Genomic DNA, 72,089 nt, shown 5'->3' with positions numbered 1-72,089 from the left:
AGAGACACTACACCATTTTAGGCCTACGGCCACACTAAATCTTAGCAATACTTGGAAAGTGTTGCCTGAAATATTTTTGGGAACACTTTTAAAAGGTAGCCTAAATTTTTATCTTTTGGCGACGATAATATTGGCAACACTTTTAAAACATACTCTTTAATGGTATTGGCTATACTGTATAAGCGTTGTCATAATATGAAATAAATAACAACAAATATTGACATATATGACCACACTTTTAAAGTTTTCTATTTTTATAATTATAAAAACAACACATTAGAAGTGCGGCCTAAAAATTTTCTCTAAAATATTACGTTCCCACCAACAATTTTAGCTCTTCATCCCATATTTATTAGCCAAAAAAATAATTAATAAAACATTAATAAAAACTTCTCTCTTTCTCTTCTTTCATGGAACATGATTTACTCTTTTTTCTGTAGATAAGATTTTCTCTAGAACAGCAGATGGAAGAGAAAAAGCTGAAAAATGTAGCTGAGCTGAAGAACTGATCAAGATCTAAGTTGAAGCTTCTCTTCTCTAGAACATGATTTTCTCGAAGGGCTGAAAAGATGAAGCTAAAGAACTAAGGACTGAAGAATTGAGGATCAAAGAACTGAAATTTGTAGAACTGAAGAGTCGAACCCGAAGAACACAAGAGCTTAGCGGAAGATTTCTCCGATACCAATTTCGTCAAGTGTAGGTACAAATTTTGTACAGTCGAGTTACCCTCTTATTCTCTACTAATATCTAGCACTAAAAACAATATTCTTGTCAATTGATTGAATTTTTGTTTCGGGCATAGAAGAACATAATTACTTCGGGGGTTCTTACAGTTGAAGTTCCAAAGTAGGGGAAGAAAGTGTCAAAAATCTGAATGACAAAGTTAGCCCTAGGAATCTTGAGTAGACGAGAAAGAGGCCATTACTACTGGAAGCATTTGATTCTGTAAGTATATATCTTTGTGTTTGTATTGCGTTGTCCCTGTATTGCGTTTTTCTTATGCACCAATTTCTGTATTATTTTGTGTGTGTCTGCTCTACCTGCAAATTGTGCAGGTAGTTAGTAAAAATATATCCTCAAGGTTCACTATTTACTATTAGACGAGCTGCTGATCGTTTTCTTAAACAAAATTAAGTTTTGTAGTGCAATATGATCCCAAAATTAAAGGGATTTGATTTCATTGTGGAGTCGATTTGTAATCCGTATTGTTCAAGTTTTTTTCTCATAAAGTTAAAGTTTGTATTGTTCGAGTTATATCTCTTCTTTTTCGAACTCTTGTTCTGTTAGACGAGCTTCTGGTCGTTTTCTTAAAGAGAATTACATTTCTGATATATCATGGTTTCACAGTATTTTTAATGCTTTTTCCTTAAGTTTAGTGTGTGTCCAAAAGCCTTTTTGTATTGATTTTTATGTAAGTTTTTCTTAATTTGCAGGAAATCTGTCCAAAGATAAATGCGGAAGTTTTTGAGTGAGAAATGCAGAAGAGACCACTTACGGAGCATGTGACCGTTCGTCAAGCTTGTGACGGTCCGTAGGTGGCATCATAGAGAAGCTGCTGAAGGAAAATGGGGAAGTCTGACACAATGTGGGATTACAAAAGTTCATGACAGACCGTCATAGCCACGACGGTCCGTCCGGCTGGTTCGTCGCAATGATCAGAGAGTAGTCCAGTACCCAAATTTCAAAAAGTTTAAGTATTATGGAATACAGACCCCTGATGGACCGTCATTCTTGGAATGGTCCGTCATACCTCTCGTTGAGGGTAATGAAGAGAGAAGCAGAAGAATTTGTGAAGTATGGGACGACGGAGGCCATGACGGCCTGTCGTGACCACGACGGTCCATCACAAGGTCCGTCGACCCAGCCGCGTTTTGACAGATTTTCAGTAATTAGAATCCTTCTTTTATTTGGTTTTGTTTTTATTATAAATAGTTGGAAAAATCTCGTTTTTGGGGTTAGACTCTTTGATAAGAGACTCTTTGATAGTAGACTCTTTGATATTAGACTTTTTGATAGTTAGACTTTTGGATAATCTTTAGTCTTCTTGTTCAAGTATTGAAGGATTAATTTCAGTGATTTTTACACTTTTTCTGGAATTGATTGTTGGTGCTTTTGTTGATTAATCAAGTAAATTTCTGAATTTTATTCTTTCTCATCAAAGTAAGTGCATGAATTCTTATATTAAATATATGATTAGTGTGATTATGACCCTGAGTAACTAAACTACATAACTAGGATTGTGGGAACCATGGGTAAATAATGAGGTAAAAACTAACTAAAATAGCAATTCTAAAATAGTGCCTTGCAGGTTTTGATAATTCTTTCGTTTAGAAGTCTTTTTAACGAATGTCTAACTTTAGAACCATAAGGCAACTTTCCAGACCAAGGAGGTAGATAATAGGAAAAAAATTATCAACATAGATTTAGTGTATACTATCTAATAGGCTAGTGTCGATTGGTACGAGGTAATAACTTAGTCAAATATCAAATACAATAATTAATATGAGGCAAAGGTAAGGGTTAGTAAAGCAACACACGTAGCTGGACCAAGGTGCGGAGTGAAATTTTCTAGATGGCGCACCAAGGATTTAGAGATATATTACTTATCACTTTACATGAAAGATACTAGGACAGAATTTTTATAGTTAGAATTATCAAGTTAGGAACCTGTGGGGGAACACTTAAGCACTAGTTAGTTTTATTAATTGATTAAGCTCTAAGATTTGAATCTGTTAGTTGTTTACTTTAATCTAGTTAATTACTTTCATTAATTTAGAAATAGAACCCCCCTTTATTGTCTTTTATTTTCTAGGAAAATAATTGACTAAATAATAGTAATAATAGAATAAAGTCAATCCTTAACTATTATCCTCGTGGGAACGATCCCAACCTCATTAGTTGGGTTCTTTACTTGATACGACCACTTTACTTCTTATTTCAGAAGTAAGTTTGAGCGTATCAAATTTTGGCGCCGCTGCCGGGGAAAGTAGATTTTAGATTAACTTAAACTTATTACTAAAGTTTAGTCAATATTTTCTTGATTTTACTTTTCTATTGTTTTTGTTTCTTGTAGAACTAACTTTCTTGTATGCTAAGTACACGAAGCGGAAGAGAACCCTTATTTCCTTACGACCACGAATTAGATCGTACACTATGCAATATGAATCGAAACTTGGGTACTAAGGATGATGATCCAAACCAGAACATCCCAGCTCCAATTGATGTTCATGTTCAATAATTACCCGGTGATCCTGGTGAAAATCAACAAAGGGGCCAAAATCCCGCTCCACGTCCTCAAGAATACTACAGATGTTATGATAATATTGCAGACTCTGATGGGACACTAATCTTGCCGCCTCTACCATAAGGCCACACCTTTGTGGCAACTAGTAGTCTTATGCAAATGCTCACTGCTAGAGGTTTCTTTTTAGGGCTACCTTCTGAGGACCAACATGCCCATATATCTGAGGTAAGATCAGTGTGTAAAATCTGTGTAGGAAGGCCTTATTTGGATTTTGTTGTAATAGGTCTAAGAGTATTTCCTCTCCCACTGACGGGAGAGGCTGCTATTTGGTTCACTGAGCTCCCTTATAACTCAATTTTCACTTGGAACCAACTAAAGGATGTTTTCTAAGCACGTTACTACCCGGTCTCCAAGAAACTAAATGACAAAGACAAAGTGAACAACTTTGTGGCACTACCAGGAGAGTCAGTTAGCAGTTCTTGGGATAAATTCACTTCACTTTTGAGAAGTGTCCCCAATCACCGCATAGATGATGAGTCACTAAAGGAATACTTCTATCGGGGACAAGATGATAATAATAAAGCGGTATTGGATACAATAGCGAGTGGTTCTTATGTGGAGTGTCCTTAAGCCGAGATTGCCGAAAAGTTAGAGAAATTCTCTCGGAATAATAAAGCTTGGAGTACTAGGAACTCAGATACTGGAAGAAATACCTTCGCAGTGCAATCCACTCACAACCCACCCACATATGAGATTCGTGAAGAGATAGATCAGATGAGAACTGAGATTGGATTGGTATTAAAACATGTAACTGGGGTGCAGAAAAGATAAATGTAGTTAACTACTTGTGTAAACCACCACCACCAAATGATGAATGCTATTATGAGGAGAATCCATATGTGGTAAATCAATAGACGGGGGGTTTTCGACCGAGTGCCAAGGCTCAAATCAGGAGAATTGGCGCCAAGATCAAGGAAACCAATGTCGGATCTATGGTAAATATAACCGTGAGGGTCATTATTTCCGAGATGGAAACTACAAATGCGACAACAACTTCAACAAGGGTAACTATGATAACAAAAATGATAGGAATGGTCTCTATGTCCCTCCTCAAAATCGTGAACTTACTCCTAGGGATGGTGGAGATTGTATGTCACGAGTTGAGGATATGTTGACCAAAATGATGAGGAGGTTTAATTCTAGTGATGACCACATTAAAGAGTTAAGGAGTGATTTGGCGGGTATTGGGCAGAAAGTCGATACACATGCAATATTGATTAAGCAGCTTGAGTTGCAAATGGACCAATTATCTGTGACTATAAACAAACGACAACCGCGCACTCTTCCTAGAAACACTGTCCAAAATCCAAAAAATAATGGACACTGTATGGCAATAACTACTCGGGGTTGTATGCAAACCATTGATCCACATATGTCGTCTAATGAGGAAGAGGTGATAAAAGATAATAATAAAGTGGTAGAGGTTAGTGGTGAAGTAGAAGATAACACTGGAAAAGATGTTGAATTGCCTACAAAGGTAACTCCCATTCCTAGACCACAACCCCATTTCATCAAAGATTAGTGAAAAAGACCGAGGATGGTGAATATCGGCGTTTTTTTAACAATGTTGAAGCAGCTTTCTATCAATGTCCCTTTGGTAGAAGCTCTAGAACAAATGCCCGGTTATGCAAAGTTTATGAAAGATCTGGTTCCAAAGAAAAGATCGGTCATTTTTGAGGATGATGATAGAATGCAACATTGTAGTGCTATTGCTACAAGATCTCTAGTACAAAAGAAAAAAGATCTGGGTGCGTTCACTATTCCTTGTACAGTTGAGTCATTACATTTTGCGAAAGCATTATGTGATCTTGGGGCAAACATAAATCTCATGCCTCTCTGTATTTACATGAAGTTGGGTTTGGTGATCCAAAGACCACTGTTATGCGGCTACTGATGGCCGATCGAATAGTAAAAAGGGCTATAGGGATACTCCACGATGTGCTAGTAAAAGTGGAGTCGTTCATATTTCTGGCAGATTTTGTTATTCTTTATTGTGAAGTTGATTTCGAAGTGCCTATTATTCTTGGGAGGCCATTCCTCGCTACGGGTAGAGCCTTAGTTGATATGGAAAAGGGAAAGATGAAATTTCGGTTGAACAATGAAGAAGCGACCTTCAACATTTGTAGGTCCATGAGGCATGGTGGTGAGCTCCAATCGGTATCTGCTATATCCTACAAAAAAAAAGATGAAGTAGTACCATAACCTAAAAATTGAAAAACGAGAGTTTATGGTTGGGATTTGGTGCTTTAGTCAATTCTAGGTTGCGCTTATTTTCGGGCAAGCACAAGTCCAAATGGACTGGCCCTTACTTGGTTACCCAACTATTCCCTCATGGAGCAGTTGAGTTGGAAACCAAGGAGGGTGTGCGGTTTAAGGTGAATGGACAACGAATAAATTTTTTTTAGGCAAGCTGAATCGACGAATGAAGTGATCGAGGCATACCATCTTGATGAAGTCTGAGTAATCAAGTGTCTTCAGTCGTGCCGCGACGTTAAATCAAGCGTTGGTTGGGAGGCAACCCAATGCTTATAGTTTTTTTATAGTAATGGTAGCATTTTCTACTAATGGGTTTTAAATTTGCAGGTAGCACATCACCAGGAAATTTTGTAGAAAATCACTCTGCAACAGTCACTCACGGATACATCGATGGACCGTTACGCATGCGCCGGACCATCGCATAAATCCGTCGTGCCAGGTACGTCTTTCATTTATTTTCAAAATTAGGGCACACGCGACGGAAACCATGACGGACCATCACATCTACGATGGATGGTCGTCAGAGACTCGTTTGCATCATTAATCAGCATACCCGACCCGACCCGACTCGGCTGGGGAATTTTAAATTTTATCAACATCTAAAAAACCCCACCCCTTCATTTCAACCATTTCCTTCCTTCTTTCTCCCATTATGTCCCTTTCAAACTTCCAACTTCCTACCTATCTTCTCTATCAACTGATCACTTCCCTAAATCCCCAATTCCAAAAATCTTCTTTCTACTGGTCGGAGTCTGTTACCGTGATTCTGCTCTTGATTACCAAGTGCCTCATTTTCTTGTTTTTCTCCTCTTCTCAGGTATGTGTCTCTGATCTCTACCCATTTACATTGCATTTTTGTCTTCAATTACTATTAGCCTTTTTTTTAGTGGGTCTTCATTCTTTGATCGAATTTTGTCTGACCTAGGTTGAGAATCCTCAAATTGCCTTGTAAAACTTGAGAAATTGCTGCTTTAGCATTGCTAGTTTTCTAGGTATTTGGGTTAGAAACATGTAGGTTAACACTAAGTATTCCATTTAATTTATAATGGGATGATTGTGGCATCCTCAATTCTGTCACTGAATGACAGAACGAGACCCCAATGACGGACCGTCGTATCCACGACGGACTATCATAAGGTCTGTTCCAACACCCTACTATTCATTTTCTCTAAGTGTCCACCAACGGATACATGCGATGGACCGTCGTTCCCATGACGGTCAATCCTGCTCAACCGTCATGGTTGTCAGAGACCCTTATCCTAAGGGTCTCCAATTTTTTCTAAGTGTCTTTTGACGGACATCTATGATGCACCGTCACACCCTCGACGGTCCATCCTGCATAACCGTTCTGGTTGTCAGAGACCCTATTCCTAATTCCAAGTGTCTTTTAACGGACATCTACGATGGACCGTCATACCCACGATGGTCCGTCCTGCACCAACCCTCATGGTTATCAGAGACCCTTGTCCTAAGGGTCTCCATTTTTTTCAATTGTCCTCTGACAGAAATCTACGATGGACCGTCATACCCTCGATGGTCTGTCCTTCACAACCATCATGACGGTCAGATACCCCTCTCCTAAGGGTCTCCATACTTTTTCTAAGTGCCTCACGACGGACATCGACAATGGACCGTCATTATCACGACGATTCATCTTGATTATCCCTCATAACTATCAGCGACTATCTTTCAGAGGTCTCCACATACACATAGTTGAAGTAAGACATGAAAAACCCCATGACGGTCCATCATACTCTCGAGGAGCCGTCACCTAGTCCGTCGTGTTTCACTATTACTACAGAGATGTCATTACATCTTTGCTCTTATGCTTATTTTGTGTCGTTTTTGCTTGTCTTGTTTGCTTCTTCTAGTACTAATAATGATTTTTTACAATTATTATCTCTAAAGGCACAGAAACAAGATCGAGTTTACGCACGTGGGCGTTCAAAGTCTGTCGCCCCGTCTACCCGACTGGTTATAGGCTTTGATGATGAGCATGATCTCGAGTATGTGCCCCCAGGCATTACCACTCCAGCTAGAGCTGCACATGCAACAAGAGCTACGCCCAAAAAGGTGGCGTCCAACGTAGTCACTGCCTCCAAGTCTATTGAGGAGCGCACATTGACCAGCACACCTTCTGGGTCAGCTACACATGAAGAAAAAAAGTCTTGTTCCTTAGGAGTTTGTGGTCGGAGGAAGCCTCCGGGTCCGCAGAAGTCCCTGCACCCGCTGCAACTGCACAGTCTGCCTTGTCTGATGAGGCTGACAGTCCTGATTCCACTCCAGGCTCACCGACTGGTGCTCTCACCTTGGTTACCGACCAGCCCAATTGGTGGTGTGTCAACGAGCAATACCAAGTGTATTTCGATGCCAAGTTTCTAAATGATAAAAAGGCGTCATGACACATACCTTTACACTGGAGAGGAGGGTCCTTACGGGAAGTCTCCCCACCATGCCAGATATCCACAATCTCTTCTACAGACACTGGATAGAGTGGACAGCTCGTTCTTTAGGCCGCTACAGTGACGAGTTGGTTTGAGAGTTTTACGCCTCTTATGTGGCTACTCTTCGATCATAGATAGATAGGCGGGCTGCCCCCGCTAAACAGACCGCACTCGAGCACATATGAGTACGCGGCATACAGGTCGACGTATCCCTGCTTGCCATCCGCCGGTATCTGTACGGCGGGGAGGTTGATGCCAATAGGACCCCTCTCACCGTCGAGTTCGACTACTGGTGGAAAATTGTAAAAGATGGCCAATTCTTGCGTGAGCCATCGCTTAGAGAGACCACTAAGAGGTGGATGGCCATGCACTTGTATATTGATGGAGAGGGTGTCAACGTGGTAACGGAGCTGAAGTGAGCCATCAGGAAGGCTAACTTGACCTTTACGACCAATTTTTTATGGTTGATTGTCCGCCACTACCTTTCCCCCATGTTTGTTGATAATATAGTTACATAGATCGCACAATTCTTATGGTAGCGATGATAGCCGGGTTTGAGGTGGACTTCGCTTGACTTCTATAAGCGGTCATGCACGAGAGGGGTTTCAAGGTCACCACTACTTATCCTTTTCCGTGCATGATATTTTCCTTATGCAGGTCCGCAGTTGTGCCCATCTGGTACATTGATCATCTCAAGAATCCGCTGGGCACTGTTGATATCGACCTCATTAGGGATGAGGCCAATGAGTTGGATCCACACAGAGGGCCCCGTCCAGAGTTGCCTCCACTTGGTGAAAATTTTGTTGATACGGTAGCACATGCTCGAACGGCTATGCAGGCTGCTTCCAAAACCACTGACACTACCCTGGTCGTGTCTTTCCCGGGTAGTAGCACTGCCCCTAGCTCCTCTCGCTCATCCCCTTTCCCCACTCTTGTCCCGCTTGCTAAGGTCCAGAAACTAGAGGCTCAGATGGACGCACTTCTGCATCACATCCAGCCTTGAATGCAGATGTCTATTGCTGATGCGGCGGAGCGCTTAGAGCGTAAGATGGACCAGCACACAGGGCGAAAGATCACTGAGGTTCATCAGTGTTTGAGCTTTTGAGTTGCGGGTGCTAGCCCGGCCAGCCCCTCAAGTGGACGTGTCGACCCTTCAGGATGCACTTGAGAGTCTATGAGCAGATCTTGATATAATCCTAGTTGCTAGGGTGCCTGAGTCTGAGGACACAGTATTGGCAACTTTATTTGACAATTCTGAGATTCCACCACCTCCCCCTTGAGAGCATGCCAAGAGGCGTAGGGGTCGATAGGAGGATGAGGCTAGAACAAGGAAAAAGGAGCGCCGTGAGATGGAGGCTGTGAGGAGAGCCTCGATTGCTGATGAGGAGGCGCGTCAGATCAACGCTGTAGAGTCAACTGCTAGGGCATCTAGCTCTAGAGATGTGGAGACAGCGGGAGGCACTACTGATAGTGCTGTTGATGATGAGGACACTACTGAGGGTGTCCAGACTACATAGGACACTACATAGGGTGTCCAACTTGCTGATCGCCGGTGCTTTGCGCCCAAGGTTTGCTTCACCTACCACTCTCGTATTTCAATTTTGTATGCATTGGGGATAATTCCATATCTTTTTGTTGGGAGTGGGGTAAATGGAAAGTGAGTGCTAGGGTGAAGTCTGAGTATCACAATTCATGATTCTCTTTTGGGGTTTTCTTGCCTGTGTTCTTTTTCGCCAAGAGATTGATTATTTTTATTGTTTTACCGGCATGTCTATATCTTGTGTACATAGTACAACTCTGAAGCATGATGGCTAAAACCAAAATAATATCCTGATGTAATGAAAATGATGCATGGCTAGGCACATTAATTATTAAATGTGTGGTTCTAAGCATGACATAGAGATACACCACTGCATGACCCTAAGTCTAAGAATCAAACTAGATGTCTGATAATCTGGTAGAGTAATGAGATGTCAAGTGAGTGTGAGGAAAATTTGAATAGTCCACCATTTGAACTGAGCTAGAACTTTCCTGGTTAGTCCTGCTAAAAGTAAGCTATATAACCAATTTTTAGCCTAAATAAAAAAACGAATGAAATTAATCCCTCTTTGCTCCAAATGATTTGAGCTTAAAATAGACCTTTCTTTTTCACCCCAACTGATCTTTTCTGGAATAATGTGTTGGCCCTGCTTTCTCTTTGGACATGTGCACCTCAACTTATGGCATAAGCTGATGGTGGCTAATACAGTAAACAACCTTTTCATGGCCCTGACCCAACTTTGGGTATTGTGTACTTTGACTCATGGAAATGCCATTTGTTGAGGGTGGCTATTATGAGGAATGCTCTGGAAGGTGGGGTTGAAAGAACAAAAAGAGAGAAAGAACAAAAGTAAAGTGACTCAAGAACCTGTTGAAAGAAAAGTGAAATAAAAAAATATAATTAATACAAACAAGAAAAGAAAAGAGTCACTTACACAAATGAATAAAGAAGGGAAAATAGCAATGTGAAAGAATATGAGAAATTGGGTGAAATAACACGATAAAAAGTGGTATGTTTAGCCGATATGTCAAGGAGGGCAAAGAGTCACTAAAGTATACCTAAATATACCCTACCTGAACCTGAGCCTATATTACAAGCTATGAAAGTCCTATCGTGATCCTAAGAGTTGTATGGTGAACTTAAAGCAATGAAAATAAGGGCAAACTTATGGCAATATGTATGAATAAGTTGTGAATTTATTCTGAGAGTTAGTGTTGAAATGTAATCCTTATACTCAAACTAAAATCATTGTCTGAAAATAGGATGTTGTTTTGAAGTGACGAGACTAGTGGCAATATCGAAAATATTATCACCTCGGTGAGAAATTGAAGAGGATAGGTGTCAGTGCATGCTGAGTCTGTGTCATGGTATGATTTCATATAATTCAAGCCTAATAGTGATAACATGCATAAACATGATGACACTGATCAGGATTGATAGCCAAATGATTGCGAAAGCTAAAATATGGATACTATTGTACAAAGATTTTGTAGTGAGTCATAGTGCGTCGCTTGAGGACAAACAACGAATTTAAGTTGAATATGTTGATATACCGTGGTTTCTTGGTATTTTTAATACTTTTTCCTTAAGTTTAGTGTGTGTCCAAAAGCCTTTTTGTATTGCTTTTATGTAAGTTTTTCTTTATTTGCAGGAAATCTGTCCAAAGATTAACGCGGAAGTTTTTTAGCGAGAAATGCAGAAGAGACCACTTACAGATCCTGTGACGGTCCATCGAGCTTGTGTCACGACCTAAAACGAGCCGCGAGTGGCACCCACACTTATCCTCCTATGTGAGCGAACCAACAAATCTAAACCCCAACATTTACCAGTATATCAATTATGAATAGTAAAAATAATGCGGAAGATCCAAAACTGATTAACGTAATCAACTAAATAAACTTCTAAAGTTTAATACTTATTATTCCCAAAATCTGGAGGTCATTATATCACGAACATCTATCCTCAAATTTCTAAATCTAAGAGTATTTAAGAAGTTAAAATAAGTAAAAAGATGGTCCATGTCCGAACTTCAAGGACATCAAGAAGTGAATGAGAGAATCCAGTCCGAGCTAGGAATAATAGCTCACCCTGAAATCTGATATACTTGAAACTGGCTAGAGTTGAGGACGAGTCGAAGTCGATGGCACGCTTGCTGCACTCCACAAATAACAAAGAAGAAAATTACAAGTAGGGGTCAGTACAAGGAACATGTACTGAGTAGGTATCATCGGCCAACTTAAAATAGAAAGCAATATATACTGAATAATAATATAAAATCAACCACAATACTTAACCGGTGACAATCAACAAGTACAAGAACCATTGGTAACGAGACAAAGCACACCTATGAGGACTCAAGCCTCCATACCATACTCATTTGGGAAATAGGTTCTTCAAATTTAAGTATATTAACATAATTCAAGATTACTTCTCTTTATTATTATCGTGTCGGAACGTGACACTCCGATCCCATATACCGTGTTGGAACGTGACACTCTGATCCCCTAATACTACCGTGTCAGAACGTGACACTCCGATCCAAGAATACCGTGTCGGAACGTGACACTCTGATCCATTTATCTCATTATTTTTACTTCGTCAAGCCTTCTTTATGTCAAGGCGTCATCTTAATAGAGAGGATTTAAGATTGAAGATTCAACAGTCTCATCATTCTAACCCACCACAATTACACAATCAAAACATACAAACACACAATCAAGCACATAGAAGACTTTACAATACCACCCAATACATATCGATCGCTATTTAGAGTTTATATATCACATAGAAATAAACCATAACCTACCTCCACCAAAGAATCGTGATCAAGCAAGCTACTTCCCCTATGCCTTTGCTGTCCTCTTTGTTCTCACTCTCGCTCGTTCTTTCCCTCTGTTCTTTTTATTTTTCTTCTCCAGATTCTTTTTCTTTTACCCTAATTATCATATTATCCATTATGATAAAAGTAACCCACTATTTATTTCCCTATCATCTTCTTTAACCCCCAAGTAAATAAATTATTAAACTTACCCCACTAATTTCGTAATTATAATCATGAATAGTCCAAAACACCCATTTAAATTTTAGCAGAAATCCGACCCAGTCGGGGTTACACAGCTTGTGACGGTCCGTCGTATCTATGACAGTCCGTGCTGCAGTTCCGTCATGTAGTTCAGAGAGTCGATCCCAGTACCCAGATTTCAGAGTTGAAGTGTTTTGGAATGAAGACCCTCGACGGACCGTTGTGCCTATGACGGTTCGTCCTACCTGTCATCGAGGGTAATGAGGAGAGTAGCATCAGAAATTACACAAGTATGGGACGACGGAGTCCATCATGGTCCGTCGTGACCATGACGGTCCGTCGCGTGATCCGTCGACCCAGTCAGTTTTTATCAAAAATAATTCTACTGCTCGAACCGACTAAACAGGTTGTTACAATAGATACCAATTTACCCATCGTTCGTCCTCGAACGATCATAGGAAGAAATGCAAGGGCGAGAAAGAGTACCTGAATCTGTAAAAAGATGTGGATATCTGTCTTGCATATTAGCCTCATTCTCCCAAGTGGACTCTTCAACTGGCCGATTCTTCCACTGAACCTTGATAGATGCAATCTCCTTTGATCTCAACTTGCAGACCTCTCTATCTAAAATAGCAACAGGCTCCTCCTCATAAGACAAATTCTCATCAAGAAGAATTGAATCCCAACGAATAATGTAGTTTCCATCCCTATAGTATTTTTTGAGCATAGACACATGAAATATCGGGTGCACTCCTGAGAGTCCTGGAGGCAATGCCAATTCATAAGCCACCTCCCCCACGCGCTTCAGAACTTCAAATAGACCAATATACCTCGGACTTAGCTTACCTCGCTTACGAAACCGCATCACTCCTTTCATGGGTGAGACCTTCAGCAAGACTTGTTCACCCTCCATAAAATCCAAGTCCCTAACCTTTCGATCTGCATATTCTTTCTGCCTATTCTGAGCTGCTAGAAGCTTCTCCTGAATGAATTTTACTTTGTCTAACGATTCCCTCAAAAGATCGGTACCCCATGGTCTCACCTCAAATGCATCAAACCAACCAATGGGAGACCTACATCTCCTCCCATACAGTGCCTCAAATGGGGCCATATCAATACTTGAGTGATAGCTATTATTGTATGAAAACTCTGCTAAGGGTAAGAAGTTATCCCAATGATCACCAAATTCTATCACACATGCACGAAGCATATCCTCCAACACCTGAATTGTTCCCTCAGACTGACCATCGGTCTGAGGGTGAAATGCAGTACTAGATCCAACCTAGTACCTAATTCAACATGCAATGTTCTCCAAAACTTAGAAGTAAATTGCGTACCTCTATCTGATATGACGGAATGTGGAACTCCATGCAATCGAAAAATTTCTGAGATACAGAGTTTGGCTAACTTCTCTGCATTGTAAGTCACCTTGACTGGAATGAAGTGAGCATACTTAGTTAATCTGTCAACAATTACCCAAATAGAATCAAACTTACACAATGTCTTTGGAAGACCAACCACAAAATCCATTGCAATTCTTTCCCATTTCCATTCAGGAATGGGCATTTTCTGAAGTGTTCCTCCGGGCCTCTGGTGTTCATACTTTATCTGCTGACAATTCGGGCATTGGGCAACAAAATCAACAATGTCACGCTTCAGTCTACTCCACCAAAAATGTTGCTTTAGGTCACGATACATCTTGGTTGCACCAGGATGTATAGAATACCTTGTACTATGAGCCTCTGTAAGAATAGTGTGAATCAAATTATCAACACGGGGCATACATACCCTTCCCTTAATTCTCAAAACGCCTTCCTCATCAATTATTGCCTCTTTAGCCTCTCCTCGTAATACCATATCTCGAATTCGGATCAGTTTCTCATCAGTAAACTGTTCTCCCTTAATCTTGTCAAGGAAAGAAGATCTTGCCTCTACACAAGCCAAAAATCCTCCCTTCTCTAGTACTTCCAGCCTCATAAAGTCATTAGCCAGAGTTTGAACCTCTCTAGCCAATGGGCGTCTAGAACTCTGTAAGTGGGCTAGACTTCCCATGCTCCCTGCTTTTCTACTTAAAGCATCTGCCACAACATTAGCTTTTCCTGGGTGATACAAAATAGTAATATCATAGTTCTTCAATAGTTACATCCACCTCCTTTGCCTCATATTCAAATCTTTCTGAGTAAAGACATACTGTAAACTATGATGATCTGTATAGATTTCACACTTGACCCCATATAGATAATGTCTCCATTGCTTTAATGCAAACACAACTGCAGCCAACTCCAAATTATGGGTCGGATAGTTACGTTCATGCACTTTTAATTGCCTCGAAGCATAAGCAATTACATTCCTCTCCTGCATTAGCACTGCACCCAAACCAGAATAAGATGCATCACAGTAAACAATGAAATTCTTACCTTCCACTGGCAAGGTAAGAATTGATGCAGTAGTCAACAAGGTCTTGAGGTTCTGGAAGCTTTCTTCACATTAGTCCGACCATACAAATGGAACATTCTGCTTAGTCAAATTTGTCAGTTGAGAAGCAACAGAAGAAAATCCCTTGACAAATCAACGATAGTAGCTAGCTAAACCAACAAAGCTCCTTACCTCTATAACATTAATAGGTCTTACCCAACTCTTCACTGCTTCAATCTTAGAGGGATCCACCATCACTCCATCCTTAGAAACCACGTGCCCCAAGAAGGACACTGAATCTAGCCAAAACTCACACTTGGAGAATTTGGCATAAAGCCTTTTCTCCCTCAACAACTCTAATACAACTCTCAAATGCTCCTCATGTTCTTTCCTGCTCTTTGAGTATATCAGTATATCATCAATAATTACAATAACAAAGAGATCCAGATATGGCTTAAAAATCCCGTTCATCAGGCTCATGAAAGCAGTAGGGGCATTCGTAAGCCCAAAAGACATTACTAAGAATTCGTAATGCCCATACCTGGTTCGAAAAGCAGTCTTTGGCACATCTGCTGCCCGTATTTTCAATTGAGATAACCAGATCTCAAATCAATTTTTGAGAAGGTACAAGCACCTTGTAACTGATCGAACAAATCATCAATGCGAGGAATATGATACTTGTTCTTAATAGTCACCTTATTCAGTTGCCTGTAGTCTATGCACATCCGAAAACTTCCATCCTTCTTCTTCACAAATAAAACAGGAGCACCCCAAGGGGATGCACTTGGTCTAATAAAACCTTTACCTAACAACTCTTGAATTTGGGCCTTTAACTCCCTTAACTCAGTTGAAGCCATTCTATAAGGGGGTATTGAAATGGGGCGAGTACCCGGCTCCAGATCAATACAAAAATCGATATCCCTATCCGGTGGCATACCAGGAAGGTCTGCAGGAAACACATCCATAAACTCACGGACTATCGAGACAGACTCAATCGAAGGTACTTGGGAAGTATCATCCCTGAGATGTGCCAAGAAAGCTAAACAACCCTTACTAATCATTCTCTTAGTACGAAGAAGGGAGATGATATGAACTGGAGTGGAAATATAGTCACCCTCCCACACTAGCGGATCTGTCCCAGGCTTGGCCAATGTCACAGTTTTAGCATTACAATCTAAGATTGCAAAATTTGTAGAAAGCCAAGTCATACCCAGAATTACATCGAAATCAACCATCTCTAGAATAATCAAATCTACATGAGTATTGCTCCCCACAAAAGTCACAAGACAAGACCTATACACCTTCTCAACTATCACAGACTCACCCACAGGAGTAGAGACACGAATAGGCATGTCAAGCAAATCACAATATAAATCAAGACCAGTAGCAAAGGAGGAATATACATATGAAAATGTGGATCCAGGATCAAATAATACAGAAGCCATGCAATCACAGACCAAAAGATTACCTGTGATAACAACATCAGATGTCTCTGCTTCAGACATCCCGGGGAAAGCATAACAATGGGCCCTATCACTTGTCTGCCCGTTGCCCCTACCATGTTGCGCTGCAGTAGCTCCATCTTGCCTGCCACCTCGGCTGATTTGGTGACCACCATTACCTTGGACACCACGTCCTCCGGAATGGCGGCCTCTCCCATGACCATCTCTACCTCTAACTATTGAGCGTCTGTAACTCTGTTTTGGACAATATTTCCTAATATATCCAGTCTCTCCACATCCATAACAATTTCTGGAGTCAAGCATAGGTCTTTCTGAGAATGATGAAGTCTGGGGATAACCTCCAAACTCAGAGAAATGCTGATTGGTCTGCGATGGACCCACAGCTACAGCCTGCAGTGAAGACTGAATAGGTCGGGCTAGGTAACCTCCTGAACTCTACCCTCTGGAGTAAGAACCACTAAACTCACCTCCCTTACGGAACTTCTTAGATGTCGACGCCATGGTGAAGTCGTCTGGCTTCACCCCCTCCACCTCTATCACAAAATCAATCACTTCTTAAAGGATTTTGCTGCAGCAGCTACCTGTAAGGATGGGATCTGCAAATCTGACCTCAATCCTTTCACAAAATGGCGAATCCGCTCTTGTAGACTGAAGCAAAGCTGGGTGGTATACCTGGATAGTGCATGAAATTTAGCCTCATAAGCAGTAACAGACATCCTGCCTTGCTCTAGGCTTAGGAACTCATCTCTCCTCTTGTCCCTCAAAGTCCGGGGTATATACTTCTCCATAAATAAGCTAGAGAATGATGCCCAAGTCATAGGTGGTGCCTGTGCTGGTTGACACTCAACATACGACCGCCACCACATTTTGGCATTCCCCTGAAACTGATAGGTCACAAACTCAACACCGAATCATTCTACTATGTCCATCTTATGTAGCAGCTCATGACAATCAACCAGAAAATCATAAGCATCCTCAGATTCAGCACCCTTGAAGACTTGAGGTTTCAACTTTAAGAATTTAGTGAAAATTTCATGCTGATCACTCGTCATTATAGACCCTGTAGTCAATCGAGAAAAAGTGCCTATTTCCAATGAGGCATCCATGCGGGGAGCCACAGCAGCTGCATGTTGTACTCCCGGAACCTGAGGTGCTGGTGAAGAAAACACTGGAGGTGTCTGGCCCTAATCAGATAACCCGCTAAGATAAGTAAGAACCTAATTAATCATCTCTGGGGTAGGCTGGGGTGGTAATTCCTCATCTTAAACCTGCTCATTTTCCCCTTCCTCACCCTCTCTTACTACCTCATCAGTCGGTGGAGGAGTCACTTCCCTATTACCAGCTGGACCGGGTGTTTGTCTACTACCTATAGAGGGCGTCCTTCTGCGACCTCTACCACGGCCTCTTGCCACTGCTCCTCCTCGAGCTACAGCCCCAATAGTTGGCTCAGACTCACCCTGTCTTGCCAGTGTTGGTGTTGGCACAGTTGTTGCTCTAGTTCTAACCATCTGCGAAATAGAGTGAGGATGTCATATACCAATTTGTATCACCTAAATACCAATTGGATCCAAGTAATAGCACGAAAGAAAGAAAGAACGGAATTTTCCTAAAGTCTTATAGCGTCCCCTTACCGTTCCTCAAGTCTCTACTAGACTCGTTCTTGTGTGATGAGACCAACGAACCTAACACTCTGATACCAAGTTTGTCACGACCCAAAATGAGCCGCGAGTGGCACCCACACTTATCCACCTATGTGAGCGAACCAACAAATCTAAACCCCAACATTTACCAGTATATCAATTATGAATAGTAAAAATAATGCGGAAGATCCAAAACATATTAACGTAATCAATTAAATAAACTTCTAAAGTTTAATACTTATTATTCCCAAAATCTGGAAGTCATCACATCAAGAACATCTATCCTCAAATTTCTAAATCTAAGAGTATTTAAGAAGCTAAAATAAGTAAAAAGATGGTCCATGTCCGAACTTCAAGGACATCAAGACGTGAATGAGAGAATCCAGTCCGAGCTAGGAATAATAGCTCACCCTGAAATCTGATATGCTGGAAACTGGCTAGAGTTGAGGACGAGTCGAAGTCGATGGCACGCTTGCTGCACTCCACAAGTAACAAAGAAGAAAATTACAAGTAGGGGTCAGTACAAGGAACACGTACTAAGTAGGTATCATCGGCCAACTCAAAATAGAAAGCAATATATACTAAATAATAATATAAAATAAACCATAATACTTAACCGGTGACAATCAACAAGTACAAGAACCATTGGTAACAACACCAAGCACACCTATGAGGACTCAAGCCTCCACACTATACTCATTCGGGAAATAGGTTCTTCGAATTTAAGTATATTAACATAATTCAAGATTACTTCTCTTTATTATTATCGTGTCAGAGCGTGACACTCCGATCCCATATACCGTGTCGAAATGTGACACTCCGATCCCCTAATACTACCTTGTCGGAACGTGACACTCCGATCCAAGAATACAGTGTCGGAACGTGACACTCCGATCCAAGAATACAGTGTCGGAACGTGACACTCTGATCCATTTATCTCATTATTTTTACTTCGTCAAGCCTTCTTTATGTTAAGGCGTCATCTTAATAGAGAGGATTTAAGATTGAAGATTCAACAGTCTCATCATTCTAACCCTCCACAATTACACAATCAAAACATACAAACACACAATCAAGCACATAGAAGACTTTACAATACCACCCATTACATATCGATCGCTATTTAGAGTTTATCTATCACATAGAAATAAACCATAACCTACCTCCACCGAAGAATCGTGATCAAGCAAGCTACTTTTCCTATGCCTTTGTTGTCCTCTTCGTTCTCTCTCTCTCGCTCTTTCTTCCCCTCTTTTCTTTTTATTTTTCTTCTCAAGATTCTTTTTCTTTTACCCTAATTATCATATAATCCATTATGATAAAAGTAACCCACTATTTATTTCCCTATCATCTTCTTTAACCCCCAAGTAAATAAATTATTAAACTTAATTTCATAATTATAATCATGAATAGTCCAAAACACCCATTTAAATTTTAGCGGAAATCCGACCCAGTCGGGGTTACACTGCTTGTGAGTCGTCGTATCTATGACGGTCCGTGCTACAGTTCCGTCATGAAGTTCAGAGAGTCGATCCCAGTACCACTTTACTTCTTATTTGAGAAGTAAGTTTGAGCGTGTCAATTTCGTAGTGCTATATGATCCTAGAAATGAAGGGGATATGATTTCATTGTGAAGTCAATTGTTTTTGGTATTGTTCAAGTTATATATCTTCTTTTTTGAGCTCTTGTTCTGTCAGGCGAGCTGCTGGTCGTTCTCTACAAGAAAATTATGCTTCTTATTGTGATACGTTCCCAAAAATGAAGGGGATTTTATTTCATTGTGAAGTCGATTTATTTTTTTGTATTGTTCGAGTTATATATCTTCTTTTTGAACTCTTGTTCTGTTAGACGAGTTGCTGGCCGTTTTCTTAAAGAAAATTAAGTTTTGTAGTGTGATATAATCCAAAAAATGAAGGTGATTAGTCCTTACAAAATTAATTTACAATTTTGTTTGGGTCTGACGTTGATGAACTATGTAAAAAAACAATAGAACTAATGTAAATGACTTGCAGTTGTGCTGCACATTAACGGTTGAAAGAGTGATAAATTCGTTTGCACCTGAAACTTGGATTGTTTAAAGCATTGTTTGCATCTGATGATACTTGGACTCTTTAAAGGTTTAAGGGTTGAAAGATCTAATGTAAATGACTTCATTTGATGCTTCAAGTTACAGGTTCATTTAAATTATTCTTTCATCTTTTTCGAACTGGTTCTCAAATGTCTATCTAATTGTATCTAAGCTACACATCCTTATCTGTGAGGTTTTTTTTTCTGCTCAAAATTTGAGTTATTGATTGTTTTCTTCTTATTGTTTAGTGTATAGTGTGTTCATGATGAACCAATCATATTTTTACGATGAATTTAACTCTAGCTAATGAAAGATGAAGTATGACATAGAACTTATGCAAATTACTTCTTGTATATGATGTACATAGTGGGTAGAAACAACTATAGATTTCAAGAATATATGTTCCAGAAATAGCACTATATTTTTTCCATTCTTGTAAAACTGAATCATTAGTTTTTCTCTATTTGTTCATATTTCACGTAAGCCCCTTTTCTGGACTAGTTTTTTTCTCCTTCTCTCTATTTGATTTCTTTGAGTTACACTACTTGTTAAATTTCATTTGTCAAATCAGTTTGTTGTTTGTATTGTTCGATTTATATCTCTTTTTTATTGACCATGTGTTCTGTTAGACTAGCTGCTGATCATTTTCTTAAAGAACTTTAAGTTTTGTAGTGTGATATGATTCAAAAAAGATGTGGATCAGTCCTTAAAGAATTGAGTTATAGTATCATTTAGGTCTGAAGTTGATGAAATATGTCAAAAGCAATAGAACTAATATAAATGACTTCCTGTGGTGCTGCACATTAAACGTTGAAACAGTGATAACTTCATTTGCATCTGAAACATCAATTCTTTAAATCTTTGTTTGCATGTGATGAAACTTTGATTCTTTAAAGGTTGAAAGAACTAATGTAAATGAATTCCTGTGGTGCTGCACATTAAGTTACAGTTTCGTTTAAAGCATTCTTTCATTTTTTTCTAACTGGTTCTCTCCTTCTGTCTACTTGTATCTGAGTTACGCATCATTTTCTGCAGGTTATTTTTCTTGTTATCTATATTTTATTTGTTCGAGTTACAATACTTTTTGGAATTACTTTTCTTCTTCGAAATTAGCTTGTCAATTTATTTTTGATATGTTAAAGTTTGTGGCATGATAAGATCATAAAAGAGAATGTGATCTGTCTTTAGAGAAAACAATGACCTACTCTTAAACATAGGCACTCACAGGTCATGCATTAAGACAATAATAAGAGAGAAGATATAGGAATTTGTATTCGACTCGAGAAATCTATTCGCAGTTACAAGTGAAAGATTGTTTACCTTTTAATACTAAGACCACAATGGAAAGGGTCTGCGGTTTCTAAAACTAACCCAAATATTCTAAGTTGTAAATAGTAGATTGATTTAAATTTGATAGCTTAATGTACTAGTCACAAAATAAATTCTGAAGAGTACTATCAGATAGTTATTTGATGCTCCTGGGGTAATTGGAAGAGGTCAAGGGAGAGGGCTTAAATCTTTGACATCAAAAGGAAAAGTTCCAACTAACAATTTATTATTTCAATATAGTGATCTATTTAAATAATACATCCAAGAAGTTGAAACAGGTAAAATTTGTAGTGTACAAATATCCTCTCGTCAACATATTATCTTTTATCTATTTATCAATGAATTTTTCTTTTCTATAGGTACTATTGAGAAGGAAAACAACAAGAAATTACCAAAGTTACCATGCCTTCTATTCGTAAAAAGGGAGCGAGAAATGAGAAATCCATGTCTCTCCAGAGAGAGCATATGAAAGTTAATACTTCATTTTATCCATCTGCCAAGAAAGTTAAGGAATACATCCATGAGGTTGAAACAAGTTTTTTTTATGACCGCTGAGATTTTAATTGCATAAATAATATATTTTGAATGTCAAAAGTTTCCATAGGCCTGGTGAAACCATGACCACCATACATCAGTTGTCTCATTCTTTATGACATATAGTTGAACATACTTAAGGCTGCCTACCAAGCCTTTTAGCTTCCTCCCTCTTGGATGTATGTGAATAGTGATCTCTCTTTCTACTATTTTCAGAGCATATTACTTCTAATATGAAATCTTTTAGGTTATTTTGGTTAGGGACGGGGAGCTGGACATAAAAACTCCACCATGTATTCTAGTCAAGTTGATACTCCCTCTTGTTCATTTACTAATCAAGTAAAGCAATGTACCAAAGAAATTGAAATAAGTATGTTTTTTAAAATCAGTTGTATCTTTTATTCCATGTATAACACTAAATAAATGCCAAAGATTGTATAATATGATTTCGTGGTTCTAGATGCAATAGGAAAGGGACAAGAGAAAGAAAACACATGGATCTTTCTACTCATCTTTAGGGGTTTTTAAAAATAATGTGGAATCTAGTCAAGAATTGACATCAATCAATAAGAATTCTCTAGTCCTTTAGAAAGAGAACACGCAAACCAAATTCCCTTTTTCTACTCATCAAGTTATGCAAGCCTCCCAAACAAATGAACAAGGCATGACAGTATACAAATCAATTCATTTTCAATTTGTTGAATTAAATTTTATTACAATCTGAGATACGTTCAACTCAAGAGAAAAATAAATCTTTGAATGAGGAAAATGAATCCTTGAATGATCGCTTGTCTACAATAGAAGATGAGCCGAAGGAAATAAGAAAAATGAAAAAATTGTTTGCTGCTCAACAATTGCATAACCCGCATATGACATCACTAGTATCATTTGAGTGACCACTGAATTTTTTTTGCTAACAAGTAAGTAACAATTTACCAAATTCTATATGCGGATAATCTTTAAGCATTTAGTGTATGGCTGAACTCTTACATGATTGATCGTGTTTAAAGGAATTTCTTCATTTCTTAGGTTCTTTGCTGGTGATTTTTTTTCTCTTATTCGTTGGTTGTTGGTTCACGTATACAAGTTAGTTTTGCTTAGTAAGTTTTATAACTTTTGCTGGTAGGACAAACATCTATGACCAACTCCCTTCCTACATAAGTTAGGTTTATTCTTCCTAAAATTTTCTCAAGAAGTGGATGACACATTCAATAATTCTATATATGAATCTTTATACAAATGCTGGGTTAGTGCAGATTTTGTTGATAAAATAGAGTTGTTTTATACATATGTTTGGAGTTATTATAATGTTTGTGTTGTTACTTTTTAGACAGAAATAGGTTAACTTAATTACATAGAGTTTTAGGCGTTTAGAAGCTAATAGAGTAGTAATAGCTACCACATCTGAAATCCTTCAGTTGTTCCTAATTATTTAATGTTTGTGTCATTTCTTCTCTAGGTAAAGAATGAAAAATTGATACGCATTCAATTTTAACCTTTTAATTAGATGTCTTGGAAATTGTTTCTTCTTGTGTGCTAGCATATGTAAGTGACAGAACCATTATACTCGACCATATACACAATCTCTCAGCCTTTAAGACAAACAACCATATATAAATTCTTGAAGGGGATGACACATTCACTAATTCGTCCATATAAAGAATTTCTTAGCCTAAAGTCGAACAAAACACAGATTCGAGGTATGACAAGGTGTGTTGGATCTAACATTGTTTCACCTATCAATGCGGGTAGTAGACAAGCTGTAAAAGGCCGAAATTCTCTACAATCTTCAGGGTCAACTCATGATCCGATTCTTCAAAAGGTATTTAGTTATTTTTCAAAATTTCTTTTTTAGAACAATAAGTTAGAAATTTACTATCCTAAGAACAATATCATATGGGATTGTAAATTTGTGATAGTTGGCTATATAGTCCTCTCAGTTTCTCCGAAATTCTTATTTGTGGTAGTTGGCTTATTGATGCAGTTAATTGTTGGCTTATTGATGCAGTTAATTTGCAATCTTTTAATTTCATGTTTGAATCATTTTAAGTAGATCTAGTTTTTGCATGACTGATATGAAATTTATATTGAGAAATCTCTGAATTTCAATTTCTCTGTACAAAAGCCTAAGTTCCAACTATATAGTCAGGTTCCTTAGTTTTGATAGGGTAGATGTTGCATTGTCTTCTACTTATTGTTCAAACCATAACGTTTCCTTCTACTTAGCTACTTTTCCACCAGCAATCATATTTGACGTTGTATATATATTCTAGTCTGACAGAGATCCTACAATACTATAAAACTAGCATAGAAGCAGAAAAAGAGATCTTTTCAAATTCGAGTTGCAAAGGTATGTGATTAGTTGATTGCTATCAAGAAAAAGAGATCTCGATATGGCTTTGAATATTGTTGAATGCTGGCGAAATACTCTAAATGCTTAAAAGTTTTCTTTTTTTAGTTGCAGCTAGTGGCTTGTTTGGTATGGTTGGAGTCTAGTTTTTCCTATGTGAGATTTCATTTCCAGTTTTAATTATGTTATAGGTGTTAGCTATTTAGATTCGAAATGGTATTTCTCTACTACTCTATTCGACTGATGAACCTTCAGTGTATACCACATGCAATATGGAATCTGCAATTTGCAGATTTATTATTTTCTGTAACTTCCAGATGCAATCTGGAGTTTGCAATCTGTGGATTTACTGTTTTTTGTAACTTTCTAATGCAATCTACAGATATATGTGTTGACTGTTGAGTATGTTAGTTATACAATAGGAGATTTATATCTTAACGTATGTCACAATATTTGTACTATTGGCAGTTGATCTCAAAAAGGGACTTCCATTGTGACACTAAAATGGATGGGAAATTGGTAGCCGTAGAAGAGCAAGCACATGAATTTAATTGTTGATGTCTTTTTTTTACTTTAAAAGACTTAAGGGGACAATTCTATGTGACCCTGAACTGTAGATCAGAAAGAACAATACATTGACAGTCGATCCAACCGTTATATTTGATTTGAACTATATACTTATACTGAATTCGTTTTGATTATTGCAACAAATAGATAAGTAATGATTAAATAAAATGATAGTCTATAACTTGTAAGCTAAAATCCTAGTTTTTTTATTATTAATATGAAGTTTAATAAGAGAGAGTTTGGTGGAAGAGTGGAAATGATCACATGATATTGTATATTGAGACATGTACATGAAAGGACCACCTTGTTAGTACAATAACAAACACATTTATTTAAGCCCACTTGAAATCAAACCCCATTTGGAAACAAACAAACAAAAAAAATTTAAACTTAGTTATGGCCTCCCCACCCCCCTAACATAACTAACTAGTAGTAACTTACCATTACCTTTTAATAAAAATAAAAAAGTTTTATTGTGTGTTTCTTCAATGCAATTGTCTTCTTCGATCCAACATCACTATCTATGTTTTCTCTCTTTATTTTGTGGTCCTTCCCCTTCTTTAAAGCAAAAATTATTTTTGTTCTAGAAACTACATCAATCAAGAAAAATGCCAAAGCATAAGCAAGTTGCTTCTTCATTTATCTTCCCATTGAGAAGATTCGGATACTTAAGGCTACATGATTATATTTTTTCTTTTATGCTGTGTGTTTTAGGATGGAGGAACTAGGAAATTAGAGATTTTCCCATTTATTTGGTTAATGCTATTCCGCTAAGGGTGTGACATAGTGGGAAGCGATGAAAAATACTCATATACCATTGTTCTACTTACATATTTTTAATTATAAAAATTAGTCCAATCTTCTATTGACTTCCAAGTTCCAAGAATGTTCTTTTTGATCCATTAATTAATAGTTATATATATTTTTGATTCTTTGAACTCTACTTAAAATTCTCATTATTGGACCATATATACATACCTTGAATCACCAAGAATGATTAAATAAACTACTGCAATCTGGACTTCTTGCCTCTTCAATAAATGTTGCAATATGGAACTTCTTGCCTATTCTATAACCATCGCAATCTGATTTGTGTAGGAAAATGGAGGTTAACAAATTTGAAGTGGATGATGAAGAGTTTTTGAACTATTGTAAAAGTTTGAATACATTATATTTTATTTTGTGAAATATATTCTTTGGTGGAATATATTGAACTATTGTACGAGTACTTTTTGAACTATTGTGTACACATTTAGAATGTTGCTTTATAAATGTACACAACACATATTATGTTTTGAAGTTTATGGAAAATCAATAAATTTGAATTACTTATAATTTAATACTTGACATTATTAATTGCAAAACAATATTGGTGTATTTTAATTAGAAATTGTGGCATATAAATTTTGTATGCATATGGGAAAAGACTACACTTCAAAGAGTTGTCATATATTAGATATAAAAGGCAACACTTCATAATTGTGGGTAATATAGTAGCAAAGGCCACACTTACAATTGTACCTGGTAAGGTAATACTTTTAAGTGTAGCTCCAAAGTGTGACCTTTTTGCCTATTATGCTACGCTTGAGTCGCTTCTAAGGCCACACTTTTAAGCGTAGATGAAAAGTGAGGTCTCTTTGACTTTAATGCTATGCTTAAAAGTGTAGCTAATAAGGCAACACTTTTAAGCATAGCTGCAAAAGTGTGGCCTTTTTGCCTTTTGGCAACGCTTGTAAGCGCAACTACTAAGGCAACACTTTTAAAGTGTTGCCTAAAATCTAAGGTTACACGGCTTATAACCACTCCTGAAAAAGTGTGGCTTAAAGTCAAAAAGTGTGGCCTTTATCAAAGGTCATTTTAGGCCACACTTTTCTAGGGTGGTTGTAGACATAAAATGTTGTTGTGAGAGAGGTGAGAGATTTTGGATTTTGATTTGGGAATTTGATTTGATGAGTGAATGTGAGGTAAAACTAATTTAAAATCATTATATAACCTCCCATGAAATACCAAAAAGACCCCTCAGTTAAGTTGACCTTTTAGTGAAGTCAAACTTCAATTCTAAATTTCATATTTTTGTCAGAAAACAAGTCCGTGTCGTGGAGCTATTCCTGCAAGATTTTCTAAATTAACTTTTGAACCGGAAGAGTCTGCTACGTTCCCGAAAAACAGAAAAGATTTTTTTCCTTGGGTTAACCAAGTCCACAACGTGAATTGGTTCCACCTAGTGCAACTGGTTGCTGCCTTTAGGCAGTTTTTTGGCTAAAGTTAGGGTCCCTTCAAGGACCCCTAGGGCAGTCCTTGGGGGATCAGGCATGGACGTTGATCATATATAAATTCATTTGCCTGTTTAAAGTGATTTTACAAGTTTTATACTTCATACAACACACCCAAACCTTCACGAAACCTAAGGACGTTTTACTAGTTCAATTGCACTAGCCTTCGGACGTCTTAGAGGTTTCTTCACGTTTTGACTCTAACACTTCCCAACTAGTTTCAATGCATTATTTTAGGATTAGAAACAGTATTTTAAGGTTTAATTCATCATGTGAGGCTCTAGATTAGGTCATGGACTTTTGGAGTGTTACATAGGGGTTATTGTGCCCCGTGTAGACGTGAAAAATAAAATAGGTGTTATTGTGCTCTATAGGCAACCAAGTTTATTATGCCTTGTGATGACATGAAAAATAAAATAGTGGTTATTGTACCCTATATGCAACCTAGGTTATTATGCCATGTGAAGACATGAAAAATAAAATAGGTCTTATATGTTTTATTTTGTTTTTTTACTTATATTATTATTATCATTTATTTTATTTTATTTTTATTTTTGTACACTTTTCAAACATAAAAGAAATAAACAAAAATGAATAAAATAAAATGCCCCAAATTTTTCTATGAAAATTAATCTCTCTTTTTTTAATCATTATCATTGTTTGATTATGTGCATATGGCAAGAGAGACAGAGATTCAAGAACTTATCGTTGTGGCGTTTCTCTCTCGCGAACTACTTACTCAATTTTTGCTTGTACATTTCATTGTATAGCCAAACTTTGATCTTGATTGTGCTCATGCAAAAATGTCATCAATTGATCATCGGTGTCCTTTATGATATTTAACCAAGAAAACATCTTATCTTCTTACTATCGTCTTATGGTGTCCCCGAGAATTTTCACTCATAAGACTCTTATTTCTTTTCTATTTTTGTTGTAACACACCATATGTGACAATAACATGTCTCAGAGCTTTGAGAAATGAAGACCATGATTATCGTTTTATTGAGTAATTGACTGAACCCCAATGAAAGGTTGTCTACGTATCCTCTTAGGAATCAGGTCGAACGTAATTCAATAAATTAAAAAAAATCTTCTTTTTTTTAAAAAAAAACTTTTAGAAAAAGAATCAATTCATGTTTGATAATGTCTTGACTTTAGTTAATACCAACAATTAGTATTACGCATATGAACCACATTCAACTACTTACAAACAAATATAAGGTCAACTTTGAGTAACTCCTATAGTTTCAAATGATATCTCAAACATACGTAAGTATTTACAAGATCAATTCATCTTGCCTAAATTATGGGATAGAATTACTCATATCCTCATGTTTCCAATGCACTCGCAACAAATGAAAGTCCTACTTCACACAATATAATAATTTAGATCGTAGGATATTTTTAAAAGACACTCACACTCAGAAAGATATTCATTGTATGATATTGACATGCTATATGCTTGGTCCTCATGTAAGTATCTACTAAGCAGAGAATACAAAAAACGAGATCAAATAGGGTTTGTATTGACTTGTAATGTAGGCTTACGGAAAGGGAAGATATTCATTTGGGATAAAGTAACTATTTTCTCCTTAAAATTTACACAATGCTTTCAATACTTTTTCATTTTTGCATTTGACCTTTGTTTTCTTAAAAGCTTCTTCTCCTTTATTTTTTTTCTTCCTTTTTCCTTCTCATTGTCTCTTCTTTTCATTGATTTTTTTTAATTTCTTCTTTCTAGATTTTCTCTGTCCTCTTTTTTACTTTCACATATTTAATCTTGTCTCTTGTTTATCCAACTTAAATCTTTGGTATTGTGTAGATAAATCATAGTGCGCTCAAGGAGGTAGAACCAAGGAATAGTGCATTTATGCACTCAAAATGATATATGCTAAGATGTGGTTATTCGAATAAAAATCTTTTAGGCTCGAAATAGGAGTTCTATGGATAACATGTCATTCGGTAGGCTTGAAAGTTAGGCTTGAAAGACATAATCGAATCAAAGAAAGTCAGTAATCCTTTCTCAAGTTAAATGTTGCTTAATATTTCGTCTCAATCAACATTAGGGCCAAGTTCTAGATCAACAAAGTTATGTCATTAAATTTTATATCTACTGCTCACCACACAATGCATTTGAAACAATGAGGTCGAATTGTTTTATCCATAACCTTAAAAAAGATTATTTCTCAAGTATTACATAAATATATTGAGAGATACCAATAAAAGTCTAAAGGTTACAACAAAGTTGATTTGTCTTGTCAAATAGTTTAACACTTTATTATTATTTTTCTTATGCATAATCCTAAGAATGTTGGTACCAACCAAGTCAAACAAAATTCTAGATTAAAAAAATCTATTTTTTGTTCAAGTTTATTTGATGAGGATTTTCTGATTTTTTCATCGGTTGGACAAAACCTCACAATAAGGTCACATGTGTATCTTGTCAAAGGAAGAATTAGAACAAACATAGCTTAGAAATATGAGTAAATTTTTTATTTATTTTAATTTAAAGGAAAAATTCCTTTTTTTAAATTGATAAATGAATTATTTCATTTTAAAAAAAATTTAAATAAGGATTAAGTTTTTTTCTTGATTTTTTCAATATTTAAGTTAGGATCACCGAATCCGAGGAAGGTTTCCTGCGTATCTCGTCGCGGTTAGAATTAGGTGTGCGTAGTTCATTTATATTTAACAGTTAAACAATATTTTAATAAAATCTTAAAAATTTATCGGTAAATGCAACTCTATTCTTCGTTTAAAGTGATATAAAAACTTTAATAATTCTTCTTGTGAACTTTACATAGTAAAACAAAAACTTTTTTCTGTTGTGATTTTAATTTAGAAGGGAAAGTAAGTTATGTATCCTAGATAGATCCGATAATATATCAAGTCTCATTAAGTCATATGCAAATGATTCAAATAAGGAAGCCTACTAGGAACATTGTCACAACAGAATCTAGACCCCAGATGAGACCGGCGTCGTTGACCTCTCAGAGGTCGCAGACAAGCCTACCTACGTCATTCTTACTTTACATAGGTTAATTTTAGCGGAAAATTTGAAACTTTTTGTTTCTTAACATACTTATAAAAACATTCTCATAATTACGTAATTGTTCACCATCAACCATCTAACATTAAGAGATAAGTAACTGAAAGAAAATGTTCAATTCTTATTACGTGTATAATTGCTAAAATGGCACCAATACATAGTTTGAATAGAAACATGAAAGAAACGCTAGTGGAACATGCTCCACTAGCTCAACTCTAAAACTAAGCTAGAATATAAAACAACTTCATCCTCGAAAGCATGAGGACCTACCAAAGCTGGATGAATGCTGAACGTACGGATAACTACAACGAAGATCATGTAGCTCTATCGTCCACTTGTGCCTGCACCTAAAATGGTAGAGTTTGTATAGGGTTAGTACGCACGTGTACTAAGTATGGGTATATGCAAGCACACACCAAGGACATGCATGAGAAAGAATAGCTCTTTCCTAACAACATGATTTTTTGAAGTCAAGTCAGTAGACTTGCCGATTTGAGATTAGGAAGGTTTCCAAATTTGGATTAGGAAAGTCAGTGAGCTTTCCAGATTTGGAATAGGAAGGTTATGCCAAGAGAATGACATACATCATCATACTTTTCACATTTTCACACAGCACATGACATTACACATAACACATATCATATAGCATGTAGCACATTTTACATGTAGCACATAACTTCTTTAATATCATTCATTCATATGCTATGAGATCTTGGAATCATAGACTTAACATCAAGGCATCTCATAAATGAGGGCTCAACAGATAGGACCTGAACTAGGGAGTCTTCATTAGCAAACTCAGAGTCTGCTTCATTCATTCATACATACTCCATTTCATTTCATTCATAGGCTAGTGTAAACACCAACTATACCTAGGATGTCTTTAAAATTTTCATTAGGTTTGTTATGCAATGACCAAGAATAACCTAATGTCATTACTTGAATCTAACTCACCTTTTGATTATCCTATCCTAACACCTTTGGTATCTTTCATTTCATTATGTGCATCATTTGAAGTTGGCCTCATTTGTCCATTGGGAATTTTAACTTTAATCGACATAGATCACATAATGAAATCCAGTGGCTCTCCCACACCGAAAAGAGGTGGAATCACCGGCCAAAGTGACCCATAACATGCTAGCGTACATGGGAATTTAACCCCGCCAGATATCTATATTGTTTGTATAGGTTCGAAGACTAGGCGATGTAAGAAGACCTATACACGGCAAGCCAGACAGTCTCATCTCATGAGAGTCACGCGAACTTCCGCCCTTGCTGAAAGAAGGAATCACCGCTAATAATTAGCCTATTGGTTCTCAGTATAAATTTTCATTTCATTCATCTCATACGTAATGTAAGCTGGCATCTAGTATGAGCACATCATAGCTCATTAGATGATTTCTCGTCTCATCATTAGTATTAACGGTGTTAAGCTCAATACTTTCATTAGAGTATTCATAGAGACTGGTCTCTTCATTAACTTTACACTCTCATTGGTGAGTACATTTTGGTAACATTTACTTAGGCTCGTTTGAGATTACTCCCATCTTTTACATTAGCCTCATATCATATTGTCACCACATTCATTAACATTAGCACATTTACTCTTCATAATTACTTACCCTTTTTTACGTGAATGTTCATTTCATCATATGCCAATGCACTTGGCCATTTAGTGTGTTTCACACTCTTACTTAACCCTTTTAGGGTTTCATCATTTCATTCTTCATTTTATGATTTCATTGTTCATTTCGTCATATGCCAATGCACTTGGCCATTTAGTGTATCTTACACTCATACTTAACCTGTTGACACCCAATTTTGACCGACCTTTAACCATTTTTTAGGATTATATTCGACTAAATACGTATTTTAAAATTTACTTAAAGTTTTAAAGTTTTAGTCGATTTTTTCTCAAAATTATATATTTTAGTATCACATACTTTATAAAATTATTGTAAATATTATTATATTTTTAAAATTATTAATGAATTTCAAATGTTTTAAAATTTAAATGATTTTCAATTATACAAAATATTTTAGAAATTATTTAAGTTCTAGCCTATTTTATTCTAATTTCTTTCAATTCTAGCCACTCCAATAAAAATTTTATTACAATCATAGCCATCTCTTCCTTTCAATGCTAGCCAATTTTAATTGCAATTTTAGCCATTCCATATCTAACTCATCTAATTTCAAGACTTGATCTTTTGATCTCATCCGTCCATTTTAATTAATAAATCCCAGATCGAATCCTAACCTTTCATCTCTATCTAAACCAGCGGTTGTGATTAAATCTCCCATTCTTTTTCTTCAACACCAAAAGAACCTAAAACCAAAAATTTTAATTCATTCTCTTCCTCCCTCCCCCCTTCTCCAAGCCTCCACTCTCTCCCTCTCTCTCCAAAATTCAGCCGCCAACCTCTCCTCTCCAATTTTCTCGGCGAACGCCAGAGGTGGCGACGCTCCACCCTCGGTTCCCAGCCGCCGCTCCTCCTCCTTGCCTCCACCTCGCCCTTCTTTTCTCTCTTCTCTTTTCCGGCGAACCCCACCAGCAGCAGCGACCGTCGAGAGTTCCGGCGAAGGCAACAACTCCGACACCAGCGCCACCACCAGCAGCGACAACAGCTAGCCGCCGCCGCCGACCAGTCTTCCCCTCTACACCTCTCTCGTTTTCTTTCCCCCTCTTCCCACCTCCTCTATTCCTCCTCATTCTCCCTCTCCCGTCGTCCCCCTTCTCCCTCTCTTCTTCTCTGTCTCTCCTCTTCCCTTTCCTCTTCTCTTTGCAGGTAGCAGCAGCCAGCAACTCCGGAAAGCGAGAGAGGCGGCCAGCAGCAATGTAACGACCTGTTTAGTCGTTTTGAGCAACAAACTTCAATTCTGGAAAAACAGGCTGAGGCGACGGACCAAACGACGATCCGTCATGGGCACGACGGACCGTCGCAGGGTCTCGTTTCAAAACATTTAGAAAATCTGAAATTGGGTACTGAAAATCGACTCTCTGAACTTCGTGACGGAATGGCACGACGGCCCGTCACAGGTTGCGCAAATCCCAGGCAGAATCGGATTTCCTTACACGTTTTAAGGGACGTTTTTGGACTATTCCTTCCTTAATTATAGATTTCGTGGGTTTATATTAATAACTCAAATTCTTGGGGGTTAAAAGAGGTAACCCTAAGTTAATTAGTGGGGTATTATTGCCATCTTTTACACTTAATTATATGTTAACTAGGGTAAAAGAAAGAGGGTTTGAATAAAGAAAATAGAGAGAACAAGGAGAGAGAGAAATTGATCGATCAAGAGGCAGAGGGATTATCAAAGCTTGGGAAATTGCTTGTTGATTCCAATTCTTCGGTGGAGGTAGGTTATGGTTTTCATGCTTCATAAGTAAACTCTTAATAGTGAATGATATGTATTGGTAGTATTGTAAACCCTACTATATGCTTAATGGTATGTTTGCATGAATATGATTATGTGATTGTGATAAGATAAGCATGATGAAAATATTGAATCCCGAATCTTGAAAAGAAACTTTAATATACATTATTAATGATGATGCCTTGGTATAGAAGAAGGCTTGATGAATTAAAGTAATGGGATTGATGATGCCTTGGAATAGAGAAGGCTTGATGATTTACAGAATGATATTAGTGGATCGGAGTGTCACGTTCCGACACATAGAATTAGGGGATCGGAGTGTCACGTACCGACACATGTAGGGGATTGGAGTGTCACGTAACGACACATAGTAGTAGGGGATCGGAGTGTCACGTACCGACACAAGAGGAGGAAAGATAATGAATCTTGAAAGATGATAATATACTCAACTTAATATACTTAATTCCCAAATGAGTATGGTGTTGAGGCTTGAGCCCTCATGGATGAACTTGATGGTACTTATTGATGATTATAATACTTGTTGTTGTTACATGTTGAGTTTTATAGTTAATTTACGATAATATTGATATATACTGTTCCCTATTTTCAGTTGGCCGATGATATCTACTCAGTACCCGTGTTTTGTACTGACCCCTACTTTTATGTTTTTCTTCTTGTTATTTGTGGAGTGCAGCAAACGTGCCGTCATCTTCGACTCAACAGTAACTCAAGCCAGTCTTCGTCACACCGGATCTTCAGGGTGAGCTAACGCTTCTAGCTTAGACTGGATCTTCTCCTTCATGTCTTGATGCCTTGAACTTCCGGCATGGACTAGCTTCTTATGTATTTTTAGCTTCTTAGAAACTCTTAGAATTAGTAGTTTAAAGTAGATGTTCTTGTGATGATGACTTCCAGTTTCTGGGGATAATGATAAGTTTTTGAGTTATAGAAGTTAATTATTTATTTTTACTTATGAGTTTAAGTCTTCCGCATTACTTTCTGTTTATATTATATTGAAATGTTAAGGTTTAGATTGGTTGGTTCGCTCACATAGGAGGGTAAGTGTGGGTGCCAGTCGCAACCCGGAGCTTTTCTGTTTATATTATATTGAAATTTCTGGAGCTTTTGTTTGAGATGGATCTCGACAGATCCGTCTGGGTTAGTTTCTATTTTAGTTTTTTTATTTATTATTATTCATTTAGATGTTTAATTTTCATAATGCTCTGCATGTTTTAAGAAATATTTTGTTATGAATATGAAAATATATTGTGATTTGCTTGATCTTATGGACTGTTCTTGTTGATTTTCTTTTGAAAATTTGCAAAGTACATGTGTTTTAGCCATGTTGAAAACAATATTGTATGATAATCAGTTCCTGTAAGTCTGCTAAATGTGATTTGGGTATTGACATGCTAAGTGTATATTGGTTTCACTTTGATTATTATTTGTCATGGTAAGTCTTGTAATTTTCAATAGTAGTTGACGATTTCTTATATCTTTTAAAATATTATTGTCATTTTAATTGATTATTTTATTTTTACCTTGGTTGACTTCATATTCTTAGTTGTTATATTTTTAGAAAAGTGATATTTAATTAAGGTAAAAAGGATTGTACTGATTTTACTCTCTACTAGTTAAGGAAAATAAGTCTAATTGATCTATTTTTCCTTATGAATAAACATACTGATTCCTTACTTGTTTGTATTATGGTAATAATTTATTTTAAAATTTTCTGATTTGGGCCTCTTTTATAATAAGGAAAACAATTTATATTTAATTGATTCCTTGAAATATTTATTTTCCTTATTTGTTTCCCCCTCCTTGCTATATAAATAAGACCCCTCCCTTCAAGAACTCACACACTCATTCACTTTCAATCACAAATTCTCTCATCACTCTCCCTTCTCTCATTGCTCTCTTGCTACTTTAACAACACATTAATATTCCGGTAAATATTCAAGTGTTCTTCTTCGCTATTTTGCTACTTTGTTCGAGTAAAAGGTGAATCAATTTGTTTTGCTTAACCGGTTAGTATTCTTAACATTTACACTATCTTTACATTCACACATTTGTGTAAGCTATTGTCTGTTTTTTTTCATATGTAGAATTCGTCATTAAACAATTGCATATCATCTCACCTTGACTAATAAGTGTGATTACTTGTGTAGTTATTTGATTACTTTGACAGGTTTCAAACTTGAAGTTCAAGTTTAAGATTATTTGAAGAAAGATTTATTTGTTTATTTGAATGTGTGTGTGTGTGTGTGTGTGTGTGTATATATATATATATATATATATATATTATTTTTTTTCTATTTTATTCATTCGAATGTTGTAACAATTGTAACTCTAAAGATCATATATATAAATTTATTTGGGTGGTCGTCTAGGGGAGGGTGATTCATATGCTTACTTGTTCGTTATAAACTTTTAGAAATCATGCCTATAGGTTTGTCTTTAACCACCTAGAATTATTGTTGGTAGGTGTTATAATTCAATCAATTGTTTGATGCTTTGTTAATAAGTCTAAAAATAATAAACTAGATTCCGTTAATTTTTTAATGTTAAAATAAAATCATAATAATTTAGTAGGCTGATTAGGTGTTTTAACAATGTTATAACTTTTAGCATCATCTTGTCATGTAGAATAAGGATTAATTTGTTCATATCATTTAGATTCACAAAGGCATGCATATGCGTTACTCCTTCTTTTGAACACCTAGAAATCATGTTTATGGGCTTGTAAATAATCTTTAACAAAATTTGTTTGTGCATATTTGTGCCCTCCCCCTAAAATTAGTTAATATCATTAGAAATCCTATTTGTCTTCTTGAAGATTTCCGCATTCATTATGCAACATTTTTTTTATACTTAATTAGAATCATTTTTATGCATTTAGCAAATTACTTGGCTTTTAAAAATATTTCATATCAAAACCTTACAACATAATTTTCTAAAAAAAAAGTCATTATTCAATCTTCCTTTAAAATTTTGGATTGATTATGACTTCGCTTATTTTTGAAATAAATTATAAAGCACTATCTCCTAACCTATCGTTAGTGGGAAAGTCAAAAGAACTACGAGGTCTAGTTCCAATTTTGAAACCCGACGCGTCCTCGGAAGTACCACCTCCCATGAATTTCAAAAGAATTATGTGCATTTATATGTAAACGTTATGTGCCTATGTGTAAACTAAATCTTTTAAATCATTTTTCAAAAACATAAACTAGTTTAGACCGAACTCAAATTAAAATTGTTTCTATGGTGGAGGAGCGCGATCAACAATATCATGGCATCATCCCTATAAAGAAACAAACATTTTTTTAAAATAAAAATTTCATATTCAAAATTTTCTCAATTTTCAAAACTTTACTTTCTCACATATTAATTGCTTAATATTACAAACTTTGTTTGTAACATAGTATCACATGCTTAAATAAAAATAAAACTTGATTGTTTATTGCTATCACCTACCTTGCATGCTCAAATTAATGAAAATAGTATTAATTTTTTTGTATTTATTATCACTTAGCGAGTTTAAATAAATTAATAAATGAAGTGACATATTTGCTACTTGTAACCCCCACATAGATTGCATGAGATACGGCCAGGACCCACACTTGTGGACCTCGAGGGATGCCTAACACCTTCCCCTCGAGGTAATTAGAACCCTTACCCTAATCTCTGGCTCGTTGACCTTAGTTAGACTTAATTAGGTTAAATAGGTGCCCTAACGCGCCTTAATTCGTTAGGTGGCGACTCCAAACTCAAAAATCCCAAAAGAGTTGTTGGGTCGTGCACAAAACCCGTTTTCTGTGAAAATGGGGCGCGACAGAATGGCGAATCTGCTGGGGATATTAAGTTCTTACCATTACGTGTTAATTGCTTATTTATGTCGGGTTTATTTTATTTTTGTCATTTCATTATTTGTTAGGTGCTTACCATGTTTAGCTTATTTGTTGCCTTAGTTATTATCTTCTCGCCATGTTCCACCCTTTCCCCTTTTCCTTAATTGTTTATTATCATGTTTCACCTCTTCCCTTTTCTCTTATTTGCTTACATATTTAGTCTCGTATCTTCTTTCCTTATTTGCGTAATTTTAATATCTTAATATGTTTAAATTCCTTTATCCATGCTTATTTATGTTTGTTTAATAAATTGTCTATATGTTACTCTTTCCAATTTAAATGTTAAATGTTATTGCTTTGATAATTGGCATCCCGCTCATACTTCCCCCAATTGGGACCCTCTTCCTTTTTTTATTTTGTTCTCGTGATGTTGGCCTTTGCAACTACTCCAATCTTATTCAAATACCCATTATAGAGAGTCGGCATATGCGTGGACGTAGTGGATAGTTTTACTACCGCAAAGCCACGAGCCTCTCGCATAGAATCCCTTTCAAGTCCGTGTTAAGCCACTCTTAGAAGTCTTGGTTAAGTCATACATGCTGCATAAGCCCTAGGTGGTTTGACCCTTGGCGTCAATCCACATAATTAGTAGCCACCCTATCGTCTAAAGGGCCCCAACACCCTTAGACAAATTGCATGTTTATGTGTCAACGTGATCATAATAATTAAATCAAGCCAACATTGTCAAAACGGAGTTTAGAAGTCGTTTGTTACTTTGTTTGCAGAGTCATGGCACACCCTCACTTTCCCAACATGCAAATGGTGGTCAAAGTTAATCCCATTTTGAAGACTTGGTGGAAAGATATTCAAAAAAATCGAGAGTTAGAAGCAAATGAACTGTTAGGCGGCCTCACAGCTTTGATCTCCGTAGAGTCAGATCGTCACTTAATCAAGGCATTGTTGAAATTCTGGGACATTGAGAGGTTAGTCTTCAAATTCAAGGATTTCAAGTTAACCCCAACAATCGAAGAAATTGGAGGATTCATGGGTCTCGCATACAAAGAGTTGGAAATGATTGTTCCACACAAGCCAAGTCCAAGATCTTTTCTGAAGCAAATGGGCATGTGTCATAATCAAAATCTACTTTGTCTGAAAGAAAGTTGGATTTCTTTAGAGTTCTTATATTCACGCTTTGGGGATGAGGAAGGTCATCAAAACTTTCATAGAGAATTTGCTTGCTCTTCTGCAAAATGGGAAAGGTATCGTCTTAATGCATTCGCTTTCGCCCTATTAGGCTCATTGGTTTTTCCTAGAGAAGGAAGAAAGATCCACACCGGTTTGTGTTACGTGGTTCGTATGTTGGCTCGAGGTAGGAAGACCTTGGTCCCCATGATACTTGCAGAAATTCTAAAAGCTTTGACTGCATGCACCAAAGGCAAAAGATACTTTGAGGGGTGCAACTTTCTGCTGCAACTTTGGGCCGTCGAACATTTCTACCAAAGAGCTAATAAAGTAGACATTGTTAGAGGGACTATGGGGAACAAAATTATCAACCATCCCCTAAGGATGAAACATTTTATCTCCCCTGTGGGAACGGAGGACTGGTTCACATACCTAAAGGAGCGCTCAGCGGTTGAAATCCAATGGAAGTATTATTGATTGAAGCCACAACGTGCCATCATAAGAGGAAATGAACTTTACTTCATTGAGCTTATCGGTTTGAATGGTGTGCAACCATACGCACCACTTCGAATCCTTCGACAATTCAGACAGATCCAAATGATACCTCTGCGATCCCACATGAGCCACTATGGATATGACTTTGGGTCAGAATTACCGCAAGTGAACACTATACTGCGAAGATGGAAGAATGTGATAACTATCGATGTTCAAGAGCACCGACCCTTCTGCACACCTGAATATTATGTATGGCTTTTAGAAGATGCAGAGCATAGAGATTTGAGTGAAGGAGGTCTTCCTGGTTTTGGCGATGAAAAAGAGAGAAGATGGGCTCGCAACCTCCTCAACACTGATTATGACATAACCCCAGAAATGAGAAAGCAGATTGTGCCTAACATTGGAGAGCAGCATAATTGAAGTTTTTTTTTCTTTTTTCTCTTTATTTCCCATATGTTATCCCTAGCCCTTTAGTTATCTTTAGATTGATGTAATAAATAGAAATTATTTCAATAATCGAAAGTTGTTTTATTGTCTAACTCTAAACTCCAAATTGGCAAATAAGGCTTGAATTAATTATTATGCATCACTTACGTGTCGCTTAGGCCTACCTCTGGCTCAACGAGGTTCCATGCATTTAGGGCGTTTATTTCAAAACAACGTGTTGATATTATCCTAACCCCTAACTCTTTTCTTTTGTTTCTATTGCTTTCCCATTTCCCAAGGTTGATCTGTCCTTCATCCTGGCACATACAAGATCAAAAGGGACCCCCCCCCTTCTCTTTCTTCTCAAAGAGCAAGCTCCAAAGACAAAGGTAAAATTGTTGACGACAACAGCACCACTGAAAGGGTAGAAGCTTCTGAGGGAGGACAACTTCAAAATAATCTTGTCCTAAGACTCAAGCGCAAGATTTCGCAATTGGAAGAAGAGGTAGCCAGAATGCGTGATTTGGCCAAGTTGTCTATCTTTCTTGGAACCCAATTTGGAGAAAACATAGACAATCCTCCTAACTAAACAACCACGCCAAAGAATCCTCCAATCCATATATCCCCACCTGAACCCACTCGTCCAAATACCTTTCCACCACCCCACAATACCCAAGTTCCATTTCACCACTATTACCAACATACCAAACCAACCTTCCCAGAAATAACCCCAAACGCAAATATCCCATATACTCTTGGGAACAACAATCCCAATCCCATATACGTTGAAACTGCCCCTCTGACCCATGACCTCCATGAATCAGAGTCCCATCAAAAAGACATCCTAATAAAAACCCTGACTGAGAGATTAGACAACTTGACCAACAGGGTACAGCATGTTGAAGGAAACAATAAGTTGGGAGGATTGAGCTATGAGGATCTGTGCATGCATCCTGATGTAGAACTGTCCGAGGGGTACAAGCTCCCAAAATTTGAGACGTTCAATGGCATTGGGGATCCCAAAGCCCACCTACGAATGTATTGTGACAAACTTGTAGGGGTGGGGAGAGATGAGAGGATACTCATGAAGTTGTTCATGAGGAGTCTTACTGGGGAGGCCCTATCATGGTACATTGAGCAAGACTCACGGAAATGGATAAAATGGGTTGATATGGCAACTGACTTCATGAATAGGTTTGGTTTTAATATTGAAAACGCACCTGATTGGTTTTACATTCAAAATCTGAAGAAGAAACCGAGTGAATCCTTCAGAGAATATGCCATAAGATGGAGGTTTGAGGCGGCTAGGGCCATACCCCCTATGGAAGAATCTCAAATGAAAGACTATTTCATCCGTGCCCAAGAACCACAATACTATGACCGAATGATGCTGGTGGCTGAAAAGAGTTTCGCTGAAATCATCAAACTACGCGAAAGAATTGAAGAAGGCATAAAGAATGGGACTATCATTAACTCGGAGGCTTTACAAGCAACCAACAAGGCTCTGCAATCTGGTGGAATGACAGAGAGTCGAAAGAAAACAGGTTCTGTAATGATGGCTCATGGAACTAGGACCCCTTTGAGGCACAAGACAATAAACCCACCACCATCCCCATACCCTCACACCCCATACCCTCACACCCCATACCCTCAACATCCCTCAGTTCCACCCCCTATATCTCCCCAACCCATGCCAATATATTACCAAAACGCTCCTCCTCAATACTTGCATGCCTCATATCCTGTCTATAATGTTCAACCAACACACTTCCAAACTCCACCACCCACTCAAACACCAAATTACCAAAACAGACCTTCCTATGAAAGAAGACCTACAAAAACCTATACCCCTTTGGCTGAACCCATAGCACAACTTTATGAGAGACTGAAACAGGCTGGGTACGTCTCTCCATTTCCTGCATTACCTGTGGATGTTCGCGCAAAATGGTACGACCCTAACAAGGTCTGCGCCTACCATTCTAGGATGAAGGGCCACACCACCGATGTTTGCAGAGCCCTTAAGGATAAGGTTCAAATGTTGATTGATACAAAAACCATCCAACTGAAGGATCCTACACCGAATGTTGCAAATAATCCTCTCCCTAACCATCAAGTCAACATGGTGGACGCTGGTGATGTCTGGGATTGGGAAGAATCTATCTGGGCTGTCGAAACAGAAGAAGCCATGTCTACCACTACCCAAGCACCACTAATAGTGCAAGGACTCGCCCCATTTGAAGTAGAAGTTGTTGCACCCAGACCACCGTTCACTTTCTATAAGGCATCCTCCCCAATACAATGTGATACGTATGTTGTACCTTGGGATTACAACAAAAGAGAAATGAATGTGGAAGAGACAGATGTTGCAACAGGGGTCACCAGATGTGGAAGAATTTACACTTCTGAAAATTTGGTTCAGGGAAACTCTAGCAAATCCAAAGCATCAGTCGTAGAGCTTGAGGATCAAGGTATTTGGAAAAAGGTTAAAGCTAAAGAATACTCTGTCATTGAGCAGCTGAGTAAAACCCCATCCCAAATATCAATTCTGGAGTTACTGCAATCTTCCGAAACTCATCGAAATGCCATTCTGAAGATCTTTGGTGAAGCTTATGTCCCATCTAACATCACTCATGGAGAGGTATCCCAAATGGTAGGGCAGGTCTTTGAGGCTTACAAAATATCTTTTCACAAAGATGAGCTGCCACTCGAAGGAACAACGCACAATAAAGCTCTGTACATTTTGGTTCAGTACCATGATAAGGTGATAAACAAAGCATTAGTTGATGCAGGTTCAGGTTTAAACATTTGCCCTCTAAGCACACTGACGAGGCTGGGCGTGGATAGTGCAAAAATTCAGACATGGAAGATGAATGTGAGGGCATTTGATGGCTCTCAAAGAGGCACTATTGGGGAGATAACCTTGGACATGCTCATTGGTCTTGTCACTTTCCTCATAGCTTTCCAAATTTTGGACATCCCTTCATCATACAACTTATTATTGGGTCGTCCATGGATTCATATGGCTGGAGCGGTTCCATCTACTCTTCACCAATGTCTGAAGTTTGAATGGGATTACGAAGAGATTGTAGTCCATGGAGAAAAGGGGCATCCTGTATACACGATTGAAGGAAGAGAGAATATGGATGGTGAAATGTACCATACAATGGAGCTTGTTGGTAATATTGAGTTGCAACCTTGGTTCAGCCAAAAAATCATAGATATGATGGCCTGGTTTGGTTTCGAGCTTCGGAAAGGTTTGGGGGCTGAATTGCAAGGGATAGTCGAACCTATACAGCCTGTTCGACATTCCACCACTTTTGGTTTGGGGTATAAGTACACCACCGAAGAATGGCTCGATTGGCTACCACCTAGAGATGAGTACTACTATCCATTGAAGAAACCCATACCGCCATTGTATCAATCATTTCGATCAGCAGGTTTCATGGGAGGCAGTATTGATGAGATCTCAGACGACTTGAAGGGGTTATCGCTAACCAAAGAAGAGGGGAAGATTTGCAACGTCGTGATCAACGAGGATGAGAAAGAGGGCCCTAGTGGAAGCAAGGAAGCAAAGATCAGCAAAATTCATTATAAAAATGTCGAATCTGAGACTATGGCATACAATGAGACTGCTCAACTTAACATTAATGACTTAGAAGAAGTCGAAGACAATGAGGTTCTCGAGGAGTTAATCAAAAGGGTTGAGGAGTTCGAGGAAAAACCCAATCCAAATTTGGTAGAGACAGAAGTGGTGAATTTGGGAAATGCAAAGGTGATACAAGAAACCCGGGTAAGCATCCACATGACAAAAGAAGACAAGAAAGAGTACACCGAGTTTCTCATAGAGAATAAGGATATTTTCGCGTGGTCCTACGCAGACATGACAGAGCTAAGTACTTCAATCTTAGCCCATCGACTGCCCATTGATCCAGCATGTCCTCCGGTAAAACAGAAGCTGAGAAAATACAAGCCCGAGATGAGTTTGAAAATCAAAGAAGAAGTATCAAAACAATTAGATGCTGGGATACTCCAAGTGACAGAATACCCAACTTGGCTTGCATATGTAGTTCCAGTGCCCAAGAAAGACGGCAAGGTCAGAGTTTGCGTGGATTACCGAGATCTCAATAAAGCTAGCCCTAAAGATAACTTTCCATTACCAAACATACACATACTGATTGACAATTGTGATAAGCACGAAACTCAGTCATTTGTGAATTGCTTTGCCGGCTATCATCAAATTGAGATGCACAAAGATGACGCTGAGAAAACTGCCTTCATCACGCCGTGGGGCGTCTATAACTACAAGGTGATGCCTTTTGGATTAAAGAACGTTGGGGCTACGTACATGAGAGCAATGGCTATTTTGTTTCATGACATGATCCATAAGGAAATTGAAGTTTATGTGGATGATGTCATCATCAAATCAAAGGAAAGTTCAAATCATCTGGAAGATTTACGAAAATTCTTTGCCAGGCTACGCAAGTACAATCTGAAACTGAATCCGGCAAAATGTGTCTTTGGTGTGCCTGCTGGAAAGCTTTTAGGTTTCATTGTCAGTCGTCGAGGTATAGAATTGGACCCATCGAAGATCAAAGCAATTCGTGATCTTCCCCCACCAAAGAGCAAGAAGGAGGTAATGAGTTTCTTAGGGCGACTTAACTACATCAGTCGTTTCATTGCTCAGTCTACTATCATCTGTGAACCTATCTTCAAGCTGTTAAAAAAGGATGCTGCAGTGAAATGGACAAGTGAATGTCAGCAGGCATTTGACAAGATCAAAGACTATCTATCCAATCCTCCTGTATTGGTTCCACCAGAGTCAGGTAGACCCTTACTTTTGTATATTTCAGTATTGGATAATGCTTTTAGTTGCATCTTGGGACAACACGATGAAACAGGGAGGAAGGAGCACGCAATATATTATATGAGCAAGAAGTTCACATCGTGCGAAGCCCGATACTCTCTATTAGAGCGTACCTGTTGTGCTCTAACATGGGTTGCCCAAAAGTTATGACATTACCTCTCATCGCATACTACTTATCTGATTTCAAGGATGGATCCTTTGAAGTATATCTTTCAAAAGTCCATGCCCACAGGTAAACTGGCAAAATGGCAGATATTGTTGAGCGAGTTTGACATAGTGTATGTCACGCAAAAAGCAGTGAAAGCACAGGCGTTAGCAGACCACATGGCAGAGAATCCCGTGGACGATGATTACAAGCCGTTGAAGACCTACTTCCCAGATGAAGAGGTGGCTTTTGTGGGAGAAGACATTTCTGAAGAATATGATGGATGGAGAATGTTCTTTGATAGAGCTAAAAATCTGAATGGATTCGGCATTGGGGCCGTTTTGATCTCACCCACCGGGCAACATTATCCAGTATCAGCAAAACTTAGATTCCTTTGCTCAAATAATATGGCCGAATACGAAGCCTGCATACTAGGTCTCCGACGGGCGATCGACTTGGATGTCCAGGAAATGCTAATAATAGGGGATTCAGACCTATTGATCCATCAGGTTCAAGGTGATTGGGCAACAAAAAATCGAAAGTTGTTACCATATTTGGAGTGCGTGCATAGGCTATGTAAAAGGTTTGTCAAAAAAGAATTTAGACATGTACCAAGGGTCCAAAATGAATTTGCAGACGCCTCAGCCACTCTGTCTTCTATGATTCGACACCCTGATCACAATTACATCGATCCTATTCACATTCATATACATGAACAACCAGCTTATTGTTTCCATGTTGAGGAAGAGCCTGATGGAAAGCCCTGGTACAATGACATTAGAGGATATTTGAAGAGTGGTGAATACACAGAAGATGCAACAAGTGTACAAAAGCGTACAATTCGAAGGTTAGCAACCAAATTCTTCTTAAGTGGGGAAATCCTCTATAGGAGAACTCCCGATTTGGGGCTGCTAAGATGTGTCGAAGCAAGAGAGGCTCGCAGGCTGGTCGAAGAGATACATGCAGGCACCTGTGGCCCTCACATGAACGGTTTTATATTAGCAAAGAAGATTCTGAGATCAGGATATTATTGGCTAACTATGGAGACAGACTGCATTCGCTACGTCCAGAAATGTCATCAATGTCAGACTCACACAGATATGATTCGAGTACCTCCCAACGAACTCCATGTCACTAGTTCACCTTGGTCGTTCGCAGCATGGGGCATGGATGTCATTGATCCAATTGAGCCAACAGCATCCAACGGGCACAGATTCATTCTTGTCGCAATTGACTATTTCACCAAGTGGGTTGAGGCCACCTCCCATAAATCAGTGACAAAGAAAGTTGTGGATGACTTTGTCAAAAACAACATTATTTGTAGGTTTGGAATTCCTGAATCAATCATCACCGACAACGGCACCAACCTAAACAGTGACCTGATGAGATCAATGTGTGAGAAGTTCAAGATCAGTCATCAAAACTCTACAGCATAAAGGCCACAGTGAATGGGGTTGTCGAGGTAGCAAACAAAAACATCAAAAGGATATTGCGCAAGATGATCAATAATCACAAACACTGGTAGAAAAAGCTACCTTTCGCATTGCTGGGGTATCGTACCATAATCAGAACTTCCACAGGGGCCACACCTTACTTCTTAGTATACGGCACTGAAGCTGTGATACCCGCCGAAGTAGAGATACCTTCCCTAAGGATCATCCAAGAAGCAAAGTTGAGTGATGCTGACTGGATACAAGGTCAGGCAGAGAATTTGGCATTAACAGATGGAAGAAGAATTAACGCCATTTGTCATGGTCAGCTCTATCAGAATAGAATGGACAGAGCTTTCTACAAGAAGGTTAAACCCAGACATTTCTCACCTGGGCAACTTGTTTTAAAGTGGATTTTTCCAAATCAAGACGAGGCAACGGGTAAATTTTCACCAAATTGGCAAGGTCCGTACATAGTCTCTCGAGTACTGACAGGCGGAGCCCTCATACTTGCAGAAATGGATGGAGAAGTTTGGCCAAAACCTATCAATTCAGATTCTGTGAAAAAGTATTACATCTAGAGATTGATTCATGCTTTTTGTAACTTGGAACTACGTCAGACCTGATTCCCTTTTAAGAGGGGATACGTAGGCGCTCCTATGGGGTTTGGTCTTATTATCAATAAAACTTTCATTTCCCCCTTTTCTATTGATAACTGGGGCAGAATTTTTGAAAGGATCTCAAAAATTCCATCAAGATTTCTCCTGGCACATCTTCATACTGGGGCAGAACTCAAAATTTTACTCAAAATTTCACCAAAAGATTCTTCTCAACAAGCAGTCAGCTTACAACAAAGATTAAATGATAGCTCCACTTTTGAGTCAGATGTTGTGAAGTCTCAACCTATACCATGGTCAAAGATTCGACATCAGCTTTTTTTTAAATGATAATTTCAAAATCTTTCAAAGTTTTTTGTTTTTTATTTTATTATTATTATTTTTTATTTCCTTTCCCCCTTTTATGAAAAAACAGACGCTCGAAGAGGTGTGGATGGCAAGCCAAAGGAGCACGCTGCGTCAAATCATGGATACAGATCAACCTCCCCCCTTTAAACTAACTATTTTTCTTTGAATGTAGAAAATACAGGTACATATACAAAGGCAACTGCAACAATCAACATCACCACATTTGAGCCCGACATATGACACTCGATCCTTCCAATAAGGTGGACGCCCGAGCTACTGTATGCCCTTAAGCAACCGTTGTGCTGACAAATTACATTATGCCCGATATTGCATCATTTGCACCTACGCCTGATATTACACTATGCTCAAAGAACTACATCATTATATTATGCCCGAGAATGCCGAAATGCATCATTTCATGTGCTTGATATTGCATGAGCCCGAAGAAACACATTATTGCATGTGCTCGATATTTCATGTACCCAGAAATACATCATCTCATATGCCCAACATTGACTTATGCTCGAAGAATTGCATTATTGCATGCGCTCGATATTTTATGTGCCCAAAGGAATGTACCATTACATATGATCGATACTGCATGTGCCCGATATTACATTGTGCCCGAAGAAGTGCATCATTGCATTGTGCTCGATATTGCATGTGCCCGAAGAAATGCATCATTGCGTGTGCTCGATATTTCATGTGCCCGAAGAAATGCATCATTGCATTGTGCCTGAGACTGCATTGTGCCCGAAGTTTGCATAAGCTCAAGATTGCATCGTGCTCGAAGTTTACATGCGCCCGAATCAAATCAAGTCACAAGAGTATAAACAGATGTCAAAAACAGATACGCTCTCTTTACTCATTATTTATATTCCAAAGGCGTCATCCTCCAAAGGCGTCATCTTTCATGGCCTGCGGACTTCATGTCATGGCCTGAGGACTTATTTTATGCTTACCATGTCCCTAAGGTATCATAGTCTAAAGGCATCATCCTCATGGCCTGCGGACATCATATCATGGCCTAAGGGTTTAATTTCTGTCTATCATAATCCGAAAGGTGTCATAGTCTAAAGGCGTCATTTTCATGGCCTACAGACAACATCTTCATGACCTGAAGATACACTCTGCATATCATGGCCCTAGACATCATAGCCTAAGACGTCATTTTGCATGGTCTTAAGGCAAACATTCATAGTCAATATGGGAAATTGCATCATGTTTACATTTACCGCTTTTTCTGCTCTAATTACTCTTTTACAAGTTACAGTTATGCAGATTACAGACAAAGTCGCCGTTTGAACGGCTGTTCACTTGTTTACAAAACAAAGGCTCTGACAAATTCTTGGCTACTCGCATTATCGTTTCGCTACTCATCTATCATTCAGGCTACCATGAAGATATCTTCGGATTCAACTCACCACTGTGACTTTCTGTCTCTTCATCTAGGCTCGTCCGCCTTACAATGCTACATCTAGGTTCGTCCGCCTTACAATGTGACATCTAAGCTCGTCCGCCTTACAATAGGACATTTAGGCTCGTCCGCCTTAAAACGACATTAGGTTTGTCCATTTTATAGGACATTTAGGCCGTCCACCTTAAAGGGAAATTTAGGCTTGTCCGCCTCATAGGACATTTATGTTCGTCCGGTTTATAAGATATTTTGTTCGCCTTTAAAAGATATTTAGGTTGTCCGCCTTAAAACGATACTTAGGCTCGTCCGCCTTAAAATGACGTTTAGACTCTCCTTATAACTAGATATTTTCGTCTATATTATTATATCTTTATAGTATCAAATCTATTGGAGTTTGACGTCATTTTTCAGAGATGGGTTCAATCCTTCAAGAAGTTACAGACTATCAAGGCTTGCAGTACGTCTCAAACAGATACGCTTTTTATCACCTCTTGTCTATTAAATAGAACTCATATTTTATTATTATTGGTCATACTTTATCTATTTATAAGCTAACATTTTATCTAGAATTTGTAGATATGATCGATCGCCCTTGATTACAATTATCACTCTATCCTCTATCACAACAATGACTCTATCAATTCTTCGCTTTTCATACTCCGAACCCTTGCTCAAATGTTGACAACCTCACTCTATCATGCTCTTCTCGCTTCTCTGTCATACTCTTTTAGCCTCTCAATCTCTCTCTTCTCGCTACTCTAATCTTATCCATTCAAGCCAATATCGTACCTTTCAAACACCTTAGCGCTCTTTCAACTTTTAAGAGCTTCATTTTCTCTTGAATCTAGAACTACACACGGCCTGATTCTCGTATAACCAGAGATATGTAGGCGACTTAAAACCAAAGTCTCTGACGTACCCTTTTTCAACTCTATATCGTTTCAATTGATCCAACTGACATCTCTCGTCGGTCGGACAAAATCGGCTACTAAGTCAACGTTGGTTGTCTGACAATTCATTCCTCATTCTCAATCAACCAAGGGGCAGCTGTTGACACCCAATTTTGACCGACCTTTAACCATTTTTTAGGATTATATTCGACTAAATACGTATTTTAAAATTTACTTAAAGTTTTAGAGTTTTAGTCGATTTTTTCTCAAAATTATATATTTTAGTATCACATACTTATAAAATTATTGTAAATATTATTATATTTTAAAATTATTAATGAATTTCAAATGTTTTAAAATTTAAATGATTTTCAATTATACAAAATATTTTAGAAATTATTTAAGTTCTAGCCTATTTTATTCTAATTTCTTTCAATTCTAGCCACTCCAATAAAAATTTTATTACAATCATAGCCATCTCTTCCTTTCAATGCTAGCCAATTTTAATTGCAATTTTAGCCATTCCATATCTAACTCATCTAATTTCAAGACTTGATCTTTTGATCTCATCCGTCCATTTTAATTAATAAATCCCAGATTGAATCCTAACCCTTCATCTCTATCTAAACCGACGGTTGTGATTAAATCTCCCATTCTTTTTCCTCAACACCAAAAGAACCTAAAACCTAAAATTTTAATTCATTCTCTTCCTCCCTCCCCCCTTCTCCAAGCCGCCACTCTCTCCCTCTCTCTCCAAAATTCAGCCGCCAACCTCTCCTCTCCAATTTTCTCGGTGAACGCCAGAGGTGGCGATGCTCCACCCTCGGTTCCCAGTCGCCGCTCCTCCTCCTTGCCTCCACCTCGCCCTTCTTTTCTCTCTTCTCTTTTCCGGCGAACCCCACCAGCAGCAGCGACCGTCGAGAGCTCCGACGAAGGCAACAACTCCGACACTAGCGCCACCAGCAGCAGCGACAACAGCTAGCCGCCGCCGACCAATCTTCCCCTCTACATCTCTCTCATTTTCTTTCCCCCTCTTCTCGCCTCCTCTGTTCCTCCTCATTCTCCCTCTCCCGTCGTCCCCCTTCTCCCTCTTTCTCTCCTCTTCCCCTCTCTTCTCCCGTCTCTCCTCTTCCCTTTCCTCTTCTCTTTGCAGGTAGCAGCAGCCAGTAACTCCGGAAAGCGAGGGAGGCGGCCAGCAGCAGTCTAGCGAGACAGCAATAGCTGCTCTGGCCAGCAACACAGGACGAACAACAGCTTTAACCAGTGGCGACAACAACGGCAATCAGCAACATCACATGAAGTGCTGGAGCTTTTGTTTGAGATGGATCTCGACAGATCCGTCTGGGTTAGTTTCTGTTTTAGTTTTTTTTTTATTATTATTCATTTAGATGTTTAATTTTCCTAATGTTCTGCATGTTTTCAGAAATATTTTGTTATGAATATGAAAATATATTGTGATTTGCTTGATCTTATGGACTGTTCTTGTTGATTTTCTTTTGAAAATTTGCAAAGTACATGTGTTTTAGCCATGTTGAAAACAATATTGTATGATAATCAGTTCCTGTAAGTCTGCTAAATGTGATTTGGGTATTGACATGCTAAGTGTATATTGGTTTCACTTTGATTATTATTTGTCATGGTAAGACTTGTAAATTTCAATAGTAGTTGCAGATTTCTTATATCTTTTAAAATATTATTGTCATTTTAATTGATTATTTTATTTTTACCTTGATTGACTTCATATTCTTAGTTGTTATATTTTTAGAAAAGTGATATTTAATTAAGGTAAAAAGGATTGTACTGATTTTACTCTCTACCAGTTAAGGAAAATAAGTCTAATTGATCTATTTTTCCTTATGAATAAACATACTGATTCCTTACTTGTTTGTATTATGGTAATAATTTATTTTAAAATTTTCTGATTTGGGCCTCTTTTATAATAAGGAAAACAATTTATATTTAATTGATTCCTTGAAATATTTATTTTCCTTATTTGTTTCCCCCTCCTTGCTATATAAATAAGACCCCTCCCTTCAAGAACTCACACACTCATTCACTTTCAATCACAAATTCTCTCATCACTCTCCCTTCTCTCATTGCTCTCTTGCTACTTTAACAACACATTAATATTCCAGTAAATATTCAAGTGTTCTTCTTTGCTATTTTGCTACTTTGTTCGAGTAAAAGGTGAATCAATTTGTTTTGCTTAATTGCTTAGTATTCTTAACATTTACACTATCTTTACATTCACACATTTGTGTAAGCTATTGTCTGTTTTTTTTATATGTAGAATTTGTCATTAAACAATTGCATATCGTCTCACCTTGACTAGTAAGTGTGATTACTTGTGTAGTTATTTGATTACTTTGACAGGTTTCAAACTTGAAGTTCAAGTTGAAGATTATTTGAAGAAAGATTTATTTGTTTATTTGAATGTATATATATATATATATATATATATTTTTCTATTTTATTCATTCGAATGTTGTAACAATTGTAACTCTAAAGATCATATATATAAATTTATTTGGGGGGTCGTCTAGGGGAGGGGGATTTATATGCTTACTTGTTCATTATAAACTTTTAGAAATCATGCCTATAGGTTTGTCTTTAACCACCTAGAATTATTGTTGGTAGGTGTTATAATCCAATCAATTGTTTGATGCTTTGTTAATAAGTCTAAAAATAATAAACTAGATTCCGTTAATTTTTTAATGTTAAAATAAAATCATAATAATTTAGTAGGCTGATTAGGTGTTTTAACAATGTTATAACTTTTAGCATCATCTTGTCATGTAGAATAAGGATTAATTTGTTCATATCATTTAGATTCACAAAGGCATGCATATGCGTTACTCCTTCTTTTGAACACCTAGAAATCATGTCTATAGGCTTGTAAATAATCTTTAACAAATTTTGTTTGTGCATATTTGTGCCCTCCCCCTAAAATTAGTTAATATCATTAGAAATCCTATTTGTCTTCTTGAAGATTTCCGCATTCATTATGCAACATTTTTTTAGTACTAAATTAGAATCATTTTATGCATTTAGCAAATTACTTGGCTTTTAAAAAAAATTTCATATCAAAATCTTGCAACATAATTTTCTAAAAAAAAAAGTCATTATTCAATCTTCCTTTAAAATTTTGGATTGATTATGACTTTGCTTATTTTTGAAATAAATTATAAAGCACTATCTCCTAACCTATCGTTAGTGGGAAAGTCAAAAGAACTACGAGGTCTAGTTCCAATTTTGAAACCCGACGTGTCCTCAGAAGTACCACCTCCCATGAATTTCAAAAGAATTATGTGCATTTATATGTAAATGTTATGTGCCTATGTGTAAACTAAATCTTTTAAATCATTTTTCAAAAACATTAACTAGTTTAGACCGACCTCAAATCAAAATTGTTTCTATGGTGGAGGAGCGCGATCAACAATATCGTGGCATCATCCCTATAAAGAAACAAACATTTTTTTTAAATAAAAATTTCATATTCAAAATTTTCTCAATTTTCAAAACTTTACTTTCTCACATATTAATTGCTTAATATTACAAACTTTGTTTATAACATAGTATCACATGCTTAAATAAAAATAAAACTTGATTGTTTATTGCTATCACCTACCTTGCATGCTCAAATTAATGAAAATAGTATTAATTTTTTTGTATTTATTATCACTTAGCGAGTTCAAATAAATTAATAAATGAAGTGACCTATTTGCTACTTGTAACCCCCACATAGATTGCATGAGATACGACCGGGACCCACACTTGTGGACCTCGAGGGATGCCTAACACCTTCCCCTCGATGTAATTAGAACCCTTACCCTAATATTTGGCTCGTTGACCTTAGTTAGACTTAATTAGGTTAAATAGGTGCCCTAACGCGCCTTAATTTGTTAGGTGACGACTCCAAACTCAAAAATCCCAAAAGAGTTGTTAGGTCGTGCACAAAACCTATTTTCTGCGAAAAAGGGGCGCGACAGAACCCTTCTAGAGTTTCATCATTTCACTACATACATCTTATGTTCACTTATTTTTATCGTATGCTAGACTTATGGGTATATACATACAAGCCACGAGACTTCATTCATAGTTCGTTAAGTGACTCATAACTTCCTAATATTACGTAGTACAAGACTTATGCATCTTGTATAATTGTCAAGATCTTGATTTGATCTAAGTAGGTGGCATTATTCTTGGATATTTTGTTCCCGTATGACTTATGCATCGATACGGAAGTTTGGGCAAGGGAACCCAAGTTTGAACCTCTTGGATAACACTTTACATTTTCATTGATTTTATTTTTTAATCTCCATGATATTGGGATTCTAGATTAAACCCCAACATTAATAATATATATTTAATTCTCTACTTGGTTTTCCTCTCAAATTGGTTGAAGGGTTGTGGGTTTGAACCCCCACAACCCTTTTTTATTTTTCATTAACATCACATTGCTCATTTTTGCCCAAACCAAGAGGTTGTGGGATCAAACCCCCACAACCTCTTTTATTTTTGTTATTTATTTCGCTGGAATAGGGAGGTTGTGGGTTCGAACCCCCTCAGCCTCCTTATTTTAATTTAAATTTGCTAGAGGATGTGAGGTGGTGGGTTCGAACACCCACAGCGTCCTATTTTTTTAATTTAAATTTCGCTAGGCTAAGCATTTTTGGTAGTGAGGTTGTGGGATCGAGCCCTCACAACCTCACCTCATTTTTCTTAATTAATTTTGCTCCTCTCCTTTCTATCCCTGAGGTCGTGGGTTCGATTCCCACGCCTCACACTTTCTTTTTCTTTAATTCTCTTCTTTCACTCGCTACCTAGAGGTCGTGGGTTCGATTCCCACACCTCCCATTTAACTTAATTAAATCATTCCTCTCCATTCTAAAACCAGTAGCCAGGTTTGATTCCCCCAGCCCCATTTTCTTTTCCTTTCTAGTGAAAACCAGTAGCTAAAGGGTAAGGTCACAAGTTCGAATCCTGGTGGCCTCACCTCCTTTAAATGCATTAAATTTTCAGATTTCAACCCCGTTTTTGAACGAAATTTAAAGTACACTAAGCTGGAAATTTATTCAAATTTTTTAGCTTCCATTCATCAACCATTTGTATAGACAGGTTTTCAAAATATTCTGTTTTCATTGCTGCACCTGAATTGTGTTCATATGAGATTGCTATTGATTTATTCTACAACTACGTGGTTAAATACTTTGGTGTTCCAGCTGACATTATCAGTGATAGGAATACAAGGTTCACAGGCAGGTTTTGGACAACATTGTTCAATCTGATGAGAACTAAATTAAAGTTTTCTACTGCAAATCATCCACAAATAGATGGACAGACGGAAATGATTAATCACTTATTAGAGGAATACTTGAGGCACTATGTGAAAGCAAGTCAACGGAATTGAGTTGCATCGTTAGACACTGTGCAAGCAACCTATGACGCCACTGGATGTTGTTAAGTCTAAAAATCAGGGAAAGTGTCCAGCAGCATACAGGGTTGCAAGGGACAGACTTGAAATGTTATCTGAAGCACAAGATAGTTTGCGCAAGGCTCAGCGGCGCATGAAGAAATATGTTGATCAACATTGTCGCTCAGTTGAGTTAAATGTGGGTGACAAAGTGTTGTTGAAACTTACTCCAAAAATTTGGAAATAGATTGCAAGTAAGACTAGGCATCGGGGTTTGATTCCTAAGTATGATGGTCCATTTGAAGTTGTGAAACGAGTGGCCGAAGTCGCATATAGGTTGAACATGCCAGATAGGTTAAAGATTCATCACACTTTTTATGTGAGTTTCTTGAAACCTTACTTTGCAAATGCAGATGATCCGGACAGGAACAGGTCAAAATGGGCTCCTCCATCAGTACCTACATAGTTTCATGCTGAAATTATGAAGATGCTTCACCGAGTTTTGGGAAAAAGTAAGAAGAATACAAAGATTGAATTCTTGATTCACAGGAAAGGCAAGAGTGTTGTTGATGCAGTTTGGAGAAAGCAAAGGACTTATGAAAATTTGATGCTCAAATCGATGACTATCTTGAAACTTTCTCGATAAGGACATCTAGTTCAAGTGGTAAGCACAAGATAGCTTGCGCAAGGCTTAGCGGCGCATGAAGAAATATGTTGATCAACATCGTCGCTCAGTTGAGTTTAATGTGGGTGGCAAAGTGTTGTTGAAACTTACTCCACAAATCTGGAAACACATTGTAAGTAAGACTAGGCATCGGAGTTCGATTCCTAAGTATGATGGTCCATTTGATGTAGTGAAACGAGTGGCCAAAGTCACAAATAGGTTGAACCTACCAGAAAGGTTGAAGATTCACCCACTTTCCATGTGAGTTTCTTGAAACCTTAATTTGTAGATGTAGATGATCCGGACAGGAACAAGTGAAAAAGGGCTCCTCCATCAGAACCTACACAGTGTGATGCTGAAATTGATAAGATCCTTGATCACCGGATTTTGGGCACAATTAAGAAGAATACAAAGACTGAATTCTTGATTCAATGGAAAGGCAAGAGAGCAGCTGGTTCAGTTTGGGAGAAAGCAAAGGACTTATGGCAATTTGATGCCAAAAATGATGACTACCTTAAAACTATCTCGATGAGGACATCAAGTTCAAGTGGTGCGGGTGGTATGTAAGACCCACAAACTACTTGATCTGACTACGTGTAGTCATGACAAGGACTTGGGCATATTGATGTCCCTTCTACTTCAAAATATAAGAAAAAGGGTGCGAAAAAAGGGGACTGGAAAAGGTAGAATATTAAAGACTATGCTAATGACAAAGGGAAGGCACCAATGAAGAAAGGAAATGAAAAAAACAATCCAAAAAACAAGGATGTCAATTTGAAAGGTTGTTGGACTTGTGGTGGGCATCATTTGGCTAAGTCTTGTCCAAACAAAGAAAGAGTGAATGCTTTGCTTGCCGGAAAGGTGAATCAGGATAAAGAAGGAGAGGAAGTACTGATTGCTTTGGTCAATCCGATAGGTTTGTCTTTCAATCACATTACATTGGTTAAAATGTTAAAGGGACTTCTAAGACTTCAAATCCACATGTTGTATTTATTCATTTGGAAATGAAGATAAAAGAAAAATGTCTGATGGCTATGGTTGATACATGGGTTACTCATATATTTATTGATGTTAATAGTGAGGAAAAAATTGGGGCTTAAGTTGACCAAAAGTCCCTCCTACATTAATATAGTGAATGCTAAGGCACAAGACATTGTGGGCATAACTTATGGAGTACCTACGTCGACTGGAAATTGGGTAGGAAAACATAACTTGATGGTGATGTCGTTAGGAGATTTTGAGATGATACTTGGTATTGATTTTCTGAGAAAATTCCACTTTGTTCCTTTTTCACATTTGGATGGAATAATGATTATGAATGGGAATAATGCTTGGTTGGAAAAGGGTGTTCATCCGTTTGGGAAAGCCAGTAATATTGCAAAGAAGAAGGATAGGGGAATGATGGTTTCTGCTATGTAAATTGACAAAGGACTGAAGAAGGGTACTGAAACTATAATTGTTGCTTTAGTCGAATTGAAACATGATGTAACAGTAAAGGTGCTTGATTGTGTGGCCGAGTTGTTGAAAAAATTAACTGATGTGATGCCACCTGAATTGCCAAAGACTTTACCGCCAAAGAGGGATATTGATCATTAAATTGAGTTGCTGCCAGATACGGTTGCTCCTGCATAGGCTCCTTATCGTATGGATCCTAAGGAATTGGCTGAATTGCGGAAATAGTTAAATGAATTGTTGGATGCTGGCTGATTCAACCATCTAAGGCTCCCTATGGTGCTCCTATTTTTTTTCAAAAGAAACAGGATGGGACGATGAGAATGTGTGTAGATTACAAGGCGCTGAACAAGGCAACTGTGAAGAACAAGTATCCGGTTTTGTTGGTGCAAGATTTGTTGCACTGGTTGAGCAAAGCGTGCTGGTTCATGAAACTTGATCTTAGGGCAGTTTAGTGGCAGGTTAGAATAGCAGAAGGTGATGAACCTAAGACAACATGTGTAACTAGATATGGTTTTTATGAATTCCTTGTAATTCCATTTGGTCTAACCAATGCCACGACTACCTTTTGCAACTTAATGAACAATGTACTATTTGACTATTTTGATGATTTTGTAGTCGTCTATCTTGATGATATTGTTATCTATAGTCGAACATTGAATGAACATGTCAATCACTTAAGTATGGTGTTGTTTAGTTTAGGAAACATACACTTTATGTTAAAATGAAAAAGTGTGAATTTGATCAACAAGAAATTAAATTTCTGAGGCATCTTGTTAGTAAAAACCATGTTTGAATGGATCCTAAGAATGTGTAGGTCATTGTTGACTGGCAAGCACCATGAAATGTTATGGATTTGCTGTCGTTTCGTGGGTTGGCTAATTGTTACAGAAAGTTCATTGCGGGTTATTAAAAAAGGGCAGCAGCTCTGATTGACTTGTTGAAGGAAGATGCTAAATGGATATGGGTTGTACGATGTGAAGAAGCTTTTCAAAATTTGAAGGAAGCTATTGCATCTAAACCCATATTAAAGTTGTCTGATTTTGAAGTGCCATTTGAAGTACTTACTTGGTGTGGGCATAAATACCGAAAAACCAAAAAATTGAATCGAACCTAAAAATTTCGGTTCTTCGATTTTGATTCTTCAGTGTTTCGGTTTTCTTTTTTTGGAACTTTGATTCTTCGGCTCGGAGTTCGGTGCAAGTGTCTTGAAACTAGGGTGCACCGAAGAATTGAAGTTTTATTTACTAAATTTAAAAATATTTAAATTATATTGCTTAATTAATAATAGTTATACACTTTTGAATTTTGACTCAACTATTTACATGACCATTTAAATTTTCAATTTTTAAATGACAACAAATATAATGTGAATAAAGTGTTGAACTATTGTTGTTTATGTACAATTGTACATTGTGAGACCTTATATTTTGGTTGTTCAAAAGTTCATCGTGGCTTCGTGCTTGCTAGGCTGCTTGCTGTCTTCTTTATTCATTCAGCATTAAGGTATGGGAGAAAGCCTTTTGGCTTTAGCAAAATGGTTGTCATCTATGCTAAGAAACGGAAACAAAAACAAATCCTTTAACATCTTTGCTAAAAAATCATATATGCTCTCTTTATTTTTATTAAATACATAATGAAACTCTTAAGACTTTATCATACTCCTTTATTATTTTTATACACACGAAAAACTGATTTAGTTTAAAAATACCAAACCAAATCGAACCAAAGTAGAAAAAACCGAACTGAACCGATCTAGTTTGGTATAAACTATGGTGCACACTTTTCTAAAGCTGAATATCGAAGAACCGAACGCCCACCCCTAATACATACGGATGCGTCTGATAAGGCTATTCGAGGCGTGTTAGTACAGGAAGGTCATCCTGTGGAATTCAAAAATCAAAATTTGAATGATGTTGAGCAAAGATATTAGACACATTAGAAGGAAATTGTTGTTGTTGTACATTGTCTACATGTTTGGAGAGTCTCGATTTGTAGTTCGAACTGATAATGTAGCCAATACATTTTTCAAAACACAAAAGAAATTGAGTCCAAAACAAGCAAGATGGCAGGAGCTTCTGACAGAATATGATTTCATGTGGGAACACAAGCCGGGGAAACACAACCAGGTTGTTGATGCATTGAGTCGGAAAGAAGTATTTGCTACAGTATATTCAATTTCAAAACTTGAGATTGATTTCTTTGATAGAATCATGTTGTGTGCTGCAAATGACTCATTATATGTTAAGTGGATGGTTCAACTGCAAAATAGCATAATAAGACGGTATTGGATTGAGGGCGATCTACTTTATTTTAAAGGGAGGAGAATCGTCGCACCAAATCAGGGTGGACTGCGCAAAGACTTGATGAAGGAAGCACATGATTCTTCTTGCGCTGGACATCCAGGTGTTAAAATAATGTTGGTTCTACTGTCTCGTGTTTATTTCTAGCCGAAGATGGAGGATGACATAGAAGCATACATGAAGACTTGTCATCTCTGTCAAGTAGACAAGACTAAACGTAAAGAATATACATCGGATTAGAAACAAAAATTAAACAACATATTTTTTAATAACCGGCGGGGAGAGTGAGATCGGCATATTAAGTTTGACGTGATCGAATGGAGAAGAAAGATAGGGTGACATGAAGGAGAAGGGTGAGGGTATTGGAAAATTGACATTTTTTAAAACTGAAATGCGCTTTATTCATTTTATATTTTATTTTATATTCATGTCAGCTTTGAGGGTGGTATTAAATTTACTTTTGAATAATATAGGTGTGTAATAGGACGCTCCAATAGTTTAAGAGTGTAATTAACCTTTCGATACATCTTTAGGAGTGAATTTATGTCTTTTTCCATTATTTCATTGATAGATTATATTATGATGCGTGGGACCCGGGCTTTTTTCTTAACCTTTGTTTCTCATTTGGAAAAAGAAATAGATTCCCCCTTGAATCTGTCCGAGAAATCAGTTACACGCTTAAACTATCATAGTGACATATATCACACCTTAACTACTCAAAAGTGAATTTATTACCACTTTGAGACGTGTAACACCACTCTCACATTATGTAGTGTATTACACTCGCTGCCACATTAGCACTACGTCAGCGTCATTTCATAAATTATAATTTTTTATTTTCGTTTCTTTATTAATTAATTTTTATTTTTTAACTATGTTTTACTCTAACGAATTCCTAATTAATTGTTTTAATTATCCAATAATTATATCTTCTACATCACTAGTACCACCCATTTTCAATTCTCATTTCATCGAAAAATCATATTCAACCCAAACTTCACTATTGATTTGTTCTGTACCATCACTATTATATCACCTTCAATTCTTCTTCACCACACTACAATATTTTAGGCCTACGCCCACATTAAATCTGGCAACGCTTGTAAAGTGTTGCCTAAAATATTTTTGGGAGCGCTTTAAAATATAGCCTAAACTTTTAACTTTTGCCAACAACAATATTGGCAACACTTGTAAAGTGTACCCTTCAATAATATAAACTACACTTTATGAGTGTTGTCATAGTATAAAATAAATGGCAACAATTATTAACATTTATTGCCACACTTTTAAAGTGTCTTATTTTATAATTGTAAAAACAACACATTAAAAATGTGGCCTAAAATTTATCACTAAAATTTTATATTCCCTCCACATTTTTAACTCTCCCTCCCATTTTTATTGGCCAAAAAATATAATTAATAAAAACTTTTCTCTTTCTCTTCTTTCCTATTTGATGAATACACACTTTACTCTTCTTTCCTTTCTAATGTTTTTTCTCTAGAATTGAAAATCGAAGAGAGGAAGTTGAAGATCGAAGTGACGAAGCTGAAGAAATGAAGAGCTGAGCTGATGAACTGAAGAGCTGAGCTGAAGATTCTCTTCTCCAGAACCCAAATTACTTGAAGAGATGACGAGCTGAAGCTAAAGATCTGGGATCGAAGAACTGAAAAACGGAAGCTGAAGACTCGATTTTGTCAAGCGTAAGTACTGATTTCGTACAGTCGAGTACTAAAAACAATCAATTTATTGAATTCTTATTTTTTGTTTAGAAGTAATTTTATTACTTTAGGGTTCTTAGAACTGAAATTCCTGTTTCCTTCCCCTCATTTGCGCTTTCCAGATAATCTTTGCTTGTTATAGTTTGTGGATTGTGAAATTGTAAGGGCAAAATAAGAAATGTGTAGATGTGGAATTATTGTGCATGTAATCATTTAGTTAAACAATTAACCTGTTTATAATTGCATAAAATCCAACATAACACAAACGTGACATTATTTGTATATTATTTTGCATATGGCTGCATATTTAATTATTATTTCATAATGTTATGCAGGTGATAATATGTCTACAATGTGGTGACAAAAGATTCTCTAACACATTTGTTTTTTTCTGTAAATTTTTTTGAAGTTGTTGTACATTAGTAAGTTAGATTGCTACCAAACATCATTTTTCAAGTTCAGACATTTTACCATCTCTTATTAGCTTTTTTTTTCATTTTTGGTTTTGATTTCTGCCCTACTATTTTGCATGAATGTCCAAAGAATTGCCTTATTAGTAGTAGGAACAAGTATATTAGTTGATGATGGAACTAAGATGAGATCCTGCGAAATCATTAGAATATGTTCTTGGTATTTATCAATTGTAATTATGAGAGGAAATTTTTAAAATGATTCTCTAAATCCTATTTTGGTGTGGACTAGTGAGATGCATATAGTCCTACTATTTAGATAAAGGTTACCTCAATATGAAAATTTCAGCAGACAGAAGTTTTTACAGAATCATTTTTTGTATAGCAATGTAAGTTAACAAGTTGACTCAACTATCTGTAAAAGACGGAATTCTTGACTTTTTTAAATGATTCTTACGATCTTAAACAATCTTCTATTACTTATAGTCCAGTTAATCTAAATGGACACTCTTATTACCAAAAGAAAAAAAAAAGAAGTCTCAGCGAATGAAACAGTGTAGTTTGTCAATTTGTCTTTCCTTTCTCTACCAATTTTCTCTAACCCCAGCTTGACGCTACTTCCCATCTAGACATGTGTATACACCTCTTCCTTATCAAAATTCCTTTGTAGAGCTTCTTTTTCAATTTCAATGATGACGGCGCAAATGATAAAATTGCATGATGGTCTCCGGCTCCGAGTCTCAAAGTAAAGCTTACTAGAAGCATATTTCAGAATTAGTGTTGCCAACTTGACTAGAAGCATATTTATGAGACTTACCTGTTTTCAGTAGAGTGTCTTGGTATTGTTCGAGTTGAGTTTCCTCCTTTTCCATGCTTTATTTAGTGCGAATACCATCCTGATTTACATGTCTGCATTAGACTATCATTGGATATTTCTCTTGTTGCCCCTGTTTTTTAGCCTGAGATGGACTTGGGTTACTATCTGCTACAAATCTGTAAATATGTGATATGGTATACATCTGTAAATCTACAAATGCGCAATCGCAAATCTATGTAGTGACTTACAACTGCGTTGTGGTATCTGTAGTGGAAAAGATGTCATATGATTTAGGCTCTATTGATTTCTGGAGTTTTATTTGGGTAAAGTTGGCGATAAAGATTTTGTTTTTGCTGCCAGTGACATTCTAATAATGCTAACATATAAACAGTTGAAATATGTAAATCGTCAACCTTATAACTAAGCATACAAAAATAAAGCAAACTGATGTAAAGAGATTTGACTCACTTTTAAATAAATGATTTTCCAAACTTCCTTTTGACATGACTTCATAAAAAAGAAGTATGTTATCAAGCTCCGCAACATCCAATTAACCTCACTAGATTTTCATTGTTAAGCAGACCTAGTAGTTGGCCTCTGCCTGTAGGTTTTGTTATGTCGAGAGTAGGCGATGCCAAGTTTAACATTCCTTCGTCTTACAATAAAACCAAGTCTATGTTTAAGAATCTCGTCCTTGATTATGAGAAAAATGATGCATGTCCAAATGATTGCATGTTGTTTAGGAATGATCATAAGGATGATGAATTTTGTCATACTGGCGGAGCTTCACTGTATATTAAAAATCCTGAAGTTGATGGTGAGGTTGAGTCTTCTAAAAAATCAAATCGATTTTCAGTAAATACTTTAAGACACTTTCCATTAATTCCAAGACTCATAAGGTTATTTATGTGCTCAAAGACAGCAGATTCTTTGAGGTGGCATGATAAGGAGCGTTCAAAAGATGAAAGTGAAGGCATCCTACTGATGGTCAAGCATGGAAAGATTTTGATAGGTATCCAAATTTTGCTTTAGATTCTCGCAATGTGAGACTTGGATTAGTAAGTGATGGGTTCAATCCATTTCGAACCATGAGTATATCTCATAGCACATGGCCAGTTATGTTGATGGCGTATGATATGCCGCCTTGGATGTGCATAAAAATCTGAATATTCTATACTTTCTTTACTTATACCTGGACCACGATCACCTGAAAATGACATTGATATTTACTTACAACCATTGATAGATGAGTTAAAATTGTTGTGGGATTCTGGGGTTGAAACATATGATGCTTCAAGAAATCAAACTTTTCAAATTCGAACAGCTCCTATTTGGACAATCAGTGACTTTCCTGTGTATGCTATGTTGTCTAGATGGAGTACAAAAGGAAAGTTTGCTTGCCCTTGTTTAACTATAACACTAATTCTTGATATCTTAAGCATAGTCGGAAAATGTATGGATCATCGTGTTTTTCTACCCATGGATCATCCATAGAGATCTAACAAAAGATCTTTCAATGGAAAAGCTGAATTCAGGCCTCCTCCACTTTTATTAAAGGGAACTGATGTTACAAGATTTTGAAAATGTGGTTGGAAAGAAGATATAGAGATCAAATGGTGGCCCATGGAAAAAAGGTCAATTTGTTTTAATCACCTTATTGGCAGCACAACTTGTTACTCCACAACCTTGATGTAGGAAGAACACAGTTGATAGCTTTCTTGGAACTCTTTTGGATATTCCTGGGAAAACAAAAGATCATGCAAAAGCCCGATATGATTTGAAAGAGATGGGAATTAGAAAGAATCTTCATCCAAAAGATAATGGAGATAACAAGAGAACAAAGTTTGCAAAAGCTTGCTTCTCAATGAAAAATGGAGAGAAATCAATATTTGTGGAGTTTTAAAGACAGTCAAGCTACCTGATGGCAGTGCCTCCAATATATCTAGGTGTGTGCAACTGGATGAAAGGAAATTGTCTGGTTATAAGACTCATGATGCTCATTTCATGTTACATTACTTACTTCCAATACCCATTAAAAGCATCCTTCCAGATCATATGGCTATTGCTTTGATTCGTCTATATTGAAATCATTTTCTTACTTGTTGAAAGTGTAGAAAAACTCTTCCACAAGTTCTTTAACTTTACCACCACATATGGTGCAAAACTCATTTTTGATTGAGAAAAAACTCCATATTGATTGTTCATGCTACTATATTCACTGGTCTATCAGAGCTTCACGATGAAAAGGATAGCTCGTGAGGTTTAAAGCAGTGATAGATTAAAGTTGGAGATTCACGATGCTTCTGATCTTAAATAGATCAGTTGATGAAAGTCTTAAGAAGGCTGCCTCTGACATGTATGATTGCTTATTTTTAATTAGATTCCCCCCCCCCCCCACCCCACACACACACACACACAAAATTTCCGTCAAATCCTAAGCAATTTCTGCTCAAGAGCATATTTAACTACTTTTAACCTACACCCAAACATAGGTGATTTTTTTTTCTTGATCCTAGTTATTTAATTATCTTCAGTATTATGTTTTTGATAATTTTTATTGCAGAATTTGAAAATATGAAATGCTCTTGAAAGTTTTGGTTAAAGTTTAGCTATACGGATACTTGTACATTCTCTCTATTGGATATACTCTGAAATTGGAATTTCCATCATGTGTGCCTGTTGTTCTGCGTCTTCAGGATCTAGAGGACTTGGTGGTTCAGTTGATCTTCTAGATCATTATAAACTTAGGAAACATCTTGATTTTTATGCAAGTGATCATTATCATCCTCTATATCTGAGACAGAATACCATAGGAGTGTGGTGGGGGACAGAGAAATGAGGAGAGGTGCAGGGATGAAACTAGATCAGCTGTCGAAAAGCTCTTCCTATGAGGGACACAGATGTGTACACTTGCATTCCTTTTGTCTTGGATATACTCACGGATACTTTTCGGCTCAGAGAAACATCATCTATTGATCTTCCATTGGTAAGAATCACCTTATAATCCTTGATGTGCTCTCTTACTGTCTTGGGAGTGCTAAATCAAAGATCCGTTTGCTATACTAATACAGTCTTGTTGTAAAATTTCCCAGTAACTTATCTTTATGTTATTAATAGGCAGGTATAGGGTTACCTTCAGGTGCATCAAAGCATAAAAAGAACAAACACAAAGATAGGTCAAGGAAACTGGATCCTAACAGTTGAATTGATAAGGATCACACGCCAATCAGGGATAACAATAAGGAGAAAAATGGGAGTAAGAAGCAGAATCATGGTCCGGATATTTTTCTGAGACAAAAATTTATGCTTCTTGCCATGAATAGTTGCTTATATTTTGTCATGATCAATTCTACATCTAATATTTCAAATGGAACTCTTTCAGCATAAAATGTGAAGTATATTTCAAATGGAACTCTTTCAGCATAAAATGTGAAGTGTTGAAGTTGTTTTGCAGTTAGTGATACATAGGGTTGAGAATTGGGATATTTATTGCAATAATTTCTGCTATGGCTTTTTAGGTTAATAATGTTATCCTTTCATGAATCAGATAACTAACAGAGATATTTCTAGAGCTTAGATTTGTATTGAAGTCAAGTTGATATGTTTTTATTATTACTTTAGTGGTAACCATTGTTTATCTTGTGTTGTTGATTGCTCTTTCAGAAGCCAAGAACTTATGGCATTGGAGGTTTTTCTAGTATCCGCCATACCAGGAAACTGAGTTAAAATAGGTCAGCTTTCATCCGACCTGGTAATAACAGATTTTCTTTGTATAGAAAGTACACAATAATGTGTGGTAACTTAGCCACTTGGTTCCATGTGTGGGGAAGCTCTGTTTCATTATTTTCATTTCTGGCACATGAATAATAGCTTAGTAAGTTTTTAAACTCCTGAGGAATTTTTTTACATACTAGTAGTTTTAAGGGGTTATTTTATTGTTATTATATTTCTAGTTGTGGGACTCATGTTTTATTGTTTCTCTTTCCTATTCTCTCTCTTCGTTTTTCTAGATATATATTTTTTATTATTGGGAAATCAATTTAGTTACTATCTTAGTTTGTTTGGATGACAATAATAATTATTTATTTTAGCAGAACGTTTTTCAAATTATAATTTTTCTATAGTTATATAATTATAATTTTTCTATAGTTATATGCGAGAAAATGATTAAAATGGTCCTTGATGTATTGGGATTGGTTTATTTTGGTACTTAATATATTCTAGGTGATTGAAATAGTCCTTCATGTATGAAAAATATGCTCAATTTAGTTTTTTACCCTAAACTCAAAAATTTACCCAAAAATTGTTAAATATAATTGTGGGGTCCACATACCTTATAAAATTCATCATTTTTACCATCTTTATTCGTGCAAAGAAAAAGTTTCATGAATTAGAATACACCATTAATTTACATATCTGGCCAATATAAGTGGCCGACATTTTCTTTACACATGGCCTAATTATATTTGGCCGACACTAAAAACAAAATACTCACTATTTCTACTTTACATAATGGCCTCTTCTTTTTATTTCTGACCGACACACACTATTTTCTTCATGACTAAGAAGACAAAATACTTTTTACATAATTGGCCTTTTAATGGGGTTACCCTTTTTGTTGCTATCACTGCTGCTGATAACAATGTTGATTAGATGCTAGAAAAAATGGTGTCTAGAACTCTTGACGATTTATTTCACTGTTGTCATCACTGTTGCTAAGAATTCTTGATGATCCAAAATATATGGACAAGGTCTCCCCAATGGGATGTACATTTCAGTTTTCCCTACTTTCAGCAATGACAAAAACATTAGAATGTAGGACTCAAATTAAAGCTTAACCGCAAGTTCGCATTAAATGGTGACAGAATATAAAATTAGAGCTAGTGACCAAGAATTTAAACTTTTTCAAAACTCAATTGGTGCAAGAAAACCATCCAAGACTGAAACTGAAAAATCTCATATAGTGTCCAAACTGTTTTTGATTTTCAATGTAGTCTAGAGAATAGTAACTGACCTCAACTTTTGACCACCACTTTGCTAATTAAACAAGAGAAGTAAAAGAAAAACAATATTACTTCCCGACTGGAAAATAAAGGTCTCTTTAAAAGACACATCTACTCTAAAATGCTATTGTACAATACTTATGAGTTAACCACCAACAATTACTCCATTTATAAGTTGTCATATCTCCAACTGTATCTCAACCACAATGACCATTAAGAACATTTTGGCACTACATACACATAAAAGTTAAGATTCATAAAACACATTGAAGTGAACCCAGTCTAAACAAATTGACTAATAGATCAAATAAATTACATCGAAATTCAAACAGAAAAAAATGTATCCAAATCACGAAATAATAATACATCGATCATCATCTTAATCTTCATAAGTTGTACAGAAATGACAGATATAAGCATTTAACCCACTGTATAAATAATAGATTCAAGGACCGCAATGAACTTAGGCGTTTACATAGAGAAATCAAAATTCAGAGGTTTCTCAATATAAATATCAGATCAGTCATGAAAAAACTAAAGCTAATTTGAAGATTCAAAGATGAAGTTAGAAAGCTTGAAAATTAACCGTATCAATAATCCAACTACCACAAAGAAGACTTTCTGAGAAACTGAGAGGACTAATTTGAAAAAGTACTAAATACCTTTAGAAGAACCGGATCATGAGTTGACCCAAAAGATCGTAGAGGATTTTGGCCTTCTATAACTTGTGCACTACCCGCATCAATAGGTGAAGCGATGTTAGATCCAACACATCCTTACATACCGTAAACATTCAATCCAGGGTTATTTTGAAGCAATTGACAAAAAATGTCGCACTTCTTCTCTCATTTCTTCATTTTTTCTTTTAGAGAAGTGATTTCATTGACATGTTTCTGTTTTAGCTTGTCATATTACTCGTCTTTCTTCAAAGAACTTGTTGTCACTGATCTACCATAGCACCTAAGTCAACTAGGCTGCTCCTTTCCAAACACTATCGTAAAAGCATCATTTGTATTTTCCCAAGAATTTTGGCGATTCTGAAGTTCAGCCTATTGAATAAAATTGACATCCATATTAAATGCAAGAACTTCTAATTCTTTCTAGCTTAAATGAGTATATGGTTCATTAAGTTAACTTCAATTGACATTCCTTCCAAGCAAATTGTGCAGCGGCTCAAGCATATTAAAATAAAATTATAGCCCTCCTAACAATATAAAAGTTTTAAACCTGAATTAAATTCATTATTAATTCACTTTAAAAAACTTACTATTGCAACTTGATTATCAGCTTGAATTTCCTTTCCCGTCTTTGTACGAGTTCCAATAAACATTTCAGAATTTGATGGTTCCTCATTGTTTTCATTGGTTGCACGCTAAAAAATATATAAAAACTTAAAACGTATCAATAGAGTCTTTGTGGGTTAAAGGTAATGGAGACCACAATCCATCTATTTGAAGAATGCAAATGGATTAAAAGTGTATGATTGAAGATGCTAAGTATTACCAATGCCACTTGTATTCTTGCAAAACTAATAGGTCCCATTCGATACCTCCATTTTTGCTTTTTTCTGTTTTGAGAATTCATCTCACACATGGCCTATAATTAAATAAAAAGAGACAATTGAATTAATAAATAAAACAAAAATAGAATCATATGATCCAAAATAAGTTGAAAAGTAGAGATGCACTATTTTAGACTTACTTGAAAAGTTGGATTGTTCCAATACTCGATCGATTGACGGAATTCATCTTCTGGAATGTCACCAAGACGTTTTGCTAGCATATCCTCAACGGTACTATTTTAATCAAAAAATCTCTTTTTAATGTTTTGCTTGTGTCGCTTCCAAGCATCACGAAAACTAGTCATCACCCACTTCTTTACTTCTAATGGAATTAGGAATTTGGACTATGCAAAATAAAATATATGCAATCTCAAAAGTGATTGTTCTTACATTGATATATTCCCACATGCGCTTTTTAGTATCTTTTGGCACCGCATGCCAACTAGTGTACATCAAGTTGATGAATCTAGGATTCCTTAAAATTGTTCCTATAAATTTGGTAAATTTCGACACTATCTTACCAGTTGGACCCACTGCTTGTCCTATATCAAATGTCACCTCCTTTCTTTCTTCCAAGTTTCTTGCGTGAATATCCTTACATGTTGTTTTTCCTCAGACTTTTTCCGCCTCCAATTTTCCTAGTTTATGTAACAGTAAGGAAATAAGAAATTTCTTTTATACAAGTGATAAATATTATAACACTTAAAACATACCTTCTGTACTACAATCAATGTCAATTTCCTCGTCTATAGAACACTCATCCTCGTCGATTTCTTCTTGATCCACAAGATTATCAGCTACTGTGTGGTTATCAGTTTTTGTTTCATCACCTTTGTGTATCGCTTGTTTTTGTGGAAACTGATCAAGGCTAGTGGATGGTATGACTGACTTCATCTTTACCTGCTTGAAGTTTGGTAGATCAGTAATATCATGTTCTTTCCTTAGTTGTTGTTCTTCTAGAAATGATCAAGACTTGTGGCCGGTATGATCGACTTCATCTTCCCTTGTTTGAAGTTTAATAGATCTTGAATACCATGTCGTACCACTACATTACCAAGTCTTTCCCTAGTCACATACACTGAAACAGTAACACCTTTCTTGGAAGGCATGTGGAACCTAAAGTTGTGCATAGGAAGTTTAATTCTTTTTTGTTGAACGGACTCTCTAGATTGAAATAAGCTCTTTTTAGTTTGTCCTTTCACAATATCCAGATGTGAGGTACCAAGATCTTCCCCTAAAGATGGTCGAATTACTGATTTGTTCTCTATTGGGTTTTATTTGCCCTGATTTCTTACCATAAATAGGTTTTTTTCCTTTTAGGAAAAGGTTTTGGATTGACTAATCCTTTTTCTGGTAGGAAAAAGTTTAGGACTCTATAATTAGAGGAATGTTCCTTCTAACTTAATCAGCATTCATAATGTAGTCTTAAGGGATTTGAGAGTTTTGGTTAGGGGGAGAATTTATGAGTCACAAGCTTGATACGTTATCGCTTGTGTGAACCTCCCATGTATTCCGAGTGAATTGGTTGAGGTTGTTTCCTTCTGTATTTTGTACTCTCATATTTATAGTGGATTGCTCATCTCCTTTGTGGACGTAGGTCGATTGACCGAACCACGTTAAATCTTTGTGTCTTTTGGTATATTTCTCGTTGTCTTCTTGCTCGTAGTCTTTTGAGGTTTGCATTGCTAGCTTTCGCGTTTACACCTGCTTATTTTTGGTCCTAACAAGTGGTATCAAAGCCAGATTCAATGACGGAGTCATGTTCAATGGTTCGATAATCGATTATTGAACCAGGTTAGAAAGAGGTGTTCATCTTGGCGGTTGTAGTTCTAGTCACACCCTTTTTGACAGTAATGAAGATTTTGTTGGAGAAATTGTTTCAGAGAGGTTCTCTGTGTTGAGACACAAATTTTGCAAAGGAGATTATGGAGAGGAGAAGCAAGTTGTTGAGGATTCAGTAAAGAAGGTGGACAAATTTATTTTGTCAGAAATTCAGGTCAAGGGGGAGATTTGTTGGGTTTTATTTGCCCTGATTTCTTACCATAAATAGGTTTTCCTTTTAGGAAAAGGTTTTGGATTGACTAATCCTTTTTCTGGTATGAAAAGGTTTAGGACTCTATAAATAGAGGAGTGTTCCTGCTAACTTTATCAGCATTCACAATGTAGTCTTAAGGGCTTTGAGAGTTTTGGTTAGGGGGAGAATTTATGGGTCACAAGCTTGATACGTTATCGCTTGTGTGAACCTCCCATGTATTCCGAGTGAATTGGTTGAGGTTGTTTCCCTCTGTATTTTGTACTCTCATATTTATAGTGGATTGCTCATCTCCTCTGTGGACGTAAGTCGATTGACCGAACCACGTTAAATCTTTGTGTGTTTTGGTATATTTCTCGTTGTCTTCTTACTCGTAGTCTTTTGAGGTTTGCATTGCTAGCTTCCGCGTTTACACCTGCTTATTTTCGGTCCTAACATTCTCAACCAATTTACTCTTTCTTTGTTGTGGAATGAAATCCTTATAATTGTTTCTTTTATGCGTTATTGGTGCATGCTCTTTCTGAACTTTATCATTGCGTTCGTTAGCAAGTTGTTCTCTCTTAATCTTGAATTGGTTAGCTAATTCAGTACTTGATCGGTATTGCATATCAAAGTTCATATTCTTCAATGGGCTTTGAGCTTTGTTCAGATTTGAACCCTTTTTATTTAGTGCGACTGATTGACTTATTATTCTCGCTTTCTTTTAATATCTTTATTTCCTTTCCCTACAATATGTTAACCTACAAAACAATAAACAGGTTGTTGTTAAATCGAAAAAGCAAACCTGTCAAATCTGCAGCAATCAGGTTCTTATCCTTAGAGCTTGCAAAGCTCGTAGTTGAGGCAACAAGTGTAACACCACTATTTTGTGTTTTATGCCTTGCATCACGCTTCCTAATATGGAATCTATATCCATTAATGAGATACCCAGAGTATCTTTTTAGCAACAAAATTTGGTCCTTTAGAAAATGGCTTTATCAAATTAGGCACATCCTCTTGCAAAGCACGAGTTTCAAACCACTGAGAGAAGTTTTGAAAATGATCCTTGGCCTTGCTACATTTAGATCTTCATGGATGATTATTAACCTCTTGCTTATGCTCTCTACACAACATGTACTTTTTTGTTAAAACGTTAAATAAAATATGTTAAAACATCATTATACAAAAGAAAATACTATATTAAACATCATCACAATTTCCCAATAAGTATTCATGTGCCTGACTTAGTGACTTGTTATCTATAACAAATAGATCAGTTTTCTTTGCTCCCATAGGACAATCCTTTTTAGGAAACAAGCTCACTGTTTCTGCATCACATGTATCACATTTATCATTATTTTGGGCACTTCTATTAAATCTTGTTTGTACAACCCCATTCAGATATCTAGAAAATAAATTCATAACTCTATTCCCATACGTGCC

General features: G+C 36.9%; 3 protein-coding genes and 1 long non-coding RNA gene across 9 annotated transcripts; all 4 read left to right on the top strand.

Moving 5' to 3' along the window:
* The first annotated feature begins 40,529 nt into the window (after nt 1-40,529).
* LOC138337845 (uncharacterized) lies at nt 40,530-44,597 on the top strand. The gene has a single exon (XM_069288278.1). The coding sequence runs from the start codon at nt 40,530-40,532 to the stop codon at nt 44,595-44,597; it is 4,068 nt and encodes a 1,355-aa protein (XP_069144379.1).
* Nucleotides 44,598-44,636: 39 nt separating this feature from the next.
* Nucleotides 44,637-46,028, top strand: LOC138337844 (uncharacterized). Its single transcript, XM_069288277.1, has one exon. It carries the CDS (start codon nt 44,637-44,639, stop codon nt 46,026-46,028), a length of 1,392 nt encoding a protein of 463 aa, XP_069144378.1.
* A 12-nt stretch (nt 46,029-46,040) lies between these two features.
* On the top strand, nt 46,041-46,603 carry LOC138337843 (uncharacterized). Its single transcript, XM_069288276.1, has 2 exons — nt 46,041-46,054; nt 46,162-46,603. Exons 1-2 carry the CDS (start codon nt 46,041-46,043, stop codon nt 46,601-46,603), a joined length of 456 nt encoding a protein of 151 aa, XP_069144377.1.
* Nucleotides 46,604-60,504: 13,901 nt separating this feature from the next.
* LOC101244397 (uncharacterized) lies at nt 60,505-66,036 on the top strand. Of its 6 annotated transcripts, none has more exons than XR_003247750.2 (4): nt 60,505-60,826; nt 62,815-62,888; nt 62,990-65,057; nt 65,189-66,036. It is a non-coding gene; the product is annotated as an uncharacterized lncRNA (long non-coding RNA). The 6 variants fall into 6 exon arrangements; XR_002028403.3 differs by lacking the exon at nt 62,815-62,888 and having other exon boundaries at nt 60,517-60,826; nt 64,768-65,057; nt 65,189-65,345; nt 65,735-66,036; XR_003247753.2 differs by lacking the exon at nt 62,815-62,888 and having other exon boundaries at nt 60,506-60,826; nt 62,997-65,057.
* Nucleotides 66,037-72,089: the final 6,053 nt, after the last annotated feature.

The sequence above is a fragment of the Solanum lycopersicum genome, chromosome 8 (assembly GCF_036512215.1).
Source record: "Solanum lycopersicum chromosome 8, SLM_r2.1".
NCBI lineage: Eukaryota > Viridiplantae > Streptophyta > Magnoliopsida > Solanales > Solanaceae > Solanum > Solanum lycopersicum.
The sequence above is the reverse complement of the archived record's forward strand: the minus strand, read 5'-3'. Positions and strand labels throughout refer to the sequence as shown.

Excerpts from the sequence above, each read along its gene's own strand:
- LOC138337845 (XM_069288278.1), top strand. The coding sequence starts at position 40,530 with ATGCATCCTGATGTAGAACTGTCCGAGGGGTACAAGCTCCCAAAATTT.
- LOC138337844 (XM_069288277.1), top strand. The coding sequence starts at position 44,637 with ATGGATCCTTTGAAGTATATCTTTCAAAAGTCCATGCCCACAGGTAAA.